The 72089-nt window shown below is 35.7% G+C and overlaps 2 protein-coding genes across 2 annotated transcripts; both read right to left on the bottom strand.

Annotated features, from left to right (window-relative positions):
* Window positions 1–17759: 17759 nt before the first annotated feature.
* LOC137408051 (fibrocystin-L-like) lies at window positions 17760–58176 on the bottom strand. Its single transcript, XM_068094440.1, has 36 exons — window positions 58012–58176; window positions 56866–57094; window positions 55598–55776; window positions 54561–54749; window positions 54157–54298; window positions 52861–53059; window positions 51462–51562; window positions 51209–51309; window positions 49127–49298; window positions 47218–47454; window positions 46567–46744; window positions 43511–43605; window positions 42824–42942; window positions 42377–42500; window positions 41968–42144; window positions 39494–39727; window positions 38466–38626; window positions 37551–37701; window positions 36529–36688; window positions 31310–31545; window positions 30523–30700; window positions 29880–29971; window positions 29556–29693; window positions 28622–28873; window positions 26286–26482; window positions 25846–25951; window positions 24994–25212; window positions 24210–24389; window positions 23279–23436; window positions 22196–22376; window positions 21139–21338; window positions 20240–20385; window positions 19834–19916; window positions 19461–19628; window positions 18695–18876; window positions 17760–17830 (listed from the first exon to the last, which is right to left on the bottom strand). Exons 1-36 carry the CDS (start codon window positions 58174–58176, stop codon window positions 17783–17785), a joined length of 5877 nt encoding a protein of 1958 aa, XP_067950541.1. The 3' UTR covers window positions 17760–17782.
* A 1066-nt stretch (window positions 58177–59242) lies between these two features.
* LOC137408351 (fibrocystin-L-like) lies at window positions 59243–63196 on the bottom strand. Its single transcript, XM_068094848.1, has 4 exons — window positions 63145–63196; window positions 61274–61483; window positions 59668–59884; window positions 59243–59405 (listed from the first exon to the last, which is right to left on the bottom strand). The coding sequence occupies exons 1-4, from the start codon at window positions 63179–63181 to the stop codon at window positions 59243–59245; spliced, it is 627 nt and encodes a 208-aa protein (XP_067950949.1). The 5' UTR covers window positions 63182–63196.
* Between the last annotated feature and the right edge of the window lie 8893 nt (window positions 63197–72089).

Genomic DNA, 72089 nt, shown 5'->3' with positions numbered 1-72089 from the left:
GTTAATCATTTTTTGAGATTCATTTGTGTTGATAGATTAGCTGCCAGCAAACGTGCATACTGACTTATTTAGCCGACTTGACTGCAAATGCTGTTTATTACAATATACAAGTGTGCACAACTCCTAACAGAAATCGACAGCAGAAATCGTTACGATTGTTTAAAATGTTAGAGAAAAAAGCATTGCACAGCAATTGAACTTGGGTAGCAGAGTTTTGCAACCAAGCACACTACCAACTGCCCCACTGGACCAGTTTGCAATGACTTGGAATAATTGTGCAGATAATGATCAAACAAAATGATGGCCCCTGAACTGACAGCACTACTAGTACTGGCAAAAAGTTGACATGTTAGACAGACAAACAGGAAACAGAACTATAAAATGTTTAAAGCAAGCTTTATGCCTTACCTTTTATCTTATATATCGTGATGTGGTAGCTAGCAACAACTGGCACATTGAGTACCCTTCTCTGTAACAGTAAATCTTTCGGTGGACCTTTCAAACTGCAGCGTAAGATGTTATCATTGGAGTAGGCCATATCTTTGCTGCAGAGAACCTTTGATTCGCCTGATGATGTATTGACCAAATACAAAATAGAATCTTTTGCATCACTTGCTACGAGCAAAGTGGGCGAAAAAAGGAACAATTTCTTCAAGGCCACCAAGTTTGTTGATAGCTGCTCAGAGACCGATACAAAACCAGAGAGGTAGTGCTGAAAGATCTTTGCATCATAAATTAAAAACATTCGTGAAACACCTTCTGGCGGTATGAAGAGGCCTGACACATAAGACGCCGCCGGCATCGCATAAACTGTCTTCACAAATTCTGATTGCAACGAGAGAACCTTGACCTTCCCATTAAGTGCTTCAGTAAAGCAGAGGCTATAAGAAGGAGGATGGTATACAACATCAAACAGTTGATGAAGGGTCGCGTTCAGTCAATAGTCATCCACATCACCACTAACTTCACATCTGCCGGCATACCTTGTGACCTGGGCAACTCGTCTTTCCATTTCCAGCAAACAGTAGTTGAAACTATCGCTAAGAATTATTTTATCTAACTCAGCAACATAAACCATGTTTGAAATATGGGTAATTCTCACATCTTTTCCGACTCCAGTTACGTGCCTGAAAACATTATGTTGACTGATAAACAGATATATACGGTATACACCGCTTCCTGAATTTATCACCTTATGAGAGTAAACCTATATCTGGCTGAAATAAATTTATAGTTTAGATTGACTAACAGTTAAGTGCTTCTTATGAGATATATACATATAAGGTAATATATATATATATATACTGATAATTTACATCGCTCTATTTTAATATTGAGCACTTTCATGCAAGAGACTGTTCATACTGCATCTACTGCATATATATATATATATATATATATATATATATATATATATATATATATATATATATATATATATATATATATATATATATATATATATATATATATATATATATATATATATACATATACCCTAGGACACTTATATTTCGCAAAGCTCATCACTTTTGTGATTTGAGCACTCTGGTGTCAGCACATTGACTTTCTTAAAGTCTGTGAGGCAACCTAGTTGTTTCATGGCAGGAAGTCAACTCTCAGTGGTAATGGGACTTGTGTCCCTTGCCAAAGCTCTGAGCTGCACTGATGAGGCTTCAATAGCCGAAACAGTACTGTCTGTAGCATGAGTATATGCTCCCTCACTTCGGTTTGGTTGAGCACTCTGTGAGAGGTGCGACACTATTAGCCTTTGTGCAAAGCTCATCACTTTTGTGATTTGAGCACTCTGGTGTCAGCACATTGACTTTCTTAAAGTCTGTGAGGCAACCTAGTTGTTTCATGGCAGGAAGTCAACTCTCAGTGGTAATGGGACTTGTGTCCCTTGCCAAAGCTCTGAGCTGCACTGATGAGGCTTCAATAGCCGAAACAGTACTGTCTGTAGCATGAGTATATGCTCCCTCACTTCGGTTTGGTTGAGCACTCTGTGAGAGGTGCGACACTATTAGCCTTTGTGCAAAGCTCATCACTTTTGTGATTTGAGCACTCTGGTGTCAGCACATTGACTTTCTTAAAGTCTGTGAGGCAACCTAGTTGTTTCATGGCAGGAAGTCAACTCTCAGTGGTAATGGGACTTGTGTCCCTTGCCAAAGCTCTGAGCTGCACTGATGAGGCTTCAATAGCCGAAACAGTACTGTCTGTAGCATGATGTATATATATATATATATATATATATATATATATATATATATATATATATATATATATATATATATATATATATATATATATATACATTGCTTGCCCAGATACGGACAGCAATAAATTCAAGTGAGTTGCAGAAAAGTGCGCTATTGGGAACAGCTTAGATCTTGAGGCGAGTGCTCAAACTCCTAGGTCTCTGGTAGGAGACCCGAGTTAGAGCAGAAATTGCTACCCATATGGGTTAACCGAGGTGAGGAAACAGTTTATATATGTATATATTATATATATATAGATATATATTATATATATGTATATATATATTAAATATATATATTATATATAAAATATATATATATAATTGTTTTCTTATAATTATAATTATATAATTTGTTTGAAAAAAAAAAAAAAATTTGTAGCGCAAATACTAAAAGTTTACTTTCCTCGTAATAATTTTTCAAATATATATATAGATATATATATAAATAATATATATAGATGATATATATATATATCATGTCATCTAAGCTCTATCAAAAACACACAACTTGCAGATTTCTGGTTACATTCCCATTTAGCTTTATCGCTATCTGATAGGAAGTTTTACGACACTGTTGTACCACACCACACAGTATGTAAGGATTTCCAATGCATAAAACAGACCCTGTGATTCCATAAGCTCCGATCAAAGTAGAAACAGTCATATTTCTCGTAGCCAAATGGATGACGACATTATGCCCGGTAGATAGAATGAAGTCAGATGGACTGATTGGGTCTTCAATGATGGAGTGGATCTTTTTATAGAGAATGCTGGTGTTCCATGTAATTTCTTCAACATCATTCATGAACAAACTACAAGTAGCCAAAAGCCCGTGAACTACAAAAACAAGCACTACATGACAACCAAGCGTGCCGAGGGTGCTGCAAACTATAGAAACATAGTAAAGAAGCTATATATTTGTGGGATCTGTATTTGTGTGGCTGTATGAAACATATCGTTGCTCCAAAAGTCATGAAAACAAAACTTAGGAATGGGAGACAAGATTTTAATTCCAGTAGGACTATAGCTCACAAACTTCTAGTTAGAGCCAGTAACTAAAGATTATATTACAACATTTGGTACTACAGAGTGAAGAAGCGAAAGAGTTGTATCAAGCTACATCTTAAAACCTATGTTCAATCCACAGATGACCCTAGCAACACTTCCTGATTTCGTCAACTTTATCTGCCAGAAGGTTTTTATTTTAGTTGTTTTGAAACAAAAAAAAACAAAGCAATGAAGCCTTTTTTCAAAGATGGTTGCTATGAGTTGGTTAAATTTTATTTTTGGAAAGTTTAACCTGCAAAGGTGTATTCTTCAAACCTCGACCAACTAAAACAGACAGTTTATTTGAAGCACGCTTATTATTATTACTATTAAAATTATTATTATTAAATAGGATGATTTAGGGCACAGCTGGCAAAAAACAGGTTTGGATCACTTTGCGTCATTTTAGTTTCATTTAGTTTAACACTTGGAGGGTGAACTCATGAACAAATTTGGAATAAATTAAGCTTGAGGATAAGCGATCTCTAGATATCAACTGAAATAAGGAGAGCGTTTGCCTCATTTATACTGTTCCAAGCTCTCTCATTTTGTTTCAAACAGTTTGTGTTTGGTTACCATGGTTACCATGGTTACCTGAATCCAATATATGTTATTGGCACTCACGGCTTAGATGCAAAGCTTATGTCTTTTGCTGCAAAGTTCTCAAGTGTTCACACAAATAAACTTGAAAATGAAAACATGCATCGATAGAATTCCCTTCAATAAAAGGCTGTCTCAACTTTCATTCGTATCGTATCACGATCTGTTTTTGCGGAGATTTTTACGGCAGTTCCACAATAATAGATCATGTTATAAGATTATTTATGTTATTACAGCACATATTATCAGTAGGGTAGCCTAAAGTTTAACCTGAAAAAATTGTTGATTTCGGCATAAAAATGGACTTCTTTACCTAAAGCTTGCTAATTTTGACCTAAAAAGCTACTAACACATAGATATGTAAGGGCAATATCTATCGAAATTCATAGCGGACATGCATTATATTTCACAAATATACTTATCAACATTCTAGTCTGAAAAGTTCCTGTCTTGTTTGGTCATTGAAAAATTCCTGGAGAAAAAAATGAATACATCCCTTTTAATTAACTAGACGTTTAAAAAAATAATTTGCCTAAATGTTGTTGTTCTGAAAACGAACTCTTAAAAACAGAATTTTGACTTAATTTTGACTTTTAAGTCATTTTTGACCAGAAAAGTTAAAAACCACTCTACAGGTTATAGCAGCAAATAGTCACAAAAACCAGTAAGCCTTCACCGCTACTAATAATACCAGGTTACCTTCTATATTCTTCCAAATCTGACAACGCAGCATCCCATTGTAAAGAGAAAAAAGCTGTCAAAAATGCTATCACCAAAGACGTTTTAAAAAGCATGCTTAATGTCAGCCTCCTAGTGATGGTATAGCAAATGTCTTTCTCTAGTGCTTCATGTCTAGGGAGTTGTCATGTCATGGGAGTTGTGTACTCAGCTATCGACTTTTTAGCTATTAAAAATATTGTAAGAGCTTTTATTACTACTCAGATGTAAGCAACTGTTAGATGTTTTAATTAGATGCATGTCTTTAAGCTAATTACATGCGCATGTCTATGACTATGTCTATGTGCAGTGACTGTCTCAGTGGTCGATAAAGTACACCAGATTTCTTATAATTATTACTTTTGTCTTTCAAGTTTTTCGATTAGTTTGCAGTTAATTATTTGAAAAGAACAATCAATGGAGACATTATCTTAAAGGTGGATTTGCAACGAATTTCACATAACAGTTATTTGGTATCAAAAGGTTCACCATGTTTTACACTGCTGTGTTGTAGATGCAAAATATGCGTAAATGTGATTAAAAGCTCAAAAACGAACAGTTAATCGCCGCCATCACAAAACCGCCGTAGATTAGAATCTCTTTCCAAAACGGCGCAAATGGGACGTAGATGAACGAGATGGCTTTTGTTTACACTTTCATGCAACCTCATTCGTCGAAATATCTTCGCAAATATACTTCAAGCATTCAATAAAATTATTCCTATTGTTCTTACGCGTCTCTTTCATCGTCATTGTAATGCTGTCACTTTCAGCACTGATATATTATAACCTACCGTGAAAATTTGTTTAATTTTTTAACCTTAGCTCGAAGGAGTACATATCATTGTCTGATGAACATGACGAGCCTGTCAGTCATCTATGATAATCGAAAAATGCTGCAGAAGTTATTCGCGCTGTTTGGCAGGAAGTATGGGTCACAGGATCACATTACGACTAGACAATTAGACCAAGCCGAAACAAAACTGTAAAGTAGCGAGCACCTATTATATTTGATGCGGGCTCTTCGGTAAAACGCGAAGTGTTTGTCATAAACTAGTGCTACAAGAAGTTCTATATTGTTCCTTTTATTGGCCTTTCAATTCACGTGAGAAGATCGCGTGTCAAAACAATAACCAAATCGAATGACTATGTCAGAAAAACAAACTAATTCCGATCTACGGCGGTTTCGTAATGGCGGCGATTAACTGTTCGTTTTTGAGCTTTTTAGAGCTTGTAATCACATTTCCACATATTTTGTACCTACAACACAACAGAGTAAGACATGGTGAATCTTTTGATATCAAATAACTGCAATGTGAATTTTGTTGCAAGTCAACCTTTAAGTTTTACAGTTGATAAGAGATAAATTTTAAATAAAAAATAACTTCAGTTGTTCTATATTCGAGATGCATAAAGCTAAGCTTGGTCATTTTCTTCTCTAAAGATAAAAATTAACAGCCAATCAATCGATTAAGAAAGGTACTGACCAATCAAGGATCTGAACCAACAAAGTGACAGCAACTCTTGGTTACGGTGTCATGTAGGTTGGCCAAAATGACATTTGGTGCAAGGTTATAGATTGGACTCTCAAGAATGCTGCTACTCAAGTTTGCTTCAAACAATGCCGCAGTACTGAAGAGAAGGAATTTAAAATATGAGTGAAAACAAGTGAACAGATGCAAAGTTTTTTTTTTACAGTGATAGCATAATGTCCTACACCATATGGCCCTGCAATGTCATCATGGAAACAGAAATGTCACTTTCATTTTGTAGTGATTCAGTGTCGCTGTTTGGAAGTGAAAGACTCCTGCGAGGCGCCACCTTTGTGCCATGAAAATGACTTTAGCCACCAATGTCAGTGAACTTGTGTTTGCGCATAGTCTTGATTTTCTGCTGCTTCCTATGCATACATGCCTTGGCATTAGGCATCACAAAACCACCACTGTACTATAATAGCCTGTGTTAACATAACCTGCTTGTCGGCCCGGTGTGGTGCTTCAGCACTGGTGCACTCAGGTGTCCCTACACTATCACTGTGTGGAAACTTAGTAGTGAACCCATCATAGCTTTTTCACCGAGTTCTACCTTTCTTGAGAGAACATTTTGTTCCGTTTTCTTGACTTTTCCTCTTTTTTGCACTTTTCTGTATTATATCCTTTGTATAACGAACCAACTTTTTTGATGTTCAATTGAATTTGCATGTTTCAGTTTCCTATAAATCTTTCAGTGTTTTCCCAGTGCTGTTACTTGCAGCGCCTGCATAAGGTGTCACACAACCATCACTCTACTATAGCACCCTGTGGTAACATGATCTGCTTGTCGGCCTGGTGTAGTGCTTCGGCACTGGTGCACTCAGGTGTCTCTACACTATCACTGTATGGAAACTTAGCGAATGAGTTAGGAGTCATCTGTCAACCTCTCATAATATTTAGCCAACAAGCCCCATCTGACTTACATGTGGCAGCCGTATACGACATGAATGAAAGGTGTCGGCACAATGACAGTCTTTTGGAAACATTTTTTCCTCTCAACCGGTCTCACAAAGCTTGACATCGATGCTAGATAGATGATTCAACCTCTGACATAGCAGCCATCTACACGTATATGGCCTTAATGGAATTCTCACCATGTTGATTGCTACTAGATGGTGTGTACGCCAAATGAAACAATTTTTTTTAAAGCAAAACCTGACATTGGCTTATCATATATACAGACAAAAATGTAAGTGTCATATATTAATTTAGTGTGCGAATAAGTGTGATTAAAGATGATGCATGTACATGGCACCTGCATGCACATGTCATTACATGTCACCTTATAATGAGAGTTATTCTCACCTTATGATAATGTAGCTCAGCTAAAAGTGAATACAAAAGATTATTGAAATTGCATTAAAATTTATTTTGAAATCAATCACACATAAAAAAAATACTTTTTCAGCAAAATAAAGATATTTTTTCATGTCAAGCTTGAATTATCAGGAAGGCAGGTATACATGCACGATTGGACGGATAAAATTGAACAGGGCGGTAGTGAGCTTCATGTAACCACAAAACTCACAAAAAGCCAAAAGAATAAAAAAATAGATAATTTATTTATAATCACAAGAATAATACAAATCTTAAGTTGATGATCTTTTTTTGCAGCTTGCTTAAAAGTCTGTTTTTATTAGTGTATTTGCAAATAGCTTCATACAGTTGATGTTTTAATGTTGTAAATCTGTGTTACACCTGGTTTACTCAGCTACTCTTTCAGGCTGTTCAGGGTCTGGGGATGCTGATTTGCTTCGAAGAGAGCTATCATCACCATGCTCTGTCTTCGCGTCTATGAAAAGAAAATGTACATTTATTTTATTATTGAAACTAGTCAATCGACCCTAATGCTACTAAATTCATGGATCAAATACAGCCATTCTTAGCTAAGTAAGAGCAACTAAACCATTGTGGCGGAATGTAACTAATCAGATAAGCAGAACACCGACTCAGCTCAAGTCAGCCCGACTCGGGAATCGCTCAGAAACCGACGGAAAAGGAGACAGAGCTTGAGCCTCGAGAGCCTATATAGAGAGCCAAGAGAGCAGAGTTCATTTGCACTTTCTTGTCAATACATTTCCTGTACAGTGTTCAAGCAAAGCAAATACATATGCTCTGAACAGGGAACATGGCGCTGTTTCTTTGAGTTTAGGTTGGGAACTAGCGAAGTAGACGTGAGGGTGGGAGTCAGGCAGAGGGAGTCAGACAGAGGGAGTCAGGCAAAGAGAGTCAGACAGAAGGAGTCAGACAGAGGGAGTCAGACAGAGGGAGTCAGACAGAGGGAGTCAGGCAGAGGGAGTCAGGCAGAGAGAGTCAGACAGAGGGAGTCAGGGAGAGGGAGTCAGACAGAGGGAGTCAGACAGAGGGAGTCAGACAGAGAGAGTCAGGCAGAGGGAGTCAGACAGAGGGAACCAGAGGGAGTCACGCAGAGGGAGTCAGGCAGAGGGAGTCAGACAGAGGGAGTCAGACAGAGGGAGTCAGGCAGAGGGAGTCAGGCAGAGAGAGTCAGGCAGATGGAGTCAGGCAGAGGGAGTCAGACAGAGGGAGTCAGACAGAGGGAGTCAGACAGAGGGAGTCAGGCAGAGGGAGTCAGACAGAGGGAGTCAGACAGAGGGAGTCAGACAGAGGGAGTCAGACAGAGGGAGTCAGACAGAGGGAGTCAGACAGAGGGAGTTAGGCAGAGGGAGTCAGACAGAGGGAGTCAGGCAGAGGGAGTCAGACAAAGGGAGTCAGGCAGATGGAGTCAGGCATCGGGGGTCAGTTGAGTGTCGAGAGAAGGGCAAGCGGATCTCAATCTATTACAAGCATTTTTTCATGCTGTTCAATCTGTTTTAAAAATTAAAGGAACTCATAATAATCCAAATTCATATTTGCAAAGATATATTACAAATTGATGCCTTAAATATGTAAGATAGACATATTCATTATTGTTTGCCAAATGATATGGAAAACGTCACACTAAACCTTTAAGAGTTTCAATTCCGGGTTATATGCACAAAAGTGCAAATATGTAGCAAATATTGGGGCAAATCTTTGGGTAGATCTTTTCGCTCCAAGATCTATGTTTTTGTAAAGGCACTATGGCGAGCTCTTTTAAAGGCTTAAAGAGTAACAGATACAGAAAAAAATCTACGTAACATACATGTCTTGTATGTCACATAGATACAGTAATAATAAAGAGAATCATTGATGCATTTTACCTTACAGTTGTTTTGCTTATTGAAAATAAAGAATCGAGTCAATTAGTTCTATGGTGACAGTAAAAAACTGATTAAATTCAATTTTTACTGGTCAGATGCGCCGAGTCAATTCAATTCCGTAGCAATTAAAAGATACCACAACATCGATTCGATTCAATTCATTTGTGAGATGAGCCTTAAGGCATGATAGAGCAAACGTGTTAAGTAAAGCGTCTATCTCTGCTTATTAATAACCAAACTAATAACTAAAAATTTATATAATCAGTGTATCAGAACTGTATAATAATTTAAGTAATATCACCTAAATACATTTAAATAAATTTGTAGAACACTATAGAATCTATCAATTTCACTTCAAACATTGATACTGATCTTAGTAGTTGAGAAACGATATATGAAGCTATATATGTGTGTGTGTGTGTGTGTGTGTTTTATTTCACCTTTAAAGATTACACAATTGAATTAATACTCGAGACAAAATATAATTAACCAATGCGTGAAAAAAATAACAATAAGTAAGAAATGATGATGGGGCCCATTGCGAAATGGCAAAGCCAGTGGTACGCGAGCCCGAGTCAGCAGCACAAAAACCAGACCGTAACACTCACTCTCCAGACTGGAGATGGTGCCTCAATTCCACCTTATATTTACCGAGACATTTTATTGATCTTATTGAATTAGGTAGTCGATTCCACAGCGCAGGTGTTGCAAAGTTTGAGGATCGTTGACCGGCTAAAGTTAGATGATTAGGTACGGGAAGAGAAAGTAATTGATGACGAGTATTATAAAATGGTAGTGCTGGATCACAATTTGAGTAAAATAATTTATGGGCTTGAATAAGCAACTTATATTTATGCAATTTATCAATAGTTAAAATATCAGAGGTTTTAAATAAATCGTTTGTTGGAAATCCAAATGGCTTACGGTTAATGATTCTGACAATTTTCTTTTGAAACTGTATTATTTTGCTAAGATGAATTTTGGATGCATTGCCATAAGTTTCTATTGAATAGCATAATTTGGAGTGAATAAGTGTGTAATAAAGCATAATCAGCAATTTTTTTGGAATGAAAGCACTTATGCGGTAAAAGATGCCTGATATAGGCCGTAAATCTAATAAAAGCTTACGAGCGTGGGAAGACCAGTTCAAATTTTTATCAATTGACACTCCAAGAAATTTGACTTCATCAATTGCTTTAATAAAAGTGTTATTAAAAAGAATAGGCTGATCAAATTTAATTTTGCTCTGGTAATTTTTAAAAACAGTAAAACAGGTTTTGTCAAAGTTAATGGTTAATTTGTTCGTTTGACACCAATCAGCTAGTTTTTCAAGATCAGATTGGACTTTAGGTAAATCGTCGTTTAGGTTCTTTGAACTCATAAACAAATTGGTATCATCAGCATACAATATAGGAGTTAGATGAGTTAAACAATCACAAAGATCATTTATGTAAATTAAGAATAAAGTCGGGCCTAGCACCGAGCCCTGAGGTACGCCACAAGTCAAATTGTCAGCGTTAGAAAAAGTATCATTAATTTTTGTTGTTTGGGTTCGGCGGGTTAAATAGCTTTGTATCCATCTGATGGTTAACTCACTAAAATTAAATTGCTCTAGTTTTTTAAATAATATTGCGTGATCGATCGTATCAAAGGCTTTCCTGAAATCTATAAAAATTCCTATAACACATTCACTTCGGTCAAACGATTCTAGAATTTGGTTAGTAAAAGTTGAGATGGCATCAGATGTGCCTCTAGCTCTTCTGAATCCAAATTGGTTTTTATATAAAAGTGATTTATTTTCTAAATAATCAACAATTTGTTGATTAACAAGTTTTTCCAATATTTTACTAAAGACTGGTAGAATTGAAATTGGACGAAAATTACCGCATTCATTTAAAGAACCCCCTTTGTGCAAAGGTAATATTTTAGCTTTTTTAAGTGCATCAGGTACCTTCCCAGTCTCTAGTGATTTGTTAAAAATCTTACATAAAGGGTAAGCAATACTCTGTGAAACCGATTTCATAAATTTAGCAGTAATTTGATCTAGGCCAGAGGCTTTGTTTGAATTTATTGTATCTACAATTTTTAATAAACCAGTTATATCGATGTATTGGAATTCAAAAGCTTCACCAGCATTATTTTCAAGCCACAATGCTTGATTTTGGATAGGGGGTTGAGGTACTAAGTTTACAAATTTCAAGGCCAGTCTTTTACCAATATTACTAAAAAAGGAATTGAGCTCATTAGCTTTTTCAACATCCGTTATGGCTAGTTCATCAGGATTAAGATAACAAATCAGTTTAGAAGGCTGTTTATGGCTATTTGTCTTTTGTTTTCCTAGAAGCTCATAGTTTACAAGCTGCCAAATCTGCTTTGAGCTGGTGCAGCTATTGAAAGCTTGCGAAAAATAATTATATTTGGAGTCCCTCAAATTCCTGCTAACATCGTTTCTAAGTTTGTTATATTGGCACTTCAATTTTAAATTAAGTGGGTTAGATTGAAGTTTTCTATGAAGACGATATTTCTTTTTAACGCTCAACAAAAGGTTTTCAGTCATCCATGGCTTTAAGAAAGTTTGATTAGATTTAGTGTTTACTAATTTTTGGTATTTACATTTCTGGGAACAATCAGATAATTTGTCAAAAAAAGCGTTATAGAAGTAATCGACATCATTTGAAAAGATTTTGTCCCAATTAGTGTTTTCAAGCATGATTCTTAGACTTTTATAATCAATTACAGGATATGAATTAGTAGTTTTTCGGGAGATGGGTTGATTATTTTTAAATTTGTGAAAAAATTAAAATGTGGGCAAGTGGTCACTAAAGTCTGCGCTTATAGTTCCAGATGTCACTGTCGGACTAACAAAGTTTGTCAAAATGTGATCCAAGCACGTCCATTTGTTTGAGGGCTTAAAATGGTGGGTTGCAATAGTTATGGTGACTTATGTATGACCAAACAAAAGATCAATGAAAAACCTGCTGCCACATGTTAATATAGTAAAATAGTAAAACACAAAACTGTATTTCAACTTATTATGTAGTCCCAGTCTTCAATATTGAGTTGTAGAAAACTAACAATAAACTGTGTCAACTCATCGATGCATTATTAATTTCTAAAAACTGGATATCTAGTATACCAAAATAAATGTTGTGAGTCGGTGAATAAACTAGAAATAAATTGAGTGCTCATATTCGCCACCAAAAATTAACTAATTCAAAGTTCAAGGTACTAAGCATGCACATGCAATGCTTAGTGCTGGAGAGGGTTGGCTAATAAACAGATTGTGCTACTGAGAACCGAAATGAAGAACGCCAAGTATACGTGAAGAGTGATAGTACCGAACACAAGAAACGTGTTTCACTTACATGACGGATACACCCGACTACCCAGTTGCTTTTGCAGCGCTGTAAGCATGCGAGTATCTTACATATAGTAGGTTAATGACTGGTTGGCACTAATCAGACTATGATACAATGTTAAAGATTGACTTGCAGCAAAAATCACATTACAGTTATTTGGTATCAAAAGATTCACCATGTCTTACTTTGCTGTGTTGTACATGCAAAATATGTGGAATTGTGATTACAAGCTCTTAAAAACTAATTAACGAACAGCTAATCGCAGCCATCACGAAATGGAAATTTCGATTTTGGAATCCCTTTTCAAAATGGCTCAAATGAGATGTGATGGAACACACTGGCTTCTGTTTACACTTTCATGCAACCTCATTCGTCGAAATATTTTTACAAATATGCTTCACGCATTGAATAAAATCCTGCCTATTGTCATTACGCATCTATTTCATCATCATCGTAATGCTGTCACTTTGAGCACTGATATCTCAAAACCTACCGTAAGAATTTGTTTAATTTTTTAACCTTAGCTCGAAGGAGTGTATGTCATCTTCTGATAAACATGATGAGCCTGTTGGTCACCTGTGATAGTGAAAAGCTGCTCCAGAAATTGTTTGCGCTGTTTGGCTTGAAGTATGGGTCACATGATCAGATTACAACTAGATGATTAGACCAAGCCGAAACAAAACTGTAAATTAGCGAGCATCTATATTTGATACGAGCTTTCCGGTAGAGCCCGAAGTGTTTGTCATAAACTAGTGCTACGAAGTTTTATATTGAGCCTTTTATTGGCCTTTCAATTCACGTGAGAACATCACGTGTCAAAACAATAATCACAATGTTTGACAACGTCATCAAATGAAAGAGATTCCAAAATACAGCGTTTTTGTAATGGCTGCGATTACTTGTTCGTTTTTTAGCTTTTAAGAGCTTGTAATCATATTTCCACATATTTTGCACCTGCAACATGGCAGAGTAATACATGATGAACCTTTTGATACCAAATAACTGTAATGTGAATTTTGTTGCCAGTGAACCTTAACGGCTATAGCCTTTAATTGTATAGATAAAATTAGTTCCTATAGAGGGATATTAATCATAATTAACCATAGAGGAGTATTAATCTAGGCCACAAAGATCTAAATCTAACAGCAACATGAAGAAACAATATATTATTTTGAAAACTAACTAGCAGGGAGCGAGTGAAATAACTCAAAACAAATTCATCCAATTAGATATAAATAACACATGAAACTGTAAACATCTACAAAGAGGTTTTGCTTTATACGAACGAAAACAACTTAAAAAAATCAATTTAGTTTGACTTATTTACAATTGACTGTTTTTTCTCAGGTCCTATATGAGGCCATTACTATTCTTCCCTCAAAGTGAGCCTTCAATGCATTACTCTGCTAATTGAAAGAGAAACAAGGTCAGTTTCTAATAAGAGAAAATGAAAAGGAACAAAAACTATTATTAGAAATGTTATGCTCTGCCAGGTTTAACTATGCATGTAGCTTTTATCAAGGAACTGGTATAAATACACAGTCAAACATGGATAATTCGAACTTCACGAGACCGAGCGAAAGTGTTCGAATTATCAGAGCGTTCAAGTTATCAGAGCACTGTCACAAGTCCACGTATTTACTTATTTATTAGTAGATACATGTACATATACAAACTATAATATAAATCAAAAACACAAATGGCTTGTTTCAAATTAAATGCTTCTAATGTAAAGTTTAAAACGTTTTTATCAAAAAGTATAGAGATTTTTTTATCACTTGAGATTGGTTTGTTGTTTGAGGTGATGTTATTGCCAGGACGTTTTTTAGATTGACATTGGCAAAACTTGATCGTTGTTGAAATGCTCAAAAGAAAAGACATCTTTTTCTTTTGAGCGTTTTACCCACGATCAATTTTGCCGATTTTTCTTGAAGTTTATGCAAAGATTACCTCACTTTTCCTTGCTTCCGAAGGGCGATCGCTAAGCGGATGTTTGGTATAAATGAAATTTCACCAAACCTTTAGAAAAGTCGTTGACAAAAATATTTTGCCGATGGTGGTAATAACGGCGTTTATGAATTACGAAAAGTTGAGGTTTACCTCTATGGCTTGGAATAAAGTGGTTTTCTAAAGCGATAACAACCGTTTCGGTAGCCGTTGGGCAAAAAACTGTTCGAATTAACAGAGTTGAGGTCGAGTTATCGCTAGCAATTTATCATTACATGGGAACGGACCCATGAAACCATTCAAGTTAACCATGTGTTCGAGCTATCCTTGGGCGAGTTATCCATGTTTGACTGTATTAGTTTACTTTATACTGACTAAATAATCATATATAATTATATGATTGTTATGATTATTATTATAATTATATGATTTTCAGATAGGAAAGTCATGTGAACCACTATTAAAATATGCAACTAGTAAAGTTGACGATTAGTTAAATCGACAACTTGTTAAATCGACAACTTGTTAAATCGACAACTAGTTAATTCTACAACTTATTAATTCGACAACTTGTTAATTCGACAATTTGTTAAGTCAATGACTTGTTAAGTCGACAACTTATTAAGTTGAAAACTTGTTAAGTAGACAACTAGTTAAGAATACAACTTGTTAAGTCGTCAACTAGTTGAGAAGACAAATTGTTAAGTCGACAACTAGTCAGGAAAACCACTTGATGGCAATAATACGACATGAACTTTATAAGTACAGTAATCCTTTAACAATCAAGGTTCATTTATTGTGAGATCTGCTTTGTACATTTAAACTGGTTTATTTTGGTAAAAATATTCGGCGATTGCGAGATAACTTAATATATATTTGGACTAACTACACATATGATATAATGCATTAACATGCATTTTATAAAACTATATAAAAAGCTAAATATAAAAAGTAAGTGTTATACAAAAATCAAAATTAATGAAGTAATAATCAGCAAAAAGAGTTGTTTTATTGCTACTTTTCTGCCACCTTTAGCATAATTATATATACTGTATATATATTATATATATAATATATTATATATATATTATATATATATATGATATATATTACATATATATATTATACATATATGTTATATATAATATATATAATATATATATTATATATAATATATATATTATATATAATATATATATTATATATAATATATATATTATATATATTATATATATTATATATATAATTATATATATATACTGTATATATATAATATATATATATTATCTATATATATAATTATATATATATACCTTATATACTGTATATATACAGTATATAAGGTATATATATATTATATATATATAATTATATATATACCTTATATACTGTATATATAATATATATATTATATATATAATTATATATATATATACCTTATACACTGTATATTTTTAATATTTTTTGTAATACTCCTTTTCAACCACTTCAAAATTGTTGACAAAACTGCCATGCTTTGAGAATTTTTAAAACTCATGTTGTACATAAAGTACTTTAGGCGTAGCGTAAAACATTTGCCCAAACTTAACACCTCATATTACATCTGAAAACCTGATGCTAAGGCAATACTATGATTTACAATTTTCATCACGCAGATACCACAGACAGCCAAAAACAGTTATTCACAGTTATAATAACTAGCTTGTGAGACATGAGACAGAAAAATCTGGTGCGCTTTACCTGATTTCTTCTTGATGATCAAAACGCTGATTACAACAGCGACAGCGATAATCGCCAAAGACCCAATAATTAGGCCGACAATCAGAGGAACTTTGTTTTTGCCTGGCGCCAGAGCAACGCCGACAGTGGTAACATCGCCGGAGTCCTACAGAATAAATAGTCAAATGTAAACTGTTTGCAACTACTCGAGTAAATTGTAATGTTAGATACTTGTTTGTAGAATATGACTGCTCGAGGCCATGTGATCTCAATCTGATCCGAGATGTAGTATGGGGGTGGATCTGGGTCTGTGAGATAAGTTAGTAAATTCATGCTATTGTTTTCTATGTCATTTTATGTTCATTCACTCGAAATTAAAGAGAATGGCAAATCAAAATAGAGCACTAATGCTAGTGTACAAGTTGACAGTCTTTGTGCGTGACAGGTACTTGCAGGTGCTATTGTTTGTGACTCACCATGACACTAAAATGTCACTTTTGTAGAAAAGGGCTAACGATTAAAGTACGTAACTAGTAACTATTTGTAAAGTTGGCATTTTTTTCTGTGGACTATATTAGAGAACTCATTAAAAACAAGCCCCAGCTACTTGTCATAGCGTATAGTTTATTATGAAAGTCACACAATTTGTTACTAGTTAGTTCCTTCCACTGAAGAGGCACAAAACCTTGCCTTGTGAAAGCTATGTAAGCCATGAACTCATTTCTGAGTCACAGTTAAATTTGTTAGGCAAATCGACGAACAGATTAATCAATTGTAATGAACTGTAATCACGCTGGCTAATAATTATTAGCTAGTGGAGGTTAGAACAGGATTGAGCGTTGAGCAGCGATCTAAAATACTAACCGTAGTTATCATCTGAAAACATGAAACAACAAAATTACATATATACAGCGATATAATTAATATACTTAGGACGAGGAGTGTTGAGGCTAGAGGTAATCGGGAGGTTTAATCAGCAAACTAAGTTTGTTTTTAATCTCGCTTCTTTTATGTTCATGTTAATTTTGTTCTCGTTTCTGTACGTGCTAATTTCTAATCTAGTATTACCAAATACTTTGTACTCTATAAGTGAGAATCTTATTGTAAAACATAAACTTTACTTGGAGCAAATAGTTAGCCACAAACATTTAAAAACAGAAACATTTAAAAACTGAAATATTGGGCATTCTGACCCCTCTTGTGCTCACTTTTTCCAGCTCGATGCTGAATAAAAAGTGCAATCACTAATTGATGACTATAGTACACAAAAATGAAGTCTTGCCATAAAAACTTGAAGCAAAGCGCCTTTCTAATAAACAACAAGTTTCAAAATGATCAGGTCATGAGGCAGAAACTCTCCAATAATCTTGAAAATACTGCTGATGAGTGGATTAGTACAATATCAATAAGCGAAAGCAAAGCGACAGAGAATGCTTACCCCAGGGGTCGTCTACAATAAGAACACAGATGCTGATTTGACTAGTTTTCATCATTTTTATACCAGCACTCAGCTGTCAGAATGTTCACGTATGCACATAGTACATACGTGCATAGTATAGCACACAGTATCCACGTATGCACATAGTACATACGTGCATAGTATAGCACACAGTATCCACGTATGCACATAGTACATACGTGCATAGTATAGCACATAGTATGCACATCAGTCAACTAAGGTCAAGATGAACTTGCACAAATTTTTTAGCGAATTTTTTTTAATATAAATTTTTTTTTCTACTATTTGCGATTGTTTTTGATATTTAATGTGATCTGATTACCAGGATGTTTTAAGATTTAAGTCGATAAAACTTGATCGCTATTAAAACTCTCAGGTCAAGCGAAAGTGCAATTATAACACCTAAAATGGTTACAAAGAGACAGACAGACAGAATAGAGATGAGTAACTCTGCAACTTGAATACAATAGTTGATATCAACTATAGCGACAATAACAACTAGTGATGTCATTTTAAAAATTTCTTTTGAGTGTTTTAATCGTGATCAAGTTTCATTGATTTTACTCTTGAAATATCCTGACAATCAAATCACTTCAAACATCAAAAAAGATCGGAAAGGATAGAAAAATACCGACACTTTCTGATAGAATCTACGGAAATTTTGTGTGAGTTCATTTTAAAACGAGAATATGACATACGGATAAGTAAGACTGGATCATTCTAATATAAAGTAACAGAATACTACTAGAAATGAGAGAATACATGCGCATTTAGAGATTTGTCACTGTAATAAATATGCAAATCAATCCACCATTCAGAGAAATACCAAGCCTTGGCATCTAGTTAAAAACATACCGTGGTCATTCCATCGAGTCCTCCGTAGATAACATCATCCACCATCAGGTACTGGTCAAATGAGAGCTGCACATCTGGCAGCACCAATGACAACCCAGTACTGATAGCTTGCTCTATCGTGTCGACAACTGTGAGCATGGGCCCACTCTCACCACTAGCCCAGAATGTCACGTATATGCTTCCTGCAAAACAGCTCGTCTTGTCAGCTAACAGTACTGGTCAAGTTTTAAGATCATTTACAGTCTGTGTTTTCATTATTAATGGTATTATTAAAAGTATTGATAAAACACTGATAGGAAGTTTAAAAAAATAAGAAACTCATTCAAAAGGAACATGAACATGTATTCTTTTCTGTATCGGATACCAAATCATCTCGACAGACCGAGAGTCATTTTTAAACAGAACCAACTAGTTACTATAAAACTTATGACTCCCAAAACTATTAAATTTAAACTATATCTTATTGAGTAGAGTGTGCTCACACATCAGCTTTTTTAAAGTATAGAGAATTGTTCAGAGAGAGTATGCTGTATATATATTATTTTATATATATTAAGTGATAAAAGTTAGTTTGCAAATTATTAAAATCAGCAGTTTGAGTTGTAAAGGTGTGGAGACATGAATTATAAAGAGTTATTATTCGAAAAGGCATTTATTACATTATTATATTATATTGTATAAGTTTAAGAAATGGTAATACACAAATTATGTCAAACAAGAAATAACTAGGAAAAACAAGAGCTGTATTGGAAAGTGAAGGCCTTACCCGAGTAGACAGAGAAGTCATGGTATCTAGCAGTTGGGTCGGTAGATTGTAGGTAGTTGAAAACTGATGCTTCAATGAGATCTTCCATACCATCAGCATACATTACATAATCCAAGGGAGACCTCAATGTGAAGCTATAACTGACATCTTCATCTTGCATGGTCACATCTAGAAAGAGAAATGTCAGCCAGTAGTATCATTACTATTAGTGATAAGGCAAGGGAAACAAACATTTCGGCAGAAGGAAGACTGGAGGAAAGATAGCTGCTAATCCGAAAAACTTGTGTAAAACTGAGAAGTAGCAACAATTTCTCTTTGCTTTTTGTCCCTTCATCCAAACTGGACAAGAGTTTCAGAACAAAGTTTTACTTACTTGGCAGGACTTCAATGACGGAAGAACGTCCAGTGAGGGTGTAATCAGCAGGAGTCGAGACCACAGTTGCTTTGAGGAAAAACCTGCCATACAGAGTAGAAAAACCATCATGTAGATAAAGCACTCCACTAAGCCTGTCGCCACAAATTCGGTGTTTTGTACTAAACACTGAACAGTGTCTATAATTAATTAATTCTCCTTAGTGGTTTTTCCTGGCTATCAATTGGCTAGTAATTGGCTAGTAGCTAGCTAGCAGTTTGCTAATAACTGGCTAGTAGTTTGCTATAAGGTCCTAGTTAGCTAGCAAGTATCAATTTATGAAATAAAATAATTCTTAAGAACAAATCTAGCATTGCCAAGAAGCTGTGATAACAATGGTGGCTCAGCTTATGTAATTCTGCTTTACCTTCCAGCCATGTCTAGCGAAAGGTCAGTAAAGTTAGCTATGCCGGTAGCAAGATCAAAGTCAGCCTCTAAAGTTCCATTGAGCATAGCACCACTAGGAGACATCTCGGGCGAATAGATGGAAAGAGTAGCTCTCCAGGTGTGATCCTACGAATTTAAACAATGTAATCCTGCTTTATATGCGCATCAAGAAACTAACAAGCAGCAAAATATTTACTTGACTTGTATAAGTTAGACGATCATTTTAATAGAATCTCATGCATCTGGCATGTAGAAACAGGTCAGCTTCAACCCAAGCACTTTGCAGCAAATAGACACCGCCCTCTATGTAGACCCCGCCCATATGTAGACACCGCCCATATGTAGCCACCATCCATATGTAGACACTGCCCATATGTAGACACCGCCCATATGTAGACCCCGATCATATGTAAACCCCGCTCATATGTACACCCCACTCGCATGTAGAACCCGCCCATATGTAGACACCGCCCATATGTACCATCGACTCTTTAAATTTGAAACAATTCCCAAACAAGTGAATGGAAAAAGCAGCACACAAAAAATTATTTTATCTGTAGAGGTTGCACAGGAAAGGTTAATAAGAGAAAAGGTTACAGAGGAAAAGGTTATATAGGAGAAGGCTACATGAGAAAAGGTAAAGTAGGAAAGATATGACAGAGTTATATCAAATCAAGTATCTTTTGATATGTAAGCAAAAATGTATCACTGAAATGCAAAGCATTTTGCATTTAGTCAATAAAAGTCAAGTGATCACCGGCTGAATGAAATGACTTTTTCAAATTAATATTTAGCTCTTTTAAAACCAACTCCTCTTTTGGTTTTATGATCGTGTATTGATGATTTAGAGTTTCTCACAACATAGCCTTATATCCAAACCTTCCATGCAATATCCTCTAAGATCTCTAGAGAACTCAAGTCTCTGATGTCAACAACTGCATCGAAGAGCTCATCGATCATGACAGGCATGTCTTTGTCAGGCACGTAAGAGAATCCAGCAGTAAGCTCCGCCTCCCTTAATGCAATTGCTTCGCTGACAGCAGCATATGTGGCTTCAGATGGGTCAAAGATCTCAAAATCTGTAAAACAAAAGTAAAGAGTATTTTGCAGACAATTTGCTTAACCATTGAATCTGGCACACGCAAGTGTGGTATCTGGCACATATGAGTATGATATCTGGCACATATGAGTGTGATATTTGGCACATATGAATGTGATATCTGGCAGATATGAATGTGATATCAATGCAGTACAATGAGATGTGACATGAGTGTAAATACTTGAAAAAATTCTAAAAATCATTTTGCGTATGAAAAGTGACTGCCATGTTATATCACGAAAAGTAACAAAAAATTCTGCATCACTTTTCCTTTTCTACATCATTTAGCTTTAAAAACTTAGATGGCAGAAAAGGATGTCCTTGATGGATTACTAGACAGTAGCCTTCTGAAAAGTGCTATGAATTGCTAGCCAGTGAATGAGAGTTAGTAAATGGAGATGAGAGCTTGAAGTTGTATAAATCCAGATTCTCAAATAGTTTGCTAACTATCGCAAGGAAATTCAATACTAGCTTAACTTCTATATCAGACAAATAAATATGTAAATCTGTTAGTTAAATAACTCAGAAGGAGAGTAAGTCATCGGGTAGCTCGGTAAGGTAGGTAAGTATTGTAAGTCAGTAAAAAGGTAAACACATGTAAGTAAATTGGATGGTGAATAGGAGGGTAAGTAGTGAGTAAATAGGTAAATGTAAGTAAATAGGTGAGTAAAACAATCAGCAAAGAGATAAGCTCTATGATACACTAGCTGTTTTTTGACAACACGATCAAAGGTTTTGATAACAGGAATACCTGCTACACTTTGAGCTTGTCTATCAAGTCGATCAGAATAAAAAGAAACATTGCTAACATCAACTCTCCACCGTAAGAACACATACCAATGGTGTAACCGCTGCCGCTGTGTGAAATTCCGAGTGTCTCAAATGCACAGATCCCATTTTGGAAGCCACAGACTGTGTCTCCAATAAGTACGGCGTCTGAATGACCGCCGTTGATGTTGAGAACCGCCCTGATCTTCCACGGGTCTGCTCTCGAGCCCAGCACATCCACAAGATCTCCCTGATATAGCAGATGATTAGCAATGTATTAGCAAGCTTTTTTGGCCAACAATGATGCTCAAAGCGTGCAACAATAAATGAGCAAGGAACTTTTAGTTGTGGTTTTATAAAAATGATTGTTGACCCCATTAGCTCTTGCAAAATGTTTCTTGTATAGCTTTACTAGTACCCCAGCAGTCTAACTAGCCATGAGTGATCATCCGGTGCGCTGCTAAATCAAAGACATTAACTATCTGCACAACTATTCTAGCCGGCCAGGAGGTGGTTGATTAGAGCAAGAGTTAGAGTGCAAGTCGGTTAATCAAGCTGAATGTCCTGAGATCATTTCCCATACGATGCAATATTTTTTGTCACCTCCATCTGTGGCTTTGAACAGGTTGGCAAAAGTTTATTACTTTCTATTATTATTATTATTTTGCTATTATCATCACTAGTATTATTATTCTGGCTCCTAGTATGCTGGCGGTCCTTGCGCTACGAGAGATCATCCTGTGTAATAACTATGTGCACATTTATTCTGTGATGTTTCAACGTAGTAGTCTGCTTGGCTGCAAAGCTGGACATTCGAGTTCCAATCCTGTGCAGTGGATCTATTCCTAATCTCTAAGCAAGGCTTCGTACAGACGAATGCACCATTTTACTATGGCAAACTTTTCAATTTTCCATTATTCCTTCTCTATTACTTTGTTGGCAAAAATTGATCGACAAATTTTTCTCTGCTGATGCAAATTTAATTCGAAAAGAAAATGGTCTCTAAAAATTTGATGGTTCTTTAGTACATTAACTAGTAAATGACTGAATGAGTTCTAAACTGCTACCCAAACTATCACCAACCCACGATATTTGTTGCTAACATTCAAGGTTCCGCATGCTAAATAGAAATGTTTGGAGCACAAAACTTACGTTAGTGTCATACATCTCAAACTGTGGTTGTGTGGGGAACGGTTGTTGCTCTCTGTCTGCCTCGAGTTGGACAGAGTAGATCATCTCTGTTGGTATCTGAATGAGTGCTAACAATGAACTGCTATTGGACAGGGATGCCCAATCAGAGCTGGTTGAATCTACAATCCAACAACCAGCCAATAAAACATAATGCTAAAAGCTAGCAGCCAATTAGAACAAATAAACACATAATGAAACTATTTATGATCATAGCCTATATTTATAACAGAACCTTTTGTGCCTAAATTAAGGTAGTAAATTAGCAAAATATGTAAGTCAAACTGTTTGTATTGCAATATAGTAAGTATCCAGTACAAATAAAGGCAGAAAGATCTGGCCTACATGGAACACATGCTAGTAAAATATAGAACTTGTCTCCAGTAATCAATTTAGAATCCATTTAAAAATATCAGGAAGCTAAAGCCTTGCTATTACTGGCTAGAAATCTAAACACGCAGTCACTTTACTACCAGTACCAAAATATGTTACTAGTAATTTTCTAGTAGACTTGATTACGTATTTATAAATTCGCTGAGAAGCGCAAGTCCTGCAAAATCTCAGGGGCAACATTTCACACGCCACGGTTTACAACGAAAAGGTCATTTGCAGAACAGTGACTCATAACTTTGTAACCATGGCTAATGCAATTGCAAGTAGAGTAAAATAATTTAGTTTTCAAAGGTATCTACTGAAATAACTTGATAGGTTTCAAGTTATAGCAAGTGTTTTGATTGAAGCTGAGTGCATTATGTTTATTCATTAAAAACACGACTTATTTGAAGCGAGTGTATGGTATACCTTCCTACCTGCAGTGCTATCTCATACTTCCCTAACTGCAGTGCTATGTCATATTTTCCTACCTGCAGTGCTTTGTCATACAATGGATACTTACTCTCTGGAATAGGTAGGGGCTCTTGAACATCGATGCCTAGGATGCTGACATTAAGGGCATCTCCTAATGTTCCAAGCTGTACCGCATCGACCACTTGCCTGGTGAGATTCAGCAGTACATCTCTCGCAAGGTCACCAGAGTTGACATCATCTGTTCCCTGTCCATCTACTGGTGGATCACCTGACAAACGATAAACAGTATTTTTAAAAACTGAAAAAATCTAGGGTAAAGCCAATATGAGATTAGAGTAGCTTTATGATACAAAAGTTTAAAAGAAAACTGCATATGGCCATGAAATATTGAACATTTTCTACAAAACATTTTTTAGCAAATAATTTTCTGTAGAGCAAAGGAAATGCCTACGCATTTAGCCATGAATCTAATAACCTAAGCTATCTAATAACCTAGGCTATCTAATAACCTAGGCTATCTAATAACCTAGGCTATGCCACTTTAGTACCATATATTTAGCTATTAGATCATTTTTATCCTATATATATATTTGATTATATACCAAAAATGAGAATACGATATGGTCTTAATATATAATGTTAATGAGACTGCAATACAAAAACATATGTTCATCGGAATGATGATAATGTCTGACTACCCGTTTTAAAATGATATGGGAGTTGAAGCACAAGTTCATGACTTTACTAAACAAAGCGTCTGACAAGCTGTGTACACGGGCTAGTTTTATGGACCGCAATAAATTGTTTTTATTGCGGTTTAATTTAGTTTTGCATTATCAAATATGGAGACGCGCTTTGGCATCCTTACTCACCTATCTCAAGGTCAAGAGTAACCCCCTCTGTTTGACGTTTGCGTCGTCTGCTGGTCTCTCGTACAACATCCACAATTCTGATCTTATTTGCAGGGATTCCGAGGAAAACGGCAAGGTTGTTGACAATATTTTCGCCAAAGAAGTCATCAACCGTCATAGGAGGCAAAGAGAGAGAAACGATGACCACCTCTTTCATGATGATATCAACTTTGTCAGTACCTACAGGCAGCGGTAGTAAGACTCCATTGCGATTGGATAAAATAGTATCTCACCTTAAATCTAATTGGATGTAATTTTGTTACGGCGCAAATCTAATTAGATACAAAGTTGAAATTGAATTGAATATACAGTAGCTTAACTGAATAACTACAGTCAAACCTTTACACATGTTTATTTCAACAAAAAAACTTTCCAATATCTCGTATGATGTGAGATTTGAGCAAATGTTGGACTCTACCTGACTATATCTAACGTTTGAAACATTATGACTCGTAAAGGAAAGTGATGAGGCTATTTATTACTTTATGTATTTTGTGCTTTGAATTTGTAAAATTAAAATCGCTTCCCTTGGTCATGAAGACATATGCTATACGATATCATGAATCAATTAGTATTGTAAACACCTCATTGGCATGAAAGATTGTTGTTGACTCCATGAAAAAAACCGCTCACATTAATCTTCATAATCTTAATAATGAAAAAAGTAGCAATGAAAATTCTGCAAAATTAAAGAACAGCTAGTTCTAAAAACAACTAACACTCTATATAGCAAGGAACATAGGCTAGCATTAAGAATGGCACATCCTTCGATCCTGGGTTAGTAAACCTGAAAGGAAACAATACAATCCTTACTGCCAAGTATGAAGTACTGTAGCTGCCACTCCCTGTCAAAGTAGTTCTGTCCATGAGCATCTGTGTCCACATTTGGGATGTATTCTGATGGACTGGCACTCGATTCCTACGAAGTTGGAAAGAAATTAAAAAATAAACTGGCACTAGGCCACATTATGAACCAATGAATGAATCTCAAACATTATAAACCATTAAGAGTTCGTAAAAAACTTATTAGCCAATCACAAACAACAAAAATCTTTGTTAAGCGGAACATAATGATATAGGGATATATCGCTAACTTATCTAATGATATACAACAACTAAGGATGACCTACGGTTTTTGTTTAAATATTGTCATTGCCTCCTTAGCAAAACCAACAAACCATATATGAGTAAAAAGAGGATGATGTACAAATGAAAGGTTGACACATGTAAAACCATGGAATACAATAACTAACAAGAAGTTTGTAGTCGCCATCACTCTCAATTTCAGCATTCTTCGGATAGATATAAACATCATTAGCAAAAAGGTCAAGTCTCATTGGAGAGTGGTAGTAGACAGCCAGGTTTATCTTATGAGAGTTGTCTGCCTGCAGCATGTAAAACCGTGTGTGCTGCGGGTTGCTGCCTGTCATGTACAGATCGTATGTTTGTCCTGAAAACAAAAATGCAGGAGACTTAGAAACAGAAGATTCTCAAGCCAGTTTCCCCAAGATCGAATGCACTAAGGATTAGAGTTGTCTTCTCTCACCACTACGGAAGAAGACAACTGAACTTATACCCTTTAAACAGATAGGCATTTCTACAATGTTATTAATGATTAACTAGCTAAAGAGTAATGGCCTTTGGCATCGCAAATCGCAAAATATGAACATGGTGTCACTTACAGTGACACCATGTTCATATTTAATGTTTTATTATATATATAAAAATTGTTTCCTCACCCCGGTTAACCCGTATGGGTGGTATTTTCTGCTCTAACTCGGGTCTCCTATATATATATATACATATCCTATATGTATATATATATATCCTATATGTATATATATATATATATATATGTATATATATATCTACATACATATATATATATATGTATATATAAATGTATATATGTATATATACATATGTATATATATATGTATATATATATATATATATATATATATATATATATATATGTATATATATACACATATATGTATATATATATATATATATATATATGTATATGTATATATATATGTATATATATCTACATACATATATATATATGTATATATAAATGTATATATACATATATATATATATGTATATATATATAATAATAACACATTAGACATTTTAACGCAAGTCATTTGACAAATGCAGAAGCAGGAAACAGACCTATTGTGACCTTAAAAAAACACCAATCTGAAAGAAAGATAAATGACATTAACCTATTCCAGCACTCCAGTTAGTTATAACACTCCACACTTTTTAGAGCATAGAGTGGTGTTAGCAGTAGGCCTGACCACTTGTCTGGTACTGGTACACTGTATACAGATATATACATTGATACACTATGTATAGATATATATATCTTTATATAGATATATTTATATATACCCAGTGTATATCAAAGTATTTATACATAGCCTACATACATAGATGTATTTATCGATATAAGTACATAAATATACATGTATATAGAAATATTTATATACATATACACGCTTATTGGCAATGATTTTATTTCAAACAAAAACTTTTTTTTAAATTAGGCCATACAACAATTATGAAAATATATAATGCTACATAACAATATATAGTAAGACAAAGTAAATTACAAGAAAGGTACATGAAAATATATAATGCTACATAACAATATATAGTAAGACAAAGTAAATTACAAGAAAGGTACATGAAAATATATAATGCTACATAACAATATATAGTAAGACAAAGTAAATTACAAGAAAGGTACATGAAAATATATAATGCTACATAACAATATATAGTAAGACAAAGTAAATTACAAGAAAGGTACATGAAAATATATAATGCTACATAACAATATATAGTAAGACAAAGTAAATTACAAGAAAGGTACATGAAAATATATAATGCTACATAACAATATATAGTAAGACAAAGTAAATTACAAGAAAGGTACATGAAAATATATAATGCTACATAACAATATATAGTAAGACAAAGTAAATTACAAGAAAGGTACATGAAAATATATAATGCTACATAACAATATATAGTAAGACAAAGTAAATTACAAGAAAGGTACATGAAAATATATAATGCTACATAACAATATATAGTAAGACAAAGTAAATTACAAGAAAGGTACATGAAAATATATAATGCTACATAACAATATATAGTAAGACAAAGTAAATTACAAGAAAGGTACATGAAAATATATAATGCTACATAACAATATATAGTAAGACAAAGTAAATTACAAGAAAGGTACATGAAAATATATAATGCTACATAACAATATATAGTAAGACAAAGTAAATTACAAGAAAGGTACATGAAAATACAAATATTTGTGCAAGTCATCAAAAACTAACATAAAACATTTGCTACAAAACCCTTCTAGTTCAGCATAGGCACACTTTGTTTAACATAGCATGTGTTTTGTTCAAAAGGTCAAGGTCTGTATGTTTGTTAATTAACAAATAGACTAATCAAGTTGCCTCGGAATTGATTATTTGGTATAGGAGAGATAATTCCAAATATATCAACACAACAATCTCCCTCTCAGCAAATATCATGATCTGTAAAAGCTAACCTGTAGCAACGACTGCCCAGAAGGTAGAGATTCTCTTCTGACAAGTGTAGCCCGCGCACCAGCCATGGTCCTGGGGCCCATTAAGGAGATCGACGGTCTGGCCTGTGCGTGATTTTAGAGCGATGGGTGACAGCCTACGAACTTCCGTGTCTGCATCCATTGATTCAATAACAAGCAGCTTGTAGATTGTGTCGTGGCTCCTAAAAGCCTGCCATGAATCCATGTAGGCAATCGCGTTGTTTAGATAGATACCTACAAGAAGAGTTGAAATACTGGAGGATATAATTTGGTGTCACCCAAGTCTATTTTTCAACAAAGTGAACAGATGTATGAAATTATGAGAAGATAAATCCGGCTAGATGATGATTGCGTAGCCTCGTCGCTACTTAGGGTTTAAGTGCAATCAAGTTTTATTAAACTTTCTCGACTTTAATTTTGAAACACTCTAGCACTCAGATCACCTCAAACATCAAAATCGCTAGAAAATTATAAAAAAACCAAGACTTTTTGATAAAATCTAGTGAAAGTTTTGTGAAAGTTCATCTATAAATAAAAGGAAACAACCATCCGCTTGCATTGAGCTAATATCAATTTGTTTAAAGCCCACGTTGAGCTCAGTTTCACTATTTACGGCATCCGATGATGTAAACTTTCACACTGATTAATTTGGTATCAAAGTTTTTTATAGATCGTGTAGTTAAAAAGTCATGACAGTTTATACGTTTCCTTGTCAAATATTAGGTTTTACCAAATATTTAATTATGACTCTGTAAAAATGATTAATTTGGTAGCAAAAAAGTTAATAGTTTTGCATAATGATGTGAAAAAGCACTTTATCCATCCTTTTTGACCTCATGAGCTCATGAACTAATAGGGGACATTAAGCACCAAACTCCAGTGCAAATACTGACAAACCTTTTGATAGTATAAATACCTTTGTTGGGAGGTGGATTCATGCGCGTGGAGTTGGGATAGGTCAACATAGCCTTAGGAATCCTATAGTCACCTACTCCAAATCTCGGGTCCCCGTCCCACTCATTTGTTGCATCATCAACTATGAAGCCAGGATTACCTGGAAGGACAGTCAAAGCTACTTTGACACTGAACAGTACATTGATTATATAAATTATTATAATAATATACAGAATAAAAGTATAGAGCTTGATTCCAATAACTTTGAGTTACCACAAATAGCAGCAATCGTGTAAAAAAGAGCTATGTTTACACAAATGCTGCTCAAACGTTTGAGTATACGTACCAGATCCTAAGAATGAGCCATCAACATCTTCCATCAAAGCCTTTCTGTGACCATCACAAACCATGTCCACACAGTCAGATGGGTTTGCTTTTCTGCAATGGGATGTTAAGATTACAGCGGCCGTGCCACAGATTAACGACTACTGACACATGAAAACAAGTGGTAAAAACCACAGGAAAATAAACATGTGTTGTTTGATGAACAGGCACAGGTGCTTCATAAACTAGCATAAAAACTAAACAAGCCGACAAGTGCTAGATAAGCACGAACAGATGCTTTATAAAATAGCTGCAAGTATGTTAGAATCTGACGCAAGTATTTGACAAGTTGTCACAGGTGCTTCACAAAGTAGCAAAAGTACATTACAAGGTGAAACAAATGCTTGAAAAACTGGCACAAATGCTTTTTAAACTAATATAGGTACTTGACAAGCTTACATCGGTGACTTGAATACAGAGCATCTACATGTATTTTTCTTTACAATTTGATTTAGCAGTCAAAGGGAGTGAGTGATCAAGCTGATCATCAGTCATATATCAAAGATCACAGGCTAACAATGGAAGTATCTATACATTACAATGTCAAATGCCACAACAATCTTAGCACACTACAAATGCAATGACAGTTAGAGAAGTATGCATACCCAGGGTTGGCGTGATGATAAAAGACTAAAGAACCTGTGTCTACTGTTGGTTCTCGCTGTGTGCCGCTGATAATGACAAGATGGGCAAGATCATCAGCCGAAGGGTTCGTGCTTATTACATAGTCCCGGACTTGAGCACTGTTGCAGGTCCTTTCACCCATATTGGCTATGGTTATGCCTAAATACATATGCATACATGACTAATATTGACGCTTGTATGATACATTGAAATCTTGCTCATCAGTTTTACAGGATGACTACAGTTAAACAGCATGGTATTGTATACTTAGCAGAGAAGAATTATCAGAGATTGCCTCACAGTGGCAGCAGAAACCTGTAACAGAACTTACCTGTCATACGCCCCTATACCTTAGCATACCTGCCATATGCTCCTATATCTGAGTATATCTGCCATATGGCTCCGTATCTGAACACCCTGCCATATGCTCTTATACCTGAATACACCTACCATACGCTCCTATATCTGAATGTATCTTCTACATGCCTATGTTCCTGAAAATATCTGCCACATGCCCTCTGTACATGTCACATCCTCTGTGCTTGAATATACTTGTAGTAGTTATCATAAGCCTCTGTGCAGTAGTTACAGAGGCTTATGATAGTTATGAATAGTTACAGTAGTTGTCATAAGCCTCTGTACCTGAATAGACCTGCCATCTGCTCCTATACCTGAGCATACCTACCATATGCCCTTATATCTGAGCATACCTGCCATATGCCCTTATATCTGAGCATACCTGCCAAATGTTCCTGTATCTAAGCCTACCTGACATATGCTGGACACCATCAATGGCTGGGTAACTCATACGGCCTTTGAATGGGTGGGTGGGTAGACCATTTGGACCACTGTCTGCATTAGGGAATGAGAAACCAACCAAGCCACCATCGATTCTCCAAGATCGAGCAAGACTAGACAGTTCCCAGTTTGTACCAGTAGGCTTCACATCTGTGCTGCAGTCGAAGAACTCTGTTGCTCCAGAAACATAGCCTACAGCGATGAAACTGTCTTCATTAGAATGACCAGAACAAGAAGCAAAAGTACATTCAGCAAAGATTTTGAGGAGGAGTCTAAGGAGCCAAATCAGACAAGTTCACTCGATTATGTATTATAGTGAAAGGGTACTGGCACTTGTTTACGTATTATAGTGAAAGGCTACTGGCACTTGTTTATGTATTATAGTGTAAGGGTACCGGCACTTGTTTATGTATTATAGTGAAAGGGTACTGGTGCTTGTTTACGTATTATAGTGAAAGGCTACTGGCACTTGTTTATGTATTATAGTGAAAGGGTACTGGTGCTTGTTTACGTATTATAGTGAAAGGCTACTGGCACTTGTTTATGTATTATAGTGAAAGGGTACCGGCGCTTGTTTACGTATTATAGTGAAAGGGTACCGGCGCTTGTTTACGTATTATAGTGAAAGGCTACTGGCACTTGTTTATGTATTATAGTGAAAGGGTACTGGTGCTTGTTTATGTATTATAGTGAAAGGCTACCGGCGCTTGTTTATGTATTATAGTGAAAGGCTACCGGAGTTGTTTATGTATTATAGTGAAAGGGTACTGGCGCTTGTTTATGTATTATAGTGAAAGGCTACTGGCACTTGTTTATGTATTATAGTGAAAGGGTACCGGCGCTTGTTTACGTATTATAGTGAAAGGCTACTGGCACTTGTTTATGTATTATAGTGAAAGGGTACTGGTGCTTGTTTATGTATTATAGTGAAAGGCTACCGGCGCTTGTTTATGTATAATAGTGAAAGGCTACCGGAGTTGTTTATGTATTATAGTGAAAGGGTACCGGCGCTTGTTTATATTTATACTAAAGATAACATTCCTTGACTTCTTCTATTCAACTGTGTACTTGCGCAAGTTCTTTTATTGCTGATGCAAAATAGTTTCCAAACCACGGGGTAGAACAGTATAACTGTATATATATTGCATCTTACATCTCTGACTGACTCTGCTACATATTTCCTCCCAATCTAAATTGAGGCTTTTTTATATATGATAAAGGTCGCAGATGTTGGCCGATATTAGCAAATGCCTGCCGATTCAGCAGACACTAAGAATTCCATATATGAGTCATAACACTTACTGAACATTCATTAACCCATAAAAAGATTAGTTTAATAAAAGAAAAATAGGTTCATTAAATAAAAAGTGATTTAATAAAATTACCTAAAAAGAATAATATAAATAATAATAATGACATGCTTCTGTCATGTAGTGACAATGCTTGGAAGTGTTCTCTAGTAGAGAAACACACCACCAGGACTAGGTTTTTATAAGCTATCTTGGGTGGTCGTAACACTTATCAAGGGCTTCTTCTGGAACTGTCAGATTAACCCATAGATATATAAACCTAGATTGGCCAATAATAGCTATTCCCATCGGTTGCCTTGTCAGACTTAAATAGCATGGCGTAACATCATTGTATTGTATTTCACGCTTGACTGCACTGTCATTAAAAATGGAGCTAATGAAGAGAATTTGACAAAATCACATTTATTTTCACATAAAAACCTTCATGGATACATAATCCAGTAAACTAAAGCAATTCTGTGATAATATCTGATAACCACCATATATTAAAACTATAAAAGCTATGAATTGTTGCGAACAAATCATGAGCCATCAGGGATTTATTTGCCACCCTCTCCTATCCCCATTCTTTTTTTCCCCTTCTTCAAAGAAGAAGTGAGATGGGGAAAAGAGAGAAGGGAGAAAAGAAGGGGGGGGCAAATAGCCTACCCACTCAAAGAGCCAGACCCTGGCTAGGTAAATATACTAATATCATGCTGAACTAAACATGACTAAATATGATGAGTATGCAAGTATGTCTTAAGTAAAAAATGAAACAGAATGATTATTTTACAGCTGGCTATGTAGCTGGCAAGGTCAGCAAAGCTGAAATGTAATGATTGTATCACTAGCATCGTGGGTGTTACCAACTATGATGTAAACCAAGCAAAAAATTCCCTAACCACAGTTAAGAATCGTGGCGGCTTGACTTTGTCTTCGCCTGCGGTGATTGAGGTTTGCAACCACAGTGAGACAGCGACGAGAGTGTTGCTTAGTAGTGCTGGATTGGTGAAAAACTTTCCCAGGCTAGCACTATTTGTCACCATGGAGAAGTTGCTGAGGTTCAACCCAATGCTATTGTTTAAAGGTTGACTTGCAATAAAATTCACATTATAGTTATTTGGTATCAAAAGATTCACCATGTCTTACTCTGTTGTGTTGTAGGTGGAAAATCTGTGGAAATGTGATTACAAGCTCTTAAAAGCTCAAAAACGAACAGTTAATCGCAGCCATACGAGACCGGCGTAGTTTGGATTCGCTTTCCAACACGGCTCAAATGGGACATAGTTGTTACAGGATGATTTCTGTTTACACTTTCATGCAACCTCATTCGTCGAAATATTTTTACAAATATACTTCACGCATTTAATAAAACTATGTCTATTGTTCTTACGCGTCTGTTTTATCGCCATTGTAATGCTGTCACTTTTAGCACTGATATCTTATAACTTACCGTAAAAAAACAGTTAAACTTTTTAACCTTAGCTCGAAAGAGTACAGATCATTATCTGATAATCATGACGAGCCTGTTGGCCACCTGTGATAATCGAAAAGTGCTGCAAAAATTATTTTCGAATTATTGGGTCACGTGATCAGATTACGACTTGACGATTGAATAATGCCGAAACAAACCTGTAAAGTAGCGAGCATCTATATTTGATACGGGGTATTCGATAAAACCCGAAGTGTTTGTCATAAACTAGTGATACGATAAGTTTTATATTTAGCTTTTTATTGGCTTTTCAATTCACGTGAGAACATCGTGTGACAAGACGATAACCAAACTGTAATGACTACGTCAGAGAAATAAACAGATTACAATCTACGACGGCTTTTCGTTTTTGAGCTTTTAAATGCTTGTAATCACATTTCCACGTATTTGGCACCTACAACACAACATAGTAAAACATGGTGAATCTTTTGATACCAAATAACTGTAATTTGAATTTTGTTGCAAGTCAACCTTTAAGCTAAAAAGAAGGGTCCATCTCAATACAATTGAGGCATTTACAACGAGGGCATCCTGAGGAACTTAAAAGCCCGTCTAAGAACCTTCAATCCAGCAAACTTATTTTATTTTTAGTTTCTTTCACTAATACCAGAAGTTTTAGAGAAGTGATGGATTTTTGCTGGGTTATCTATTTCTATATTTGTAAAGTATTTCTTAACTAATCTTTTGTTGATTATAGTAGCAGTTGGAAATAATATCTGTAATAAAAACACTAGCCAAATCATGCCATTAATCTATCACCCATTGAATAGCATTGATCCACCAATGTCCAGCCATAAGTTGTAGATTGCATCTATAAACCAAGCCACAAAATATAATGATTGGTGTGATAATGGTTTCTTTTATCTTAGTTTATTGATGTCACAACATTAGGCTGTAATAGAACTATCTCTTAACCTTAAATGAATAAAAAATCGCCGCCGTGCTGACCCGGGTCCGACACAATCTTGGCCCTCATTACTGACCCTGAATCTGGTCCGACCCTGCATTCCTTAGTCTCGTTCCAGTTCTAGCTAAGAAAGCCATTGATTCCATTTCCCTCGTCAGATCAAAACTTCACAGGCTCATCATATTTAGTCATGTTTAGTTCAACATGATATTAGTCTTTTACCTAGCCAGGGTCTGGCTCTTCGGGTGAGTGGGCTATTTGTCCCCCTCTCTTTTCTCTCTTCTCTCTTTTCCCCTTCTCACTTCTTCTTTGGAGAAGGGGAGAAGAGAGAATGGGGATAGGAGAGGGTGGCAAATAAAGCCCTTATAGCTCATGATTTGTGTGCAACGTTTCATAGCTTTTATACTTTTAATTTATGGTGGTTATCAGATATTATCACAGAATTGCTTTAGTTTACTTGATTATGTATACAAGAAGGTTTTTATGTGAAAATAAATGTGATTTTGCCAAATTCTCATCATTAGCTCCATTGTTAACGATAGTGCAGTCAAGCGTGAGGTACAATACAATGACGTTACGTCATGCTATTTAAGTCTGACAGGCTTTTTCCCTATTGGTCAATCTAGGTTTATTATATATTTATGGGTTAACATGAATGGATACATATTTGCAACACGTCTTGTTTGACAGAGCCAGGTAGCCATTTCACTTGTCTAATGTGCGAAGGACAGAGGTGGATTTTTAATGTGCCCACGTTGTCAGTGTGGTACACGGAGCCTCCAAATTAAGGTCTAGATCCGAAAGATCCAGCAATTTAGGGTTGAAAGCTTGCTGAGAGCTTTTTGTCAGATTGGCATTAAGCAGGGCTCGAACCACCAACCCCATGGTTGACATTCAAAGATGATACCACTAAGCCACCCTGACACCCAATTAAAAATAATAGTATAATCAATAGCTTAATTAAAACACTAAAACATATGACTAACTAAAATCCTGGACAGTAGTGATTAAGAATTATTACACATAAATATATAAAAAAATAGGCAGCGACTATAGTATTTACAAACAGACCTGCCAAAAATGAATGAAACACAGCTAAAAGTCTTTGACTATGTCTCCTTTGGGTCTCATTGGCAGTTTCATAGCTAGTGTAGATCACCACAGTTGAATAATGACACTTTGTTGAATTCATATTTAAATAATAAACTTAAAAATAAATAAATAAAATGTAACTTTGACAGCGTAAGTACTTCATCAATCATAGTGAGTTTTTGGTTACTCACTGATTACCGCCATCTCATATCGAAACTGCTTGGAATTATTAAAAAGGCAATATGAACTATAGCCACACAAATTAAAAGCTAAATTTTACAATTTTTAATTACAAACTATCTCCCATCAAGTCAAAGAACATATTTTCGATTAATTATTTTCTTACACATTTTGAAATAGTAATAATAGATGGGATTTAATGATAAAATACTTGCCATTGTTGACATACACCGACTTTGTCTTTTTGATATGCGAAAGAGATCCAGGGCTATACGTATTCGTCCACACACCGAGACCATTCTCAATGAGCACATTGTCATTAAGGTTTATTCTGTCTCCAGGTGTCTGAATGAAGATTCCAAAGTCGTAGGCTTTCCATGATAAATAATCTACAGAAATAGTAAAGCTGAATGATTTGAACTGAAACTAGTTAAAGCCAGTTATAACTACTTACAACCAGCTGAGATTGGTTCTAACTGGTTTCTTAAAATCAATCTTATGATGATTCTCAAATCTTTTTATGATAGGTACCCTACAGTAGTAAAGCTGAATGGTTTTTACTATAACTAGCTATAACCAGTGACAACCAGTTGAAATTGATTCTGACTGGTTTTTTAAAATCGATTTGATGATATATTAAAATGATGACAATGGTGATGGGGATGGTACGTACTTGTTTCAGAGATAATACACTATACCGTACTTTTCGGACTATAAACCACACCCCTATATAAGCTGCATCTGCTTTATTTTCCAAAAAAAATAATAAAACAATACATAGGCCGCACCTTTGTATAGGCTGCAGAACTCAAGACAGTGCTTTTTAACGCGGCACCAACATTGCTGTTTAAAACGAAACAGTGCCTAATGGCACTGTTTCGTATTAACCGACGCTTTTTAACCTAGTGCCTAACGGAACAGTCAGGCATTGTTTCGTTTTTTTTTCACCGTTAGAGGCGCACTAACCAGAGATTGTGGTTAATGCGCCCTAGCAGTGAAAAAAAAACTACAGAATAGCCGCACCCTTACATAGGCCGCATGGCTCAAATCGTCAGAAAATGTAGCGGCTAATAGTCCGAAAAGTACGGTAAGTGAAAATAGCTCTGTTCATACATTTGCTTTAAAATATGAAGCAAAACCTTTACTTGCCACATTATTTTGAGTAAAACAATGTTTTAAGTAGGAACAAGTGACTCAAAACAGCAACGCCAATACTGCCTAGTATTACTCTGTCTTCTCTTGAATACTTACTAGAGACCTGGAAACACTCTGTACTGATTTCATCACCCTCCCACATCATCACACCAAACATGGCGGCATGGGCGCGATTGCCGGTGTAGCGTGGTTCATCTCCGCACAATTCTCCCCGCACCCTGAAACCAGCCCTCTCTGAGCCAGCCGCCTAGAAAGAAACATTGTAAGTGTAGGCTACGGACTGAAGAAAAACAACTACCATCTCAAACGGAAAGGATGAACATCTCACATGCGCACCAAGAGTAGGCCTACAGGTTTTAGTGAACAAATTTAAAACGCGCGATAGGGAGCCAATCAAAAATGAAAGTTTTACACATTTATAAGCAGACGTCACAAGCAATTCAAAGAATCTTTGCTGTAAAAAATCTAAAATTTTAGAAAATAATTGAGAACAAGAAAGAATCCAGAAGTCAGCTGATGCAACTCTATTTTGTGGGAACAGCTGGAAGCAAGTCATTTAAATCCTCACTTTTTGCACACGACTCACACTGTCGAAGCATATGCTAACCTAACCCTGGTAGTGATTCTGGCTAACAAAACCAGCAGGAACTGATTATAATTGCATGAATTTCCTTTAACCCTAAACTGCTCAACAAAGTATATATATCAAAAAAACCTACAAAAAAGCTCAAAAAATTTAGTTCAATATTTTCTACTTGTTGCAAACCTCGTTAGGTGCTGGCTGAAGATTAACTAATTTGCGGTAGATGCCTTCTCTGTCACACTGGTTGGTGGAGAGTGGAAGAGAATGTTAGTATAGTGAGATCGCTACTAGTCTGTGTATGAGAGGAGAGACTACAATCCTGCTGTGAAAGCTACGCATAACAGTCTCATACTCTATCTAGCTTGTGCGGGAGTTCTTGTTGGGTGAGAAAATGCGGTCATTACAGTTTTTATACAGAAATCACTCACGATATTGTCCCTGAAGTCAATGTTTCCGGCTCCCACCATCTCGAACGAAGCTTCATAATGTACATTTTTGGATTCGCTTCGACCTCCATAAGCGCCAGTCCAGAGGTTCAAAGCAATCAAATTACCCTCAATCACGTGGTCATTACCATACACAACCATTCCTACCAAGTATAGTGACAGTGAATTAGAATGAAGAGGAATATAAATCCGATATCAACTTCATCAAAATTGGTAGATAAAAATGTATTTATTTTTTTGCCCCAAAAAGTAATCAATATAAAAATCAAAAAAGAATTTGCCACTCTACTTTTTTACGGAGTAAAGCTAAAGACTAAGATTGAATAGAATTTAAATTCTTCATTAAGTAAGACAATTGTGAAAAGATATCTAATAAAAATCATCGACGAAGGATCCAAGTGCACAATAGCTTGGCCAATCTGGGTGTAGAGCTCACAATACCTTTGCTAATCGGGGTGCAAAACTCACAATAGCTTTGCCAATCGGAGTGCAGAGCTCACAATAGCTTGGCCAATCGGATGTAGAGCCCAGTTGACAGGCAGTGAGCATATTCAAGATTGTTGCTTCAACAATTTTTTTTCTTATACATTCAAAATATTTATTAAATTAATAAATAGAATTTAATATTAAAATACTAGGCTTCAGCCTTAAAACCTCTTTATCAAGTTTGCATTGTACCACCACAATATATTAATATATTGCCATAAGGCATTTTATGTTAGATATAATAACAATCTGTGTTTCAGTTATTGTTTTGCTGTAATGCATATAGGTGTATAATACATTTTACCCAGACTAGATAAACAGCAGCACAAAAAAAGCAGTTTTTGTCCGTAAAAAAGCATCAGAGGATAACCATTCTCTTTGCAAGAATAAAAATTGCTTTTTATTTCTGAATAACACTGTAAGCAGCCCATCCTCACTTAGAGGCTTTGTAAGAAAATCCATCTTTGACACAACAAAACAAAAACCAAAAAGAAACATCCAATTGTAAACAAATGCACACTCACCTCCACCTACAACTTGATACATGGTGTTATGCTGCACTCTTACGCCTGAGCATCCAAAGAGACCGATGGCTGGAGAAAATCCAGTATCAAATGAATTTCCCTTCAACCAAGAAGGCTTGATGTTGCTCGTCTCTCCTGTTTGCACATAGGCTATGGCGTAGCGAGGATCGAATGCTTCAGAGTAGCCCAGCTGACCCATATGTTTGAACTGTGTGTATGACACTCTGGCCCATCCTGTGCAAAGACATTGCGTTAATATAATTTAAATATATCTTCTGCTCATTCAACTAAGCTGTACTTAATAGTACGGAATTGTATATCCTCCTGTTACTCGGTAATCAACACATAAAAAAGAAGACACTGCTTGTTGATTTGTATTGAGCTAGAAGGAATTCTACATTTGAATCCTCTACATTCGAAAGTGCTGTATACGGGAGTGATGCGTGTTGGTCTAAAATTTTAATTGCACTGTTCATAATTTCGTAAGAGTTATACACTGTTTCCATCGCGCGGATGCTGTGAATTTGGAGTTGTGCACCCGTTCAACTATTGCGCAATATACTCAGGTACAATAACAAAATATACTCCAGGAGCTCCATTTGTTGAAAGAAAGGTAGGTGTTTTTATGGGCATTCGCACGTCGTAAATTAACGGTTGTGTTTTGTTAGAAACGATAACGATTTCTATGCCAGTGATTATAGTGATGAATTCAGAACTGCTGAAATGTAGTTCTGAATTAGAATGAAACTACTAAAACTACGGACTGACTGAATTGTAGAAAAGGTTTAAAATACATGTAGAATTGTTTACACAGCCTTATTTATTGCGCATCATTCGCAAGTGCCGATTCCGTCTTTCACAAGCATGAACTGTTCGGTAAAAATTTGCAAGCAATAAAACCCGCTTGATTTATTTATTTGTGTATTTTTGCTGCTTCCATTTTGTGGATGACTTGTAGATTAACCTCGTCATGGAAACATAATGGAAGCGGGTTTAGCTATGAACAGTGCTGTGGTCAATATTGCGAACTAACATTGCATTAACTTACTCATTAAATTAATAGCTAGCAACTTAATTTAATACAATTTAATTTAAGGACTTGCTGACAGTGAGTGTGCAAATGTCTCTACTGCACATGGCTCTTTCACACTGTATCGTTGTGTCAAGGTTGTCCTCTAGGTTATTATTAGCCAACTATGTTCATGAAAAACCAATAGCGTCACCTAGGTAACGTGGATTTAACAGAAAAAATTCCAGTTGTCAAAATTTCCCAATATTCCGGTGATCGCCCATGAAAGCTAGTGCAATTCGATCCACTTCGGCAATGATGTTTGACTGTCACAGATTGCATGACCAATATTTCCTTCCATGACAGTTGCTGCGGGATTAGTAATTTAACGTTTCAGCAACTAATTTGGTAATGATGGCGAAAACTAATTGCTAATGGAAGTACAGATGGGTTTTTGATAGTATTAATAATGTTATCAGAGACAATCACAGATGTACTGTGGGATTAGTGTCAATATACAGTGATGTAGCGTGTACCAGCCATTAGAGTGAGATCCAATTGACAACGTAACTATCATTTCATCACTTTGCATAGAGTATCACAAAAAGGATAAAGCCAAATTTTGGGTGTGCATTGACTTCCTAGTTGCTCATGGCATATTTTGAATAATTGGAATGTCAAAGTCAATTCCTATGTCAAAGTAAATCAGCAATAATCCCACAATACTTCAGTAATCGCCTGCGGTAACAATGTTCAAACTACCACAAAACTATCTGCGTTTACATCAGTGAATTTTCCATACATAATGTTTTTATTATCGTTTTGTTAATATTTTTTCATTTCATTATAAGAATCGTTACGCTCTCATGCAATCGCTGAAATACTAGACCCGCAGCAACTATCACGAAAGGAAATATCGATCAAGCAATCTGTGACGTAGCTGAAGAGGTGTGCGTTGCGCAAGAGTATCGTTGATGCACTGTGAAATATTAAGAAATTTTGAAAGCCGCAATGTTTTTCAACATATCTGTGTTGCCTCTGTGATGTCATCATTTAAGCGTTCACATGCGCTACGAATAATCATCGAGAGGACAACCCTGACATACCGGGTGTGTCAGGCTTAAATGTAGATAGGTTAGGAGGCATCAAGCCATCTGAGCTTGACAAGCAACTTAGTAAATAACAATTCAGCCTGCTAAAATATTGTATTGTTGTTGAGTGAGTAAGAGTTGCTAAAACCTAATCTGATGCTAAAGCAGGTTTCAAGCAAAGTGGAGGCAACTCTAAATATACTTTATACATAGACATAAAATTTGTCTACTCTTGTGAACTAGTGTAAGCTATACAACCACTGAATTTACTAACATTGCCTACAATGAAGAATACACCCTATAGTAACCATAGCAACTCAGATATAATAACAAAATATACTCTAGGAGCTCCATTTGTTGAAAGAAAGACTCACCAACTAAAAGCACGTCATCCTCTGAGACATTCGAGCTTACAAGAATTCGACCGCCAAAGCCAAGCCTCTCCATGTCTGCATGATCACCACCACGCACCACGACATTCCGCGTGAGCAGAGCCACCTCAGATGCCAAGCTGTAAGATGTTTCACCAGACGCTTGGCTAAGTGTCTCTCCTGTGAAGGTTACAAAGTTCAAGATTAACTGAACAAATAACGATGCATACCACTAATCAACACAAGTAAATGCCAAACTATTTCAAAGTTTCTTTTAATATAAAGACATTTGTATTAAAATGTTTACCAACCCTAAAAACGATGGGAATTGTAGGAATTGTGCTTTTTTGTGGTAAGTTAGAAAGTGCACTTTAAAAACTTATATTTGAATTGAACTGGAAAAACTTCTTACCAAGATGTTTGTACATAAGTACAGGGGTGATAGAAATCTCTTTTCCATTCACAGCTGTGATGGTAACAACCTCAGTCTCTTGAGCATCGTACGATGTAGCTGTCAGCATGATGCTCTCTCCTGCCTACATTTTAAATCATTTGGAACTGAGCCTTTGGAACCTGTTTTAACCATTATGGTAACATGCAGCATCCCTTTTAAAGTTGTCTGCTCTTTAGGTGAGACTAACTGTAAATTCAAACTTATTCTCGAAATCTCTGAAGTCTTAACCATTATAGTGTACTAGAGGGCACATAAGGTAGTTTTGCCATAAATAACAAAAAATGATCGCATATACATTTAGCAGGTCAATGAGTTTGCGTAAAACTCTGATCGTGGCCACAGATTACGCAGAGAGCTAATAAAACTACACATTTTCTATGCTATCAAAATATCATGACACCTTACCTCCCAGTCAGTTTCCTGTCTCAGCATAATAGTGGAAGCACCTGCTTGGGCTGTCTTACTCAAGGTAGTAATCAAAGTTTCTCTCTGTTTTCCATGCAGATCAAGGCCACCGGAAACGGCTGAAGCAAACAAAATCTTTTGCATTTTTTCTGACCGTCCGTGAACCGGACTTGGGCAGCAGTATGCAAAACATGGCATGTTCTGGAAATACCATTTTGGTTATTGACCAAATTTGTGATTTTATTTAAGGATCATATAAAATAAAAGGTATTGTCCATGTAAGTTAAGTTAACCTTAACATGTTAGTTATTTTATGTCATGTTAATATGTAAGCTAACCTCTTCTGATTAGCAATTTCAAATCTTCGTTGCACAAATTTTTGTTCTTGTGTTTATGAAACCACAAGATTATATCTCTCTTTTTATGACATCACATGTAAAACATTTTTCTATAAAAAATTGTGTGGACTGATTGTGTGGACTGCCTAATGAAAGTATATATATATATATATATATATATATATATATATATATATATATATATATATATATATATATATATATATGTCTCTACTGCAAATGTCTATATACATATATATATATATATATATATATATATACATACTTTTATATACATTTTTTTTACTAATACAGACCATAGGTCAGTATCTGCTGATCAAACACTTACCAATAACCTTTTGGCCGACCGTGGCTCCGCTGGTTTGTTGATAGTTTTCCGAGTATTGGTCTCCATTTAGAATTATCTCCACATTGCCCCGATACCTAAATAGTGAGGAAAGCTCAAATTAATCTACTTTAAAACAGATAACAAAGTCTTACAGCATATTTAAAGATGAATTTACCCATAATTTTAGTTGATTTTATAAGAAAGGATTGGTATTTCTCTATCATTTGCGACTATTTTTGATGTTTGAAGTAATATTATTGCCAGGATGTTTTAAGATTAAAATCGACAAAACTTGATCGTGATTAAAACGCTAAAATTAAGCGAAAGTGTGTTTATTATGACTATACACGTAGTTGTAAAGAGACAGACAGAATAGAAAGACGTAACACTGCAATGTGAACGCACAAGCGAATAGCTGATGTCAACTATAGCAACAATAACAATTAGTGATGTCATTTTGCATGTATTTTTCTTCTGACAATTTTAACCGAGATCAAATTTGTCAGTTTTAATCTTGAAATGTCCTGGAAGTCAGATCAGATCAATCTTCAAAAATAATCGCAAGCGATAGAAAAGTATCGATACTTTGCGATAAAAGCCACTAAAGCTTTGTGTAAGTATTTTTTATTTTGTTTCTGGCAGTAGTAATGAAGAAAGCTGTTATAAGTAAATTTGTATGACTCAAACAAATTAATATGTTTTTAATAATGACAGACTATCACTAACTTATCATTACTCATGGTTTTTCTTGAATTATTGCGCATTGTGAGATTCTCAGATAAGTCGATAAAGGGCAAAAAATAACTATGTGAACCGTTATTGTAAATCAATGGAATGCAAACAATTAGCACAGGTGGTAGCGTGTCTGGCTGCCAAAACAAATGTTGCAAGTTCAAATCCTGTAAGATACAATGTTTTCTTGACATGCACCCGTGGCTTCTGGCTCCTGGCTCTTATGATAGTAAAGACGTTCAATTCGTTGTCAGTGATCATGAACAGATTTCATCTTTCACTTACTTCGCACCTTCAGATAATTTTATCATGAAAAGCAATAAAAATGTTTATGTTTGAACAATCTAGTGAGTTCCCTATGCAAAAACGACATTATTAGCACTAGATTGACTACAACTTAACCTGTCTTGGCAAACATGTGTTTTTGCGGAGTTTTCCTCCGCTCAACGGGAGAAAACTCCGCAAAAACAACATCAACAGCACTAGAACCTTAATTAATTAAAACTATATGTTACTTGTTGAGTCTACTAATCTATGGACAACGAAAGGTTGTGGGATTATTATTCAAGGACAGTACTATTTAACGCGCCTGCAATGTACAGTATATGCTGGATAAAAGTTTTCAAGCAATAGATTCCGATTTCTGAGTAACTATTAATCTTGAGTATAATAAAAACTATGTGCTTCTGTTCAAAGCTACGGTTGATCGTTAAGAAAATAGATTGCGTCTTACGGAAGTCAATCTCGCAACATTCAGTATGATTAACTGACACTTTAACAACTGCACCACTCAACAGCCGTCTGAATTTTTTGAATGATTTTATGTATGGTTGTTACACCTGACTGCAGAGATACTGGTAGTTCCAAAAATTGCATCGTGTACATGTATATCATTGGTAAAACATTAGCTAACATCTTAAGCGGAGAGAAAACTGGGAGTATGAGAGTATTTAATGACTGTTAGATATTTAGTTGGTGTGAAGCATGCAAGTCAACTCTACAGCCTCAGAACTTAAACCTGATTAGTTAATTTTCACAAATGACTCTGTGTCCTGTCGATATTCTTGTTTCTATAATAGTTTGACTGGTAGAACTTCAAATCCCTCCTAGGTGTGTCTTGTAGTTTCAAAAACATTTTATTGAGATGCTTTTAAAAAAACCTGTTACCTATAGATTATTATTTTTCCAAAAAAGAAAATATTTCCCCTCATTGATATTTTGTTATTTTTACCCTTTGAAAATCTTCTTTTAGTAAAAGATCTCCGGAGAGTGTATGGTAACGTTATTTTTACGCTAGCACCAGTCAATGTTTTTCTGATGCAGATGCATCATTTCCAATACTCGGCAAAAATCATAGAGTTAATTTCCATAGACTGCTCATGAAAACTAAAAGTCTCTCACTAAAACATTTAAACACTTCAGCATTTTAAAACTGCTGTCAGCACCGCGAGCTGTGAGAGACTGATATGTGTAATAACTAGGTACACAAGTATTCTTCGATGTGGGAAGGGGGTTTAGTGTAATAGAAGATAATATGCCTAGCTGGTACTATGAACACACAAGTGGTGTAGATGATACCAGTAATATGAACACACTAGTTTGATTCCCGTGTGGTACAATATTTTTTCTACCACTTTTATCATGACCTCGGACAGTGGAACACGGCTTTTATTACAGTAAAAATTTTATATCAGTTTTTAGTGTTTATGCCAGTCTTGAAACAAAGAAATCAATCTGTCTTATACGTGTAGCTCATGCTCATAGATATAATAAACCCTAGATTGGTGACTAGCTACCATTACAATAGAGCAAATGTGAGGCCTATAATTGGCTCTTGTTTTCACGACTTTATGTCACAGTGATGTGCATCACAGCAACAGAGCCTTCAGCTGAGCAATGAGTTTAATAGTGAAAGCAAGCTTGTCATACTAGTTTTTAAGTCATAAAAGTAACAATAAGACCAAATTCTTAGTGAAATGTCATCAGAGGAAACTACAACACCCCAGGTATGTGAGCCCACACTAAAATGTTAAATACTTGGTAAACCTAACCTTTACAAATGTACTATATCATTGTCCATTACCATGTGTGTAAAATTCTTGCCTTTTTCATCCAAAGTCAGTTTTATATATTTTCAATAAAATGTGCAATCTCAGATGCACAAACTATGGAATAATTGTGCAGTTTTTAGTGTTAAGTCAATAGGAATTCATAGCTCAGCTGATTCACTCTACACATCATCATGACATTGCGACATCCTATTTATACGCCTCACTTGTGTTGATTATTCGCATATCTACGGTTTACTATATCTAAGCTCTTACCCTTCATCTTCCCAGCCAACAACCAGTCGGCCTCCTGAGATGATGAGGTAGCCAACTTCCAGAACAAAATCTCTGTATTCACCAGTGACTGGGTCCTTACCAGGGTCGAGCTCAAGATTGCCATAGAGCACAAGGTTATTCATTCTGTTAAAGGGCACATCTGCCACCACCCACATACCTGTAAACAATTAAAGGTGGGTGTGTAAAAATTGTAGCTCTCAGTGACTGGTCTGCCAGTTTTTTTGAGTTCGTGAGACGTTTATGAAGAGATTGTAGGTTAATGCAAAACAATTTATGGTTCAGTTTGAACTCACTATTGCTGAAGGTTTAACGGTCTGCTTGTTACGAGCTGCGGCTATAGCTATGATAGAGCTAAAGCCTTGCTAGCTAGCAAGCTTGCTAGCTAGCAAGGTTTACCATTGAACAATGTCTGCTATGTAGAAAGATGTAATAGCTAGTGATGTATCCATGCCACTGACTGTCCATGAGTCCCTCATTTATAGAGTGTGAAGTAACCTTTACACATCAGGACAGCTGCTAATTCAGTACTACCTGCTGGCAACATCTCTACCAGCACAATTTTACCTGCTAGCAACACCTTAACTGGTACAATTTTACTTGCTAGCAATATTTCAACTGGTATAATTTTACCTGATTTTATCTCGACATCTTCATCTTCTCCTGGAAGTAAGTTATTTGGCCATATCGTGGTGTTGCTCCACCAATCGAAAAACTCAGGACGAGAGGTGACCGGCGGAAGGGTGTTTTGATCTGGTGGTGGCTGACAATCTGGATAGTAGCATTTCTGTCCTTGGAAGTTGACATTCTCAAACAGGTACTCTGCATCGCTTGATCTCCTTTTCCTTGATGCTCTTTTTCTGTATGACACTGCAAATAGACAATGGCCTTGTAAAAGCTGCCAAGATGACCTTGCAAAGGCTGCCAGGATGACATTGTAATGGCCGCCAGGATGACATTGTAAAAGCTGCTAGAATGACCTTGTAAAAGCTGCCAAGATGACCTTGTAAAAGCTGCCAAGATGACCTTGCAAAGGCTGCCAGGATGACATTGTAATGGCCACCAGGATGACACTGTAAAAGCTGCTAGAATGACCTTGTAAAAGCTGCCAAGATGACCTTTTAAAGGCTGCCAGGATGACCTTAGAAAGGCTGTCAAGATGACCTTGTAAAGACTGCCAGGATGACCTTGTAAAGGCTTACTAAAGTTACAAAGATTTACAAGTGATGAGACAAATAAAATATACATGTATCTTACTGTGAGCATTTTTTGTATCACCAGCGATGAGCTGCAAGATGGTAGCTTCAGAGGCTATGAGCTGCAGAAAGTGTAAGTTACAGAAGGTATGAGCGGCAGAATGTGTAAATTACAGAATGTATGAGCTTCATAAGGTGTAAGTTACAGAAATTATGAGCTTCAGAACATGTAAGTTACAGAAGGTATGAGCTACAACATAATGTATAAATCACCGAAAATATGAGCTACATAAAGTGTCAGTTGCAGAAGGTACGAGCTGCAGAAAGTACAAGTTACAAAATGGTATAATCCGCAGAAGGTGAGAGTTACAGAAGGTAAGCTGCAAAAAATATAAGTCATAGAAATAATGAGCTGTAGAAGGTGTAAGTTATAAAAGGAATAAGCTGCAGATAAAAATCTGCAGCCGGTATAATCTGCAGGAGACATAATCAACAGAAGGTATAGGCTGTAAAAGGTATAAGCTGCATGACTCGAGATGCATGGGAAGAGGTTTGACAAATCTTAATGCATACTCTTACAAAACTGACCTCCCTTTCTGTAACAGCATTTGTGTATACACTTTTCTACAGCATAGGACTTGTGATAGAAACATCATTAGCAAGTTCATGTGTTTTTCTTTTGTAGCAGAAGTGGTTTGAATTTCAAAGAAACCCCAACTGTCTAGTTTCTGCATGTGATAAATGTTTCCATTGCGCAATGACGCTTATGAAAATGTCTGATGTATTTTCTGTTTTTGTTGAAACATCGGCGCTTTTGACGTTCATGATTTTTTTTCCCTAAACAAGTAACAACAATCAAACTACTTCTAAAGCTGAGGACACCTGCTGACACTCAGAGTTCTGTGATGATGATGATGATACCAAGTTCTCAAAGATAATTTCGACCATAAAACAAAACCTGAATACTTTACTTGCTGATGATACAGACGACTGCAGAAACCCATCCATCAATACCATTACTACTGGACTGTGAGAAGACGACTCCATACTAACATTGATAGACTCTACTTTAATAACAACAGCTAATGATTAAAGTGAGTCATTGCTATTAAAATAAGTACAACAATGCTTATATAAAAATTAATGATTTCGAGACCAAGTTTTTAAATCACCTTGATAATTTTTTGTGCGTTACCTCAGTACTATAATAATTTAATCTCTCAAAACTCGTGCGCCAGTCTGAAATTCTGAACAGAAAGAAACTTCTATATAACCTAAAATACTTCAAACATTTAAAAATGGAGTATAAGAGCAAACCACATATAATTACTTAAAAGTTGTCTCACCCATGTAAGACAGCTCTTTATCATTGCTATTGAAATAGAATTCTCCATGATAGCTAGACTCAGTATTAAGCTTGTTCTGGGATGCATCAGCTATATCTCTCAATTCGCCTTGCACTCTCACCCTGTCAGGCCTAGTTGAAACATTGTGGGTGATGATGACTGAAAAGTCCTCCTGAAAAATAAAAGAGAATGTACATGTAGGTGATCATCAGAACTTATATAATAGGTTGTTGTTTTAACAGAGAACTCAAACTGAACTTTATAACAAAGGTAAAACTCTGTGAAACAGTTAAAGATACAACAAATGAAAAGAGGGATTGCTTGCAGAGGGCAAATGAGAGCTAAAATGAATTGGTATGATAAGATAACTCTTCAGAAGAATTTCAAGTCAAATACTAAAATGCTAAAGAGGACTGAGGAGACGAATGTTATTAAACTCGAGAGATCAGACACAAAACCTTTACAGAATTTTAGTCATAAATTCTTCATATTTAATTATCATTTTTATTATTATTCTTATTAACATACCTATTCTACACACTACATAAAGGTACAAGGGTACATCCATTTGCTGCTGACTAAGAATTTTCACCGCTGTTTATGCAATACTTACCATGGAAGCGTGTAGAAAGAATCATTATGGCTAGTTTCATACTCTTAGAGCAGTTAAAAATGAAAGTTTTGCATCTACAGCATTTTCAATAATTGAACGATTTGGATAAAAGCAGCATAGAAAATTACCCAGTATTAGCCTCCTTACCTTTTAAAATATCACGCAAATCGTAGAAAATTACCCAGTATTAGCCTCCTTACCTTTTAAAATATCACACCAGTCCTAGAAAATTTCTCGCAATGATTGACAAAAGCAAATAATATAATTAAGTTCCTTAGCAATGTGTATATGCAGAACTAGGTTAGATAATATACACCCATACTTCATTCACTGCGAGATTGTTCATTTGAGAAAACATTATCTTTAAAAGTTAAGACAATGTAATAGCTAATAGCAATACACGTTTGCCATTGATCTACACTACTACTTGTTTGCAAAGCAAATTATTATAAATTGGTCCTCAAAGAAATTGTTCTCAATTAAAATCACGTTTTACGAAATGCGTACACTTTTTACAGCTTCTTTAAGGCACTAAAACTAATCAAGTCGCAAATACAACTACATAGTTCACCAACTCCGAACTCACAATTTTTTCTGATTGGTCTCTGCTGCTTGAATGCATAAAACTGGTTGAATGGCGGACCATTTGTTGCTTAGAAACAGTTCAACAGAGTTGAGCATAAAAAATAATAGGTAATAGTAAAAGATAAGAGGATGGCATTACACTTTAATTATACCTGTAATAGTAGAAGTAACTCAGTCGGCTCTTAAACTAAATAACTTAAATTTGTGCATATATTAAAATTAATTAGAATTGTCACTCTTAATTGAACACAGCTGTTCAAAAGTTAAATATCGATTTAATCATTGATATTGAATTTTCAAGTTTTGAAAATTTTAACTTTTTAGCCAAGAGAAATACAAACTATTAATTTATTTAACGACGAGTTTCTTTGAAATCAAGCAACTCTAGATTCAACAGACCTTTTTAACTACGATGTAAAAAGTATGAGTAGTTTTCTTTCATCCTAAATTCTGTTTATGATGTTTGAGGTGATCTGCCAGAATGTTTGAAGATTAAACTTGACAAAACATGATTGCGGTTAAAACAGTCATATCAAGTGAAAGTGCAGTTATAACGTTTATTGTTGCGGAGAGACTAACAGAATGGGGATGTGTAATACTGCAACTTGAATGGCAGATACCAACTATAACATTGGTAGCATGTATTTTACATCTCAACATTTTAATAGCGATCAAGTTTTTTTCTATTTTAGTCTTGGAACATCCTGGCAGTCAGATCACGTCAAACATAAAAAATGATCACTGATGATAGAAAAATATAAATACTTTCATATAAAATAGACTAAAATTTGGTATGTTTATCTTTAAATACTCAAAGATAATAAATGTGTGAAATGAAAAGCAAGAGATTTGAAGCTGAAAGGAAAGCACTATGTATGACTCACCAGATCTTCAAAGATGGCGTTGTAACTGATGTTGACAATATTCTCTATATTCTCCCAGACCATCTTGTACTCCTGTCCACTCTCCACAACAGTAGTCCAGCCTGTACATAGACTTGTTAAGTAACTGACCAGGGATATATTAGGTTTGCACATCGCCCAAATTAAAAACTGTCAGAATGTAAAAATTCCAGAATGTAAAACTTGCGCTGTCAATGTCATAAAAGTATTTAAGATTCATTGATAAGAGAGGTACCTGTTTTATGTGTCATCCTCTTGTCAGCGAATGGGGCGATATGTGTCCCAAATTCATTGGTGAATAGAACATTCTTGAACAACATTGAGCTCATGCCGGGACTGCAAAGTAATGAATTAATATCAAGACAGCAGAAGACAGCAAATAATATATTAACAGCTTTGTCATGCATTGCTTCAACAAAGGTTAACAGCTTGAGGGCATGTACCATCAGTTGAAGAGTTTACTATCATGTGATCTGTGATATCATGTGATCTGTGATATCATGTGATCTGTGATATAATGTGATCTGTGATATCATGTGATCTGTGACATCATGTGATCTGTGATATAATGTAATCTGTGATATAATGTGATCTGTGATATAATGTGATCTGTGATATAATGTGATCTGTGATATCATGTGATCTGTGATATCATGTGATCTGGGATATTATGTAATCTTTGATGTTATGCAAACTGTGCTATAACAGAATCTGTGATATCATGTGATCTGTGATATCATGTGATCTGTGATATCATGTGATCTGTGATATCATGTGATCTGTGATATCATGTGATCTGTGATATCATGTGATCTGTGATATCATGTGATCGGTGATATCATGTGATCTGTGATATCATGTGATCTGTGATATCATGTGATCTGTAATATTATGTGATCTGTGATATCATGTGATCTGTAATATCATGTGATCTGGGATATTATGTAATCTTTGATGTTATGCAAACTGTGCTATAATGTGACCTGCGCTACCCTGTGATCTGCATTATCATGTGATCTGTGATGTCATGTAAACTGTGATATCATGTGATCTGTGATATCATGTGATCTGTGATATCATGTGGTCTGTGATATAATGTGATCTGTGATATCATGTGATCTGTGATATCATGTGATCGGTGATATCATGTGATCTGTGATATCATGTGATCTGTAATATCATATGATCTGGGATATTATGTAATCTTTGATGTTATGCAAACTGTGCTATAATGTGACCTGCGCTACCCTGTGATCTGCATTATCATGTGATCTGTGATGTCATGTAAACTGTGCTATCATGTGATCTGTGCTATCATGTGATCTGTGATATCATGTGGTCTGTGTTATCATGTGATCTGTAATATCATGTAGTCTGTGCTATCATGCCTATCTCTGAGATCCTGTGATCTGTGTTTTATGCGATCCGTGATAGCATGTGATCTGTGTCACCATTTGATCTGTGATATCATGTGGTTAGTACTATCTCTGATATCATGTGATGTGCACTATAATGTGAGATGTGCTGCCATGTTTGCTCAAATCTAAAACCTGAAAATATATTCCTCCATGCTTGGCAAAAGCGATGAATTGGAGAGAAAACTAAATCACTCTTTAGCCTTTCTAACTACTCACTTGTTGAAGGAGAGCCGAGCAAATTTAGTTGTGCTGGCACACACAGCTCCTTCTACTGCCCCAATACTAAATCTGTCATCTTTTGCACACTTGCTAGGGTCCATCGTATCCATCCAAGGGAGCACTTTGTTCCCCGCAGCACCAGAGTAACTCCCATCAAGGTCGACAAAAACCCCATCATAAAGCCATCTGAAGTTGCCTGCACAAAGAGAAAGCTACTATAGAAGCTCGGCAGTTGCCTTTCATCAGAGTTCAAGTAAAAGCAGGACTGATGAATGACACAGGTGCAGCATAAACCAGAATGAACTAAATAAAAATGTTTTTGGCAACACTGGGGCTTTACAAAAGAGGCCAAATTCTCTCACAGCCAAAGAAAGATGTATATTATAATAATAGCAGTGATTATCTATCTGTTCGATTTTCAGCAGTGAAGCGAATGCTGACTCACTGCTGAAAAGAATCTATCTACATGGTGTGTCATGCTGCCAGTGGCTGCCAGGCAGCTACTGGTGAGCATATGTACACTGCTATGTACACTGCTATGTACCCGTAAACACGCAAACAATTTAGCAATTTGGGTATTTCATCCGTGAAACAACCAAGGAAAAAAATGTGTTTAAATGACGGGCGAGATGATCATTTGCTAACATTGAGTGTAATAACCATAGACCTATTAACTATAATTAATAGTATAGTTAATAGGTCTATGGTAATATCACGTAAACAATGCTGTTCCTTTTACCAGCTGAAACTTTTTTACTAAAGCGTTGATTAACGGGTCGCCCACATCAAACTTTGAAAGATTTTATCAGAGAGTATAAATATTTTTCTATCATATGAGATTTGGTTCGTTGTTTTAGGTGATCCCACTGCCAAGATGTTTCGAAATTAAAATTGACAAAACTTGATCATAGTTAAAACAACCAGACAAAAAAGAAATCACGAGACCAGACTAATAATGCCAATAGCCGTGCTTCCTGTTTATGAGTGATAGATGTATAGTCTGAGCATTTTAACTGCGATCAAGTTTGTTCAATTTTTAATTTGGCAGTCAGATCACCTGAAACAGTTAACAAAATTTTAGAGGATAAAAAAATGTTTATATATTCTAAAAAAACACTTTTAAATTTGACATGAGTAATCCTTTAAACAGATAAAAAGAATTAATAAGCAAATAACATTACAAATGAATAAAGCATGCCGTGTTAGCTAAGGCGCCCTCTGGTGTCAATCAGATGAGCGTATTCTGAATTAACTAGCATGCGGCGGTTTGATATAGTCAATAAGCATACTCACTCCTTTGCTGGTCTCCATTGATAAACGAAATTTGCTCCATGTGATAGTTCCAGCCACCGCAGAGCTCTGAGCAGGTGCCCTGAATCTCTGTCATGCCAAAAACTGCCTCATTTGATTGGTCAAAATTGATGAATTTGACATTCTACCAAAATATAGAGTGGACATATAATCTATCAAAAATGAAAAAATAAGCAGCTGTATAATATATAAAATGCACTAATTGTAAAATATATATTTAGTAGCCTCTAGCTAAAAACCCTCATACAAGATTGTGGCCATATATTTCAGAGGTTCGGCAAGCAGTGTGCTAATAAACCTACTACCTTCTGTACACAAAGTAAATAAACAACAAACATGCAAAAGCTAAATGCTGAAATACTCTTATTAGTTATAAAGGAAGCTACCTTCACAGAGAATCCTGCAGACCAAGGTAGGACAATTCCAATTCTTTTACCACCACTGCTGTGTGGATAGTTAGGAGCATAAGCAGCAATTACTGAGTCTCGAATCATGGGTCCCCTGTCGGTGTAAGGAGCCTCTACTCCTAGCAGCATGTTCTTTTTTCCTTCAAGTGCTGTCAGCTTGTTGTTAGCCTAACAAAGATTAGAACTTGGTCTATTTAAAGATTAAAACATGATCTATTTAAATAGACATTTTAGTTTATTTAAATAACAAGCAATATTACATAGCTGACAAAATACAAGTTCTCCGCAGCAATTCTAAAGATTAAATCTAAATCTTTATAAATATACTTTTGGTTTATTTAGTAACAATCAAGATCACAGGGTTGACAAAATGCAAGTTTGCCGTAGCAACCCTAGAATAATTCCAACATAAAACACTCTTGCATGTTCTAATCTGCTGGTAATAACAGAAATAAAATGAAAGGGAGTATTCCTAGTTATTCACACAAAGTTAAAAGTTGTTAGACGTTTTCAATAAGCAATCTTTATTAATGAGCATTTCTTAAAAATTTGGTTAAAAATTGGCAAAATAAAATAAATTAGTATTTAAATGAATATAATAATATGATAATTTATTAATATATTAACATAGTAATATATTAATAAATTTGTATTTTAATATATTAATAAATTAGTTTATTATATTCATATATTAACTGCTTTATGGAGATGAGACCACTTCAGGGGCTCCATCCAAAGAGTTTTTCCTAATTGCAATTGTTACGAACGAGTTAAACGAACATATTGTGGTAAAGTTGATACAAATGTTGCTATAGAAAGATTATTACTTGATACTTGATAGAAATCACAAGCATAAAAACATACAAAAAAATTGTAAAATTCTTTAAAAAACTAGATTTTATGTACATATAAACTAGACAAGTGTCTGAAGAAAAATTCAATCACAAAATATTTTTAATAAATTATTCACAACCATGAATAAAAAGTTTCTGACAAGAGAGATAACTTCCACTCACCAGTAAACAATCAACAAATTGAAGGGAACCTCCATTTACATATTCCAGTCCTTTCTCACAATTCCACACAATAAACTTCTCAAAAACTGCGGGCTCGGGGTCAGTAGAATCACAGCCGCCTCCTACCATTGGGTAGTAATCCTGGAAGGTCCACAGGCCAAACCAGCCATTGGAATGAACTACAAGTACAAAAGTCAATGTACTAGCTACCTTAACAATAACAAGTGAGTAGTTGTACAAAAGAGAGGAAATAACTGCTCTTTCCTTCTGCACTAAGTACATTGTTGGCAGCATAAGGATACTAAATCTATCAGGGAATCAAATGAGCCTTAACATATTGAGCCTTCAATATCGATCACATAAATATCTGTAAATCAATAAATATTATGTAGACATACATTCACTATGTTCTCATGATGCAGCTAATCTAGACAATTTTGCATCATCCACAGGATAAGAACGCAAAAAACTTGCAAATCGAGCGAGCTTTTTTACTCATAAAATTATACCAGATGTTTCATGTTTGTGAAAGATGGAAGCGACAGTTGTGAATGATGCGCAAGATAATGCCACACAAGCTATTCCATTTTCAACATTTTCCCCACTTCAGTTGTTCTTATTTTCATTTGAACTGTTCACAATGACTTTCGGTGGAAAATTATTAATGTTTTTAAAAAGTCCCCGGGTTAATCCGCAACATGTGAATGTCTATTGATACACTTTATTAAAACGTGCGCACAATTATGAATCTGCTTCCACACAGTGAAAACATAGTAATGGCTAAATTTTTGTGTGAATCTTTTAGATCAAATTATTAGGTTTTGTTTTTTAAATGTCTTGGCATCATTTCCTCTCACATTTTTAACCTGAGTTTTAGCTAAACATGAGTTTTATTCCAAACAGTCCGTTATTTTGGGTGAAAATTGATTGTTTTATGTGGAACTACACAGGTAACAAAACAGCTAACAATGTCCAAAGTTGGCAATCTGTCTAACTTAATTTTTAAGTTTCTGTTACTTTCACTGTGATCCATTAACAATATTATTTAATTATAACTGGCATAAACGATTGAACTCCGCGACATGACTACCTTACGCACAAGAAAGCAAAAACTCAGTGAAGATCAAATTTATGTTTTTCATAAAATTCCCTATAATTTAACTTGTTTATAATTTTTACTGTAGCGTCAAACCCAAAAAGAGCATCAACTGATAAATATTGTTCAGGTCAGGTTTAGGTCAAGACACGAAAGACCTGACACAACTCACCCGAGTTGTTGTAGGAAGTTCCTAGAGGCACGCGACGAGGGCAAACGCTAGTTGTTGCACTCGGGCCCTCGGGATGCTCGAGAAGTCGGTACCAGAAACCGAAGTGGGTGCCTCCGGCAACAGCATTGTGTTCATAGTGATTGTCAGGATTTGTAGCCCAGAACGCTGCTGGTGTTATGTCATCATTGAGTAAGCTAGAGCTGGCTTTCACAAACAGAGCGAGGTTGTACTACAAAACAAAACATAAGAATCGGTTGTTCATAGAACTTTGGATTTGCAGCTACGGATAGTACATAGTACAGATGAGAACCAATAGTTTATACACAAAATGTTAACAAATAGCGATTCTTAAGAAATACTAATGATATAGGTAGACTCTCTATCGGTAAGGAATAAATTTAATAACAGAACTACTGTATGACAGCCAGTGAAGGTGCTTGCTTCACTTGAATAACCTCACTACTGGAATTGTGCTCATTTTGAGGTTTGGGACTAGAAATGTTCCAAACGAAGTTGTTTTTGTATTTAGGAGTCTTCAAGTATCTTTCAATGTCTTCGATTTAAGTAAGATACCCTTCCTGTTACCACTCTAACTGAAATTGAAACTTAAACGAAGATGATACAATAAAGATGAAATTTTTTCTGAATTAAAAGGCCTTGTAGATTTATATGCTAAGCTTTTATTGTTAACAATAGTTTTCTTTTATTGTATGTTTAACTGGCTTTAGTTGTTACTAGGCCTACAGGTCTAGAACTCCTGACCTGCATACAACAGGTTGGGGGTTCAATTCCCAAAAAGGCCACTGATGATGACAGAAATGACATCCAACCATATACTACACTCTCTTTGCAACAGGGCATATCTCTAGTCGTTGAGGTTTCCTTGCCACCGAATGCACAGATGTCCAGCCAAAATCACAGAGCCATTGCTTGTGCAAGATGGCTCTTTCAAATGGGAACAGCCTCTGCTTGCATAAGCAGACGTCATAGCGATCTTCATGTATATCTTCGAGGTATTGGTTACATACATATTTCTTACTTCAACGATTCACCATCTATGTTAATAAACAATTGAGAAATGCACATCTAAACAAAAGATTCTATCGGAAATGTATAACCTTGAACTCCTGGAAGGTAACTACTCACCCGGTATCTGTTTCCTGTTTCGATTCCATCTTCAAGGAAGAAGGCTCCGCCCATGATATTGTAAATGACTGTATGTTCAATGGTGATGTTGTGAGTGCCATGGATGTTGACAGCTCTGTTGAATGCTTCATGAATGGACAGACCTTTCACATACGATCCACTCATGTCTCCGTTCAAATGGAAGTGCACAGGGTATCGACCCAGCCTACAATAACCAGTTGTAAACATGTCTAACAGTCAGAGAGATCGTGTCAAATCCAAACTTCAAAGTAAAGACCGACGTATATATGGGACTGTATAAATTACTTGCATATGAAATTGAAATTTTATGTTTAATGTAATTTTCTAATACTGAATGACACAACTTAAATTGATTTTTGCTACTAGTTTTAGTTGTTAGTTCAATAATAATAAATATGATAATAATATAAATTTTAATAATCACCTGTGCGACTGCTACTTTGATATTCAGTTGGTTACAGTCGGTGAAATCAGTTTAAGCATATCAACCATAAACAAGTAAAATTTATAGCGTTTAGTTAACTTTTCAATTATGTTTCCATAAATTTTTCCATAGATGTTACTTCATAGATCGTGGGTGAGGGTTGTGCAGTGGATTATTGTAATATCTTATTCACATAAATGTTTATTCACTTAAGGTTTGACTGCCTGCTGACAGTGCAGGGCAAGAACACCATGCACATTATATTTCATAGAGAAGCTAAACTGCCATGTGTACCCTAAGCATAAAATGGTGAAGACAACTCCGCCTACTATGCATTCACAAGCATGGCACTAGAAATGCTGAAAAGAAAGCGAGTTTGGAGGAGTCAGAGGTGCCCACCTAAAAGCTTGTCCAGCATAGTTGACTTCAATGTAGGAAAGTTTTCCTCGAGCCAGCTTTGTGTCTCTGACCGGTGCATGGAACATGATCTGAGCTCCAAACTGGTCACTTCCAATCTCATCTCCAAATCTACCTTGGAAGCAGGTTTGTGTGGCAAACTCACCTGTTTTTAGATAAAATGATAAGCACTTCATGCAAGAATAATACGACCAGAAAAATTATCTACTGTCACTTAATTGGTTGATGAAACACACTTGACTGGTTGATAAAACAGTTGACTTTGAGGTAAAGTGGAACGTGTACCACACAGTCATCAATCAAGCCTAGAAATTTCAAAGAGAGTTCATATTGTTATAAGCAAGGAGAGAACACCTCGCAAGTAAGGAACTAACCGGTGTCGAAGCCATCTGGGCAGGCTTCTATTTCGTCAGACCACTGGATGTCTCTGCTGCCGATGACCCTGACGTTGCGACTTAGCAAGGCAACCTCTGCTCTCATCTCTAATGTATGACCGCCTCCAAGTTCTTCTGTAACTCCAAGATGCTCATACCTAGGTGAGGAGATTAAAGATAGAAATGTTAAATTAATTTAATATTGTTGTTAATATAAATATAATGACATAATAATAATTATACTAAACATGCAATGCCAGTCAATATTAATAATACTACTATACTATATAATTACAATAACAATATTTATATGCTAATATAATAATAACTATACTTAAAATAATATTAATAGAACAACAGTAAAAGTTTTGGTATGCTAATATAATAACTATTTTTATTATTATGCACAAGTAAACTCACTCCAGAGGCTCAGAGAAGCTAATCATTTTTCCATCATTACTGATTGCAGTGATATTCCGCAACTCTGTTTCAATTTGGCTGTGTCGATCTCCGGTTGTTGCTATGGCAATGGTTCCACCTACTGGCCAATCGGCTTGACCCCATTCCAACTCAATCTGAGTGCTACCAGCCACAGCCGTGGAACTCAGTCTAGTCCAGGTCATACGGAGTGGCTTGCCTACAATGAACGTTAACGTAGTAACAACTTGTTTCCGTAGTAACCATTAAATTTTTACAAAGTCCTTAAAAAAGCAAACATTTGCTTGCAAATTTTGTATTTTTTTAATCTATTTAATTTATTATTCAGAGAGCATCAGGCGTCTGAAATAGCGCAACTCCAAGGACATAAGGACTCTAGCAGAGCTGGTGATTATCTAAGGATGACACCATGTCTCGCAATATAATTAGTCCGTTTTTTGGGCTAGAAAATTCTGGCTGCAAAGGTCATTAACTACTGCTGAAACATATGCACATGAGTTACTCCTCACAATTTTAATAGCTGCCAGATATAGTACTAGTCAAACCTAATCCAGCATATAATCTCATGCGTAGGTCAAGGTCAAGGTTCCAAATGCTTTTAGCAACTTAATGATGAACTTGCAAAAACTTTAGTACATTTTATCAGAAAGTATCAGTATTTTTCTATCATTTATGATTGTTTTTAATGTTTGAGGAGATCTGACTGCCAGGATGTTTCAAGAATAAAATTGACAATCAAGCGAAAATCAGATCAAGCGAAAATGCTCTTATGACATCTATAGTTGCCAAGAGACCAATAGAATAGATACAAGTAACATTGTAACTCAAACTCAATAGCTGATATCAACTATAGCAATTAGTGATGTCATTAGTAATGTCATTAGTGATGTCATTAGTGATGTCATTAGTGATGTCATTAGTGATGTCATTAGTGATGTCATTAGTGATGTCATTTTACACAAATTTCTCTCTTGAGTGTTTTAATCATGATTAAATTTTGTCTATTTTATTTTTTGAAACATCCTGTCATATAGATAACAACATGTATATAACATATGTCAAACCGCTGTCATATATATATATATATATATATATATATATATATATATATATATATATATATATATATATATATATATATACGAGCAATCTTTATTGTGGGAATCAGTAGTCATATTTTTCAACATTTTTTAGTTCAGATCATCTCAAACATCAAAAACAATTGCAAATAATATAAAGATATCAATACTTTGTGAGAAAATATACTAAAATTTTGTGCAAGTTAATTTTTTAATGCATTCTGGGATTTTTATAAAAAGCTACTGAACAAAATGGGATCATATACTTAACTCAGTGACTTAACTTATGAATCGAAATAACATAGCCTGAGTTCTTAAAAGACATCTTGAAGTAACATGAGCTACTCTATTTTTACAAGTTTTTTTGGGAAAAGACTTTGACATCCTGTTAAGTTTGATCGGAGTCACCTTCTCATGAATACATGTTTGGACAAGGCAAAGAAAATCTTACTGAAAACTGAAAAATATTTATTTGAATAAGCCAAATTAAAAAAAAACGGACAACAAACCGTGCAAGTTGAGTTCGCCCTCTCGAATGGCGAGACATTTCGCTCCGTAGATGGGAAGTTCAGGAGAGCGGAGTTGACCGTGAAGTTCAATGGTCGCATCATACATGAAGGGACTATCCTCCGTTCCGACTGTCAGTCGACCATCATCGACTATCAGGATATTCTCAGAGCGCAAGGTGAGGTCAGCATCATCAAACAGAAGTTCACCACCTGAAAAATAAAGAGTGAGAGTCAGTCAATCAGAATCTAGAATTGAGAGCCAGAAATAGCTCAAACTAGTCAATGATGACAAGTACAAACTAATGTTACAGACTTGGGCATGCTCCGCTTTCAGATTGTGTCCACATTTGTCACAGCTTTTCAATAAATTTAAGAATGAGGTCATAATATATTTCTGATAAAAGAAATTAAATGCAGGCTAAATTTTTTAGTAAAATCATTTAGTTCAGCATTTATTACTGACAGTATTAAAATAACTGACCAATAAGCTGCTGGCTTATAAATGTTCACAGAGCCCAATAACAATCAGATTAATGATTTGATCTCTAGTACTGACTAGTACTGACTAGTACTAGTACTAGTCAGTATTAGTACTGACTAGAACTGACTAGTACTAGTACTGATTTAACATTCTATTTAAACTACTAAATAACGAAATGCGCAAAAAATAATACAAACACAATTTCACAAACCTTGTGTTTGGAAAAGAAGTTGAAGCTGATATTTATAAAACTTTTGAATAAGCAAAATTCCTCGTAAACATTTTATATTGGTTCCACTGCTGCCTTTGTTTTGTTGTGTTAGGAAAACCATTTGGAAAAGCACAAATTTTTATTGTTGTGTTTTCCTGACTCTGCTAAGAGCCACATACATGTACAACTATCTATAGGTAAACCCTGATACTGGCATATGGGTATACTAGCTGAATACCCTGCATTGCACGGATAATAAAAACACCTTATAAACACTAGATTACCTACTACATTACCTTTACACTACCTTACTTGCAACTACTTATAAACTGTTTTTATTACTCGCACATTCACCTAGTGAGGCCAACCGATAATCATTACGTGCAACACAACGTCGTTATGCGTATTTTAACCAATGTAATGAATATTTTCACTATGATTAATCACTAAACTCTGTTGAACTCGTAGTCCAATGGGTAAACTTGCCACCTACAGAACTGATGTTTCTGAAATCCTCAAAGTTATAATTTTTTGCTCTTAAACTTCACCACTACATGTATGACTGGACAGATGATAGATGTAGATGTAATAGATGTAGATGATAGATTAAAGATGTATATTAATTGTGTAAACTCTTGTTAGAACAATTACATGTAGTGTTCATTTAGTAAAGGTTACTAGCACCTGCTCTCATAATAAATACCTCGTAATGGTATGAACAGAGTATTCACTAACTTTCTGTCCTTGTCATGACATTTATTATAAAATAATTCTACATTATTGAGAAAAGATCATTATTGAGAATTCTCTGCTATCCAACCATCAGCGATACAGGATCCACACCGATTAGCATTGGTGAAAGAAGCCTAACAGAACTGTCAATGCATGCCAACAAGTGGTACGATGCACCATCAAAGATCAAACGTCACCAACTTGTCAACAGACCTTAACATATGTAGATTCCTGTGAAGATTAACAACCTGTAGTAACTTGACACTTCTTATGAAGATTAACAACCTGTAGTAACTTGACACTTCTTATGAAGATTAACAACCTGTAGTAACTTGACACTTCCTATGAAGATTAACAGCCTGTAGTAAATTGACACTCAGAGGCAGGGACTAAACAGAGTAAATGGTGTCACTTGTAGCAGGTGCTTTGCGAGTAGTGAGTTCGTACCTTGAATGAGCAGCATTGCAAGAACTGGTGTGTCCATGTCAAGGAGCAAGATTTGGCCTTTGGGTATGACCACGAGGTCTCCTACAGTTGGCAAGGGTCCATTACCCCACGTAGCAGCGGATGACCACACATCAACATACCAATAGTCAGAGTGTTCCTGCAACAATAAGCTAGCGCATTATTTTGACCGCTATTTGAAAGTACTAGAGGGAACTTCAAAACGATTTTTTTATTGTCAAAAAGTTTTTCTAGATATGTCAAATGTTGGCTGACATGAGTGCCTAAAAATCCTGCATGAAGAACTAAAAAATATAATATGTTTATAGGAAAAACTTCTTGTCCTAAGAGAGCTTGCATCATTACATTTAAACGTGATTCATATTATGGAATATAAACGCTATTCAAATAATAAAATTTGAATAGAATTTGCATTATGTAATTGGAAATTTTTCTATCCTGAAATTTTAATAAGGTTTGCATTACAAAAGCATTATAGGATTGCCTCATGAAATGTTTGCAGGATTTGCATCATGGAATTTTAACCGGATTTACATCACAGAATTTTAACAGGATTTACATCATGAAATTTTAACAAGGTTTACATCAAAAATTTTGAGTAAAATTCACATCAGAAATTTGTGTAAATTTTTTCAACAAGATTTTATTACATCTTAACAAGCAGGAAGCAAATTTCTAATAGACAAACCAGTAGTATGTAGTATTTGACCCAATATTGATTATGACCATTATTATGAACAAAAGATCAATCACTGTATTAGGTAAAACTTAATATTCTGCCCGCTCTGTGATGAGTTGCTTAGTAATAGCTGCTACTTCTTTTCAGACCAAACTCTCAAGTAAATAATGAAGTGAGCCATAGAATGAACCAGAAAGTGAGCAATGAAACAAACCATAAAGTGAACCATAAAGTGAACTATGAACCAGAGCATGAATCAAACCAGGAAGCAGCCTAAAATAGTAAAGTCTGAGGCTATCATACAATAATAATACCTCTATTTATCTGATGTAGTATTGCACATGTGAGCTGAGTAAATAGAGATACATCACATGCACAGAAAATCCATCAAAGTTCAGAATAGCACCATTTTTAAATGGCTAAGTTCCCTGCCACAATGTTGATGTTTTGGTAAAGAGACCTCTGATAAAACCCTTGGTCTGACCTAGCATATCATCAGGCATCGGTAAAAGTGACAGGAAACAACTCAAAATCAAATTTAAAAAAGAACTCAGTGTTTCTCACCGTTATTGCTAATCCATTAGTTCCAACTTCGACCATAACTTTAGTCTTTTGACTGCGGCTGCTGCTCCCCTCAGGTATATCAGGAGCGTTTGTTACGCAGACAATCTCAGTAGCTGACTCAGTTTCGATGTCACAGAGAGTGCCGGCTATTGTCACTGTGTTCTCACTTGAGCTGCTGATAACCAAAGAAAAGAACATCATCCAAAGACTATCTTCGAGAAATAACAAGATAAAAAGTTATTCAAAAGAATTTTTAAAACTTCATCTGTATTAATTCGGTCATTTGGTCATTGTCTGTCTGCTAATTTGCGTTTCCACATTTTTTGCTCGAATTCATCAAAACTTCACACAAACATTTTTTGTACCTTTCACCGAGTGGTTAAAAATCGTTGGCTTCAACACTCTTATTGGTTCCTGGGAACCAGCGTCTTAAACACCAACCGGCAGGTTATCTGATCAAAAATGAAACACCACAAGCTGCCAGTGCTTAATGATAGTATAACAATAACTTTTCCCATTGAAGATTTATGCAACAGATAAATGGGATTTGACCACAATGTACCCAGAAATATATCAGTAGTAAAATTGGGCTATCATAAAAAGTGTTCCACAAAAATTTCCAATCAAATTAAGTGATGCAGTAGTCGTGCACTGTCTATAGCATTAGATCCCTCATTTTGGTAAGTAGATTTATGGCTACATAACTACAACAACAGTAAGTTACTTTTCATGAGACTGCACCCTTTCTCTGGCACATGTCAAATCATTAATAATTGTTCCATGAGGACATTACTCCTTAATAAAATAGAGTTCTCTGTTCTGTAATCAGTTTGAGAAAATACATTTATATTCACTATTTATAGTTATTTATATGTAATTTATATAATATATAATTTACATAGCTTTTATGCACAATTAACAAGTGAACCGGTGAGAGGGATTACATTTTGTTTTTTGAGTGAACTAACTAGTAAATAGTTAGTAACTAGCTAGGTCGATAGCGACACTACATTCCTGTGTTTCCACGATGACGAAGCACCCGAGGTCCTAACAAAGTCAGATCTCAGTATTGAAAGAAAATTACTGCCTACCACCAATTTTACTACCAGATGCTAACGAATTGCTATGCTATATGTTTTCTTGTTCACCTGCTAAATATGGTCTGTAGTGATGAGTAAACCTATTGAATTGCGCTAACGCAGAACTGAGGTTAAGGAACTTACCCAAAGTTTGTGCCAGCCAATGTAATCCTGGTGCCACCAAGAGTGCCTCCTCTGGCAGGTGTCACGCTGTCTATGACAGGTGTTGCACTTACGGTGTAAGTGAACTGATCATTTATCAGAACAGTTTCATTCCCAATAGAAACTCTGATATCGCACACCAAGTCACTGGATGGCACTAAATATTAGAACAGGTATATCAGCACACTATGCTTGTCAGATTATTGACAAGCACTTGTAATAAGTGTCAGATGATGAACATTTACCTATAAAAACTAATGCCTAAGAGACACTTATGGGAACCTGTCAGTTGACTGACAAGCACTTGCGACACTTGTCATCAGACTAGCATTAGCTTATGAGAACTTGTTAAATATCTTACATAGACTTAATATATTGCTACAGCACTAAATGCATGGCACAGGAACTTTGCCATTCACTTAGCACAAAAGCTGGAAGAAAACAAAAAAATGATACCATCAAATATGCGGCAGGTACCTTACAGCACTGGATTAAAAAATTACAGACTGGCTAGAAGATTCATCAAAACTTCTTTCAGCAAAGAAATATCTTAATCCATTTTACGATACGCAAGTACATATAGCTACAACTCAACAAGACACTGATCTATTAATTTAGAGCTCACAAATAATTCGATTGATTAAATTGATGATAACAAGAGTGAAGTGAACCAAAGTGTTTTCAATACCTGTATCATAGCCAGGTGATAGCATGGTAACAGAAGTAGGAGTGACAGACGTGATTTCAGCATACTGATCACAGAACTTAACCATCACACCAGCCATAAAACCACTTCCATCTAACACAATCTCCTTGCCACCGCCAAAGCTACCTGAAAACCAGAAATTCCTGTGAGAAATCACTTAAAAGTTGGGTAAGACATTATCTTAGCTTACTGCAAGCAGAAGCTGTGCGTGCTTTTAAAAGCTTTGTTAGTAACTACGATGCTGTGAGCTTGGCTGGACAGATCTGAGTCTAGTGATATGTGAACCTCGACAACTGGAAACATGTAATTTGCGGAGTGAAATGTAAGGTTGGATGTCTTTCCTGTTACTAATAGTGGCCATTTTGGAAATCGAACCCCAACCCTTAGTTTGCATGTCAGGCATCCAAGACCATTAGGCCATGGTGGCTCTTCAGAAACCAAGAAAATCCTTCTTATGTACAATGTATGTATAGGTGAAGAGCAAAAGGCGTGCTTACCAGCTTTTATGAATGAATACTCTCCATTGATGAGATCGGTTCGGTGATGCGAGTCTGAAGTCATCAATTTTCTCAGCTAATATAATTCTTTGTGACATATTTTGCTAATAATAAAAATCTGATTTACGTCTAAAAAAATAATTTATGTTGTTTTAGTTATTACTGTTAAAACTAATATTTCAAACATATGTTAATAGACTAACTTTTAAAAACAGTTGAAAAATGTGACAAGTCTATTAAGAGAATTATAGTTACAAACTTACAACTTAAAATTAAAACTATTTTTTTATACAATTGTCTTGTAACCAATCAGCGAATTAACCAAAAAGAAACAAGCAAAACAAAAACAACAAACACTAACCTTATGGAAACAAAAACCCTTATCTAGATATAGTCATTCAAATTCGCTATTGCAGGCATAAATACCAACTTCTCATGAGCAATTTCAAGTTTTTACTGATTAGATTATATATGTATATGCGCAATCGATAAAGACTCGACCTCTTCTTTTTGTATCTATACTAGCATAATGCCCGACATCGCACAAGTATTAACATTCAGCATATAAACAATGTGAAGTAAAGTAGTTAGTAGTTACCTGCCACTTTCCATTAGCTTGGCACATGACCAATAAATAATTTGAGTAAGCTTACTAGTAAGAACTAACTACTTAACTAACCGCTCCCCATGACATTATGGCATGACTTAATGGAGAGTGATAGCATATTTGATCCCATATAACGACGTATATCACCTAATGACTCTATAGCTATAGCTATAACTGGACAAAGACAGACACACCTACAGACATAAACACAAACTTTGAGAATTGTACATATAAATAAACAATTTGAGAGCAATACGAAAATTGGAAAGCTAAAAGATCTTTACCTTCCTTGCTACTGATATCTCTGGGTTTAAGTTTATAGGTGAAGGTCACATCACTGTTAGAATAGCCAATCATATCCACATTGACCATCACATTAACTTCTCCAGGAAACGAGCCACCAGCAGTACAAGTTATAGATGTTGAGCTGCTGCTGGTCACGTTGCAAACAACTCCACCTGGTACAAAATAGAAGTTGCGTTAAGAGAAGGTAATTACTAGCCTGGTGGTGACAGATTCAGAACTAATTTTTGATGCACCACATTTGCAGTGCGTGCTCCAACTACTGACTAGTATACAGAGCTTGTACTCCTAACTACTGACTTGTGTACAGAGCTTGTACTCCTAACTACTGACGTGTGTACAGAGCTTGTACTCCTAACTACTGACTAGTGTATAGAGCTTGTACTACTAACTACCGACTAGTGTATAGAGCTAGTACTCCTAACTGCTAACTAGTGTATAGAGCTAGTACTCCTAACTACTAACTAGTGTATAGAGTTTGTACTACTAAATATTGACTAGTATACAGAGCTTGTACTCCTAACTACTTACTAGTGTACAGAGCTTGTACTCCTAATTACTGACTAGTGTACAGAGCTTGTACTCCTAACTACTAACTAGTGTATAGAGTTTGTACTACTAAATATTGACTAGCGTGCAAAGCTTGTACTCCTAACTACTTACTAGTGTACAGAGCTTATACTCCTAATTACTGACTAGCGTACAGAGCTTGTACTTCCAACTACTGGCCAATGTACAGATTAGCTAATAGACATTGAAGTACGTACTCTGTTGAATCTGCACCCTTACCAATTGTGACTGTATTCTCAGCGTTTGTAGACCCAAAGCCTGTGCCTGTCAGAGTTATGGTATCTCCCCCAACACCATCTATAGGGTTCACCGATGTCACCTGAACCAAGCATAATTTGAAATGAATTAACATTGTGATGAACATAACATCTTACTGTAAGAAGATAAACACAGCATAAAGGAATACTAGATAAAGGTGTAGGGTTAGTCAACATACCTCTGGTGTATGTGCAGCTGAATAGCTGTACGTGACATCTGTCCTGGAGCCACTTTTTACCATAACATCAACTACCAAATCTGTTCCCTCTGCATGAGCTCTGGTTGTGCAGGTGATCTGTGAGATGTACAAGTACTCAATTGAAGTCAAGTGAACAGAGGCCAGTCATGAGGGCTGTTAATAACTGGTTTCAAACACATAATGGACAGCCTGTTTGTTAGTGCCTCAGTTTATGTTAATCTGAATGCACAAATGAATGAGGTATTCACCTTGCAATTTTTATAAATCACTAGATACATTATTGATACAAACGACATGCATATGCAGACTCCACTGTACATACACTGTACTAAGAGATAGACATTTAAAACTGAATGCCAGAGTTTTCGTATACAGTATGTGTTCTTATATATAAGTCATATATAGCATAATTTATCTATATACATAAATCACATATATAAACATGTTTCTGTGTTTTCTGTGATTCTGTGCTTCGGTATGTCCAGCTATAGCCAATAAAATCTTGGAACGAACAGCTCACATCATGTTGGATTTGAACTCGCTGCGATTGCACCGACATGTTTTTAAATCTATCATCTAACCAAAAGTCTATGAAGGCTCCTACGGTTCCATCGCTCTTACTATATACCGTCTAGCCTTTTCCTGATTTACCACGCTAAATGACGAATTAATTGATACATTTTGCCTACGGGTTATGATGTCCTTGTTACAAAGTATTTTTTGCCCAATTCTATAAAGCTCGCCCTCGCCATACTAGGGCGAATTTGTTTTTCTGCCATACAATATCAGTAAAAACTTTTCGAAATTAAAATTTGTCGATTTGTGTACTGATTATATAATGTTATTAAGAGATATACGTTGCTCCCCATGGCGAGTTCAGCAGTATTCATTATGGTAAAAACAAATTCGCAAACAGATAAGTGATAACAAGTATATAGTGATAACAGTATAAGTAACAACATAAGAGTCTTAGATTGTTAAAGATTGTATAGTTCAGTGGTTAAGCGCTTTAATGGTTTGAAACTCGCGGTTGTAATCTCCGAGAGTTGAAATCTAGCACGCAGCGAACTTTTCCTTCCAAGATTTTAATAATTATAACTAGACAGGCCGACATCCGAACAGACAACAACAAACTTTGAGATTTATATACATGTATATAGAATATATATGTACGCTTGGCATATATATATGATGTATATTATTAGATTGTTATATACTATATTATGGCATATATACTTGATATGGCATATATTATTAATATATATATTAAAAATATCTATTATTATATATTATTATATATAACAACTATTGAATTTATTATAAATTTATAATAAGTAACAGTATAAGTATAAGTAAGTACAGTACAAGTAAATAACTAAGTAACTTTATTTATACTTTTTTTATAAAGCTAGAGTTTTTAGCGATAACATATACGTATAACTACAAGTAGTGGGTTATCCTAGGTTTATGTTCAGAAGTAACCTTACAACTGAACATAAGATAAGGTAAAACTGCCGGCACTATCAGAACTCTATACTAATAGTGATAAGTGGTGAGAAATAAACACCACTCACCTCAGTCAAGGATACAGAGTTTATGGTGCATACAACTCCGTCAATTGTAACAGCTGTTTCATCGGGTATGAAAGCTGTTCCAGCAATGGTGACTACCTGACCACCATACACAGAACCGCTTGATGGATTTATGCTGTCGACTTTTACAACAGATGTCATGGTTGGCCCAAACCCATAACCTGCAAGGAAAAGCAACTCTACGTGCAATCGACCTGCATGTCAGGATATGTGCTCAGTCATATCTGAAATTGCGTGCGTAGACAATTATACCCTAGCAGTGCATGGCTTGGTAAACACCAGCCTTAACTCAATGCACAGAAATCCTATCCAGCAACTGTATCTTTATGTCATGAATAGCTGTACTCCATGAGATAGCAGTCAGTTGTCATTTGTAATGCCTGGACTTCACAGCCCTCTCTAGAAACTTTACTGAGTATTAGACAGCAGATCATCATGAATGACACATGTCAGGTGACTTACGTCAAATGACACATGTCAGGTGATGCATGTCAGGTGACACATGCACTATGACACCCAGCACTGTGAATATCAAAAGTGTGTAAACATTAGTGTGCAGGAACTAGATGTGACCTATATACTATGACCTATATAATATATAAAGCAATCAAAAGCGATGGTACTATAGTCTAGTTCTGGGAAGTAGCCTGACCAGTTTTTGTCTTCATTTGAGCTAACCGCCTGGTTATAAACAACATCCACTATATGCTTACTGAGACTCCTGCAGCTTGCTGGAGAATAGGGAAAGCGTTACACATGATTGGATACTTGGCAGCAGACCTATACTTTCTAACACTGACTCATACTACCATCATTGACTTGCCAGACTAGCAGAGTATGAAAGATAATGAGAATAAAGTTTACAACTAAATAAAAGATCAACTAGAAAAGATGACAGACCTTTGCCAGCGATATGGACATTCAAGTCATGCGAGCCCTTTGCTACCGGTCCAACTGTACAGACAAAGCTTGTTTCAGAAATGGCAATAACAGCACAGCTATTGTCTCCAAGCATAGCCGTAACATCTCCAGCAACTGATCCAAAACCTGTGCCATTTACTGTGATGTTGGTGGAAGCCTCTCTGATCTTGAGCTATAAAACAACAGAAATAGCAAATATAACAAATCCAGCAAACAGTATTTATGCTAGAAACAAAGCTTTTAATAGAAGTGTGTTTGTTAGCATTAAACAAACTGTGAAAGACCTCAAAAGAGACCTGCTGGTAATATTGTATATAAGGCTGCCATGACAGAGAGGGACGTATATGTGTCAAGTTATTTCTGAAACTAAAAGGATGATGCGTGTCACATTACTGCAACTAAAGAACAATAATAAAAAGAGTGTATGCACAGTGGAAACAGAGTTGCGCTTGCCAAAACACCACAAACTAATAACCTCAATTGTAAAAAAGTGTGCATATGAAATTGAGGCAGTGGCCATCTTGAAGATCCTATGGCACTTAGTTGATGTCGTACAGTAGTTAGTATCCTCTCTCTTGCAGTCGATCGTTTCGACAGTGACTGTCTTATGGTTCAGGTTATATCACTGACAAAAATATACTTGTCACTTTTCGGTTTGCTTCTTAGCTTTTTTGCTTCAAGAGCGAGTCACCGCAGCATAAAACTTTTAGGCCGGCCGACACTCGATGCGGTATGATTATTATCAATTTGTGCTGTTTCCACAAAATTGTGCACAAAAGATTTAAAAGAA

This window comes from Watersipora subatra, chromosome 11, assembly GCF_963576615.1.
Source record: "Watersipora subatra chromosome 11, tzWatSuba1.1, whole genome shotgun sequence".
NCBI lineage: Eukaryota > Metazoa > Bryozoa > Gymnolaemata > Cheilostomatida > Watersiporidae > Watersipora > Watersipora subatra.
This window is presented reverse-complemented; position numbering and strand designations above follow the sequence as displayed.

What these genes read in the sequence shown, in the direction of transcription:
- LOC137408351 (XM_068094848.1), bottom strand. Translation starts at nt 63,181, where the DNA reads ATGGACACACCAGTTCTTGCAATGCTGCTCATTCAAG. An exon ending in TGCAATGCTGCTCATTCAAG is followed by an intron (nt 61,484 to 63,144) that starts GTACGAACTCAC and finishes TTTATTTTTCAG; the next exon opens with GTGGTGAACTTCTGTTTGAT. An exon ending in AGCTTCTCTGAGCCTCTGGA is followed by an intron (nt 59,406 to 59,667) that starts GTGAGTTTACTT and finishes CTCCTCACCTAG; the next exon opens with GTATGAGCATCTTGGAGTTA.
- LOC137408051 (XM_068094440.1), bottom strand. Translation starts at nt 58,176, where the DNA reads ATGAGTGGATCGTATGTGAAAGGTCTGTCCATTCATGAAGCATTCAAC. An exon ending in AGATGTCGAGATAAAATCAG is followed by an intron (nt 46,745 to 47,217) that starts GTAAAATTATAC and finishes AATTGTTTACAG; the next exon opens with GTATGTGGGTGGTGGCAGAT. An exon ending in GAATCCACCTCCCAACAAAG is followed by an intron (nt 28,874 to 29,555) that starts GTATTTATACTA and finishes CTCTTCTTGTAG; the next exon opens with GTATCTATCTAAACAACGCG.